This window comes from Amblyomma americanum, chromosome 1, assembly GCF_052857255.1.
Source record: "Amblyomma americanum isolate KBUSLIRL-KWMA chromosome 1, ASM5285725v1, whole genome shotgun sequence".
Taxonomy (NCBI): Eukaryota; Metazoa; Arthropoda; class Arachnida; order Ixodida; family Ixodidae; genus Amblyomma; species Amblyomma americanum.
Window position 1 is genome coordinate 380,489,462 of NC_135497.1, and position 72,089 is coordinate 380,561,550.

Here is a 72,089-nt window from a genome sequence, read left to right on the forward strand (position 1 = left end):
ATCTTTGTGAGTCTTGTGGCGAAATAGAGTCAATAGATCACTTTTTCCTCTTTTTCCGGCGGCTCGCGTCTCTCCGTAAAACATACTTGAAGATACCCTTCGCTCGACTGGGGCTCCCTCCATCTATTGCGATCCTACTCTCCTTTGGGGCAGGCGCCAAGGGATATGCCTTCAATCCTGTTTGCGATTTTATTCACAGGTATATAATTACATCAGGTCGATTCTTATGCTAAAATATGAATTCAAGGCTTTTTCATTTCCTTTTTTTCACCTTTTTCATCCAAATTAGCGTCTTCTTAACAAAATTATCCAATTAATCCACTCCTTACTCATGTGTGCGTTTGTTACAAGAATATATCCTGGCCAGTCCCCACCGTGGATACGTGCCATTCAGCCAGAGGCCATCATCATCATCATCATCATCATCATCATCATCCTTTGTGGCTGGTCACAACCTGTGGGGACATGCTGTGCCTCTGGTGCAACACCAGGAGGAATATTAGCAAAGCTGGTACTGCGGTGTATTGTGCACCTAAAAAAGGTGGTGTTATTGTGGATGCTATCGCCTGTGACAATTCCACATCTAATCAGTACGCATTGAGGTGCTTAGGTAAGTATTAGCAGTGCAATAATCGGGTAGTTATTCAGATGAAAGTAGCATTAGCAAATAGCATAAAAACGAGCATCTACTTATAATGAGGTAGGTAGCATTACAATGTGTTCTTTACTTTTATAGGTGTCAATGGCAACATCGGTAAGCTCCAGACGTGCTTCCAGCATCCGTGCGACCCCGATAAAACAATTCACACGCTCCTAGACCCACAACACATATTCAAGTGCATCTGAAACAACCTGCAGAAGGTTCGAAAGTTTTTGGTTAGAGAGGGTGTTATTTGATCCTTCAGAATGTGTGTTACTTGGCCTTGCAGAAGCTACTAATATTTTGTTACAGCTGCCGAAAAGCCAAGAAGTGTACCACTATCAACATTCTGTCTTGCTGCACATGAGGAAGGGCAGGCTTAGCTCCGCGCTATGCCCAAGCTTACGAGTTCGCACATCTCGCCTAATGCGTTCCAGAAGACGAGGGTGAAGCTTGCTGTCCAGGCAAGAAAGATCTTAATAGTTATTATGTAAAAGACGCATCTTCAGCTCTGCTGAAAGTGTGTGTTAATTATTGTTTTCATTTTGCAGCTTTTTAGCGAAAGCGCTGCTGCTGCAATGGAAGTTTAGAGCAAGCAGGAGAAATGTAAGCAACTGTATGAGTCGGCTGCTATTTCAAACTTCACAAGAACGATGACCAAGTTGTTCGACTGCCTAAATTCTCGTGGACCAGAGCACGTGCGGTGTGACGAAGCCGACCATATTGCGGTGAGCATTGTACCTCCTGTATACTTCTAGCCTGCTGTCTGAAGCTAGAATATGATTGCATTTGAGACCTTAAAGGATAATATCGCATGGCTCGATGATTGAAATATATACATATAAACACTACTCGTGCCCAGGCAGGTCTGCTTTTTCACGAAGCCAACATGTGCAGCCCTCAGGATTACTCTCCACAGCACAGTTGCACTTATTGAAAGCCTGCCAAAGTCTGGATTCCGCGATGTACTGACTGGAAAATTTGGGCAGAATCGTTTAGAGGTAACTTTGTTTTTCTTGCACTTAATCTTTCGGTGTCAGATTTTTTTTTCCAGAGGTTCTTCGGTATCGTATGTCACTTAACTGAGGATGGAGGGCAGCCGACTGTGCAGCATTCTCTTTTCATATATCGGATGTTGTCAGTGCACAACCTGGTCCGGCCACCAAAGCGGGCTGCAGTTGAAGGAGATGGGCCGCAGTTGCTCCTCAAGCTCCAAGGCCTCTTCGAGAAGCAAAAGCCTTCTACGAATCAGCTGCGATGCCCTCTTTACAATTGGCTAGGACACGCAACCAAGGGCACGGCTATAATCAATTTTCCCCTTAGCGAGCTCAGCTTTAACCTTTCATACTCCAGAGAGGTTATAATTACTTAAACAATTAGGCACCATACACCCTCTCATGCATGCTCCTTAGTTGTGTGCTTTAGTTTTGACAAAAATGTATCTATGTTTCAGATTGACACCTTGACAGTTCTGCTCGACGATATTCTTGTCGAGCCAGATGACCGCGGGGAGCATTCACCTGCACTTGATGATGAATTGTCTACAAAAGACTGCATCCTTGACTACCTCGCTGGATATGTAGTAAAAAAAAATCGTGTTAATTCATTCTGCAGCTGTGTGGAAACATTGATGAGCCAAAAACGTCAACCAACGGCTCTAATAAAAGCCAAATCAAAAGGCTTTCTGCAAGTGCCATCAAGCCTGCTGCTAAGACTCTTGCAAATTGTTGAAAGTCATGTGGAGGATTTGGAGGTCAACACAGTTGCATGTGCTGACGTATATGGAAGCATCATTGAGGAAGTTCTCGTCGACAGCCGTACTGCCTTGGCTGGTATTGGCTGTACATCACATTGCATGACCACCACTGCCGAGCTTGTTCAATTTTTCTTGAGGTGTCGTTTATATTTTTTACTTGAGAAAAAAACAAGCAATCTGGGGAAACAAAGCGGTGGACATGCCAAGAAGGCGGTGGCAGGAAGCCTCGGCAGTAGCGCAGACGTAGTCTTGAGACTTGCAAGCATTGCTGCCATCTTAAATTTGTTTTTTGGCTTTTCTAAATTCATGATAGACGTCTCTTAAGAGCATGTATGTTATTCTGTGTGGTCTGATGTGAAAAAATGCATAGTTGTGTCTTCGATTTCTTCATTTTTATATATTAAAGCTTTTGTGTAATGATGCAGGATGTGTGTTCCTCAGCAATTTGTATGCTTTTTTATTTTGCCTTTTTTTACTGGAACCGTAAGCATCTGTGTCGTTATGGTGTTCTTGAGTTTTAAATATATGTATTGCTATTTTATTTTGAGCACATTGCCGCGTGACAACGGAGTGTGTTTCTTAGTATGTTTTATGCTTTACCTCATTATCGCATACCCATATGATCATGCCTATCTGCGACCCTGTTGGGTTTGTAGGTAAGTGTACACTTTCGTTTGCGTATGGCTTTCGTTTTTTTGCATGTTGCTCCATGCGTCTTATCATTGCTCAATTTTTGTTTATTGCGTGACCACTAGCAGCTTGTTTCTAATTTTGGTAGCACGCAGCCAGCAAGTGAGCACTGAACAATAAATTTCACTATTTCCTTGCACTCGCCAGCGTCTTCTTCGTCGCATCGTAACAGACCGTAAGTAAATGGCTTATGCAGCACGAGTCTTCAGAAGGTGGCTTTGCCACCGCCGAAAGTGGCAGCAAAAACTTGTCAGATAGCGCCATCAAACTGCCGGTGCTTTCGCAATGTGATAGCTTCTGCAGCGCACCCTACGGTTCTTCAAATGACGCCACAACGCCTGATTTTCGGCATCAGTGTGCTTGCAGTATTTTTTGCAAGGTGAGCGCCAGCCATAAGCGTTCGTCAATAGTCTTATGCACTTCGACGAGACCAAGGACACGGCTGGCACAGCCGCAACGCAAACCGCTACGCTTGATTGTCCATGGTGACACTGCAGTCAAGTTCCGGTAAACATTAATGGCACAGCAATGCGCAGCCTGGACCCATGTACAAAAATTGCTGTTCCATACCAATCGGCCAGAAAAGCGCGTTGATCAGAAAGCAGCAGTATTAAGTTTACTAGCCGCCGCCGTCGATTGCGGTTTTCAGTGTCTCGATGTTGCAGCCAAGCTTTCAGGTAATAACCGGTAAATGCTATTAGCAGATATCATATGAAAATGAACCGAATAATAAAGTGAGCCTGCTGGCCGCAAAACATCCAATTCCTGCCCCCTCTCCGATAGCTGCGCCTCTAGCGCAAGCGCTGTCCCTATATGAAACTTTGGCCAGAGTTTCATGGCCAGTAAAGGTATTGAAGGACTCTGGCGCAACAAAGTCAGGTGGAATGATTTACAAAATTACAGCTTATCAGGTGCTTAAAATACAAAGCCATGAAATACCACGAGCGCCTGAATACAAATGTCTCGGGGTATGGGTAAACGAAGGGCAGTTGTACACGGAGAGACACGAACAGTCTCTCACAACAAAACGGCGAGGATATGCCGGGATAATGAAACATAAGGCATTGGGGGGGGGGGGGGGGAGGGGGGGGGGGTACAACAGGTCTATGAAGTACTGAGAGGCATTAGGAAAGGAATAATGGTGCGGGGCTTACTTTCAGGAACGCGGTTCTTTGATTAAGGGCAGAAGTTCAGTCGAGATTAGAAGTAAATCAGAGAGCTGTTGAAGATTAGCACTAGGTGCCCACGGGAAAACTACAAACGAGGCAGTACAGGGGGATAATATGGGCTGGGCATCGTTCGAAGAAGCTCAGAATAAATTACTATACGAAGGAAGTCTGAGGAAATTGGACGCTAACAGGTGAGCGGCTAAGGTATTTAAATACCTATACAGAAAGAGCCTTTACTCACACCAGCGGAAAAGAACTAGGAAGCTAACCAGTAAGTATGATGGAGACGAGGACGGAGAAAGAAAGAGCATTAAACGGCACGTTAAAAATCGGAAGATAAAAATTGGATAACTTTTATGGGGAAGATGCATAGTGTAGAACAATAAGGTACTTGTAAAGGCAGATCAGGAAGGAAGCGTTTTATGATAACTCAACAGGCAGTCCCTACTTTTTGAAGCTATGCCAGGGTGTCTTAGAACGCGCAACTACAAAAAAAATTTAACAAAGATGACACATGTGTTGTGTGTGTTCAATCTGTAGAAACAATAGAACACCTCAGACTCAAATCTGACAGTAATAATCCCGATGTCTATGCAGGCACAGTCGTCCTTAATTGCTGAGGCCCTAGGCTTTACAGATTACTATGGCCATGTAAATAAATCTGCAGTGGAAATTAGCAAAAAGCGAGTGGAAGATTAATGGCTCAAAAGCTGAGAGGAGACATAAGGTTAGAAGTGCAGGAAGTCATATTTAAAGAAAATGGCGAGTTTCAAATACCAATTTATAGCACAGTTAAACAAAAATAAAGGGAAAAAAGCTGAGCATGGTGGCAACCGCCATCATCCTGTTTCAAAGAGGACGATCTATTCATCCGTCCGTTCGTTCGTTCGTTCGTTCGTTCGTCCGTCCGTCCGTCCGTCCGTCCGTCCGTCCGCCCATCCATCCATCCATCCATCCATCCATCCATCCATCAATCCATCCATCCATCCATCCATCCATTCATCCATCCATCCATCCATCCATCCATCCATCCATCCATCCATCCATCCAACCATCCATCCATCCATCCATCCATCCATCCATCCATCCATCCATCCATCCATCCATCCATCCATCCATCCATCCATCCATCATCTATGCGCATTACCCTATTATACATCCTCTGTGACATTGGTGCATAATTTATCGTTGAATGCAGACTCCCTGCCTCCCATGATATGTGCCTTTCGCACTTCATGGTTTTATTGCATACAACAAAATCATGCCTGTCACACATATCCAGTAGCCTGCTTAGATCGGATCTGTGTACCGATCCAGGTCTTCTATGTGTTCATTCATGTCACCTAACATAATTACTTCGCCCTGTCTTAGCTCATCAATGTCGCTTGCAAAACATGCTAACCTTTTCTTGTTTTCCTCTTTGGCGTTAGCACCTGTCCACGGCTATACAAAGCCATGGAGTGTTGGCTCCACTGCCTCTTTTACTTTTAGCCATTAATGTTTCTTGTATCCCTGTTTAATCATTTGAAAATTCAGTTTCATGAATGAATGCCCCAATTCCGCCCCCCCCCCCTATTTCTGCTACACTCTGTTCTATTGCAATATTCCCATGCGTAGTCTGGGATCCAGGGTGGTTGCTCCATGTCACTAAGATGCGTTTACACCCAACCATATACCATTAATTCCTTCTGCCTTAACTGTTTTTCTATTTCCTTCCATTTTAGTCTATTCCTGCCACCTCGCATGTTAATGTAAGCTATATCATAATTAACTTGGCCCTGGCGCTTGTGTCTACTTCTAATCATATGGCTCCATCGTGTCTTTGACCTTGGTCCTTTTTTTCTATACTGGCTTACTCAGAGCTCAGCCTGGCGACCTACCCTGATACCCACCATCTTACCAGTGGCACCACCGTAGTGAATGCCAGCGTCTGCAAAAGGCTGGGTGCTGCCCTGGCGCACGTCCTCGTTAACGTCCATTACCCCGTATCATAGCCGTCGATTCATTAACCTAATTACACGGTTAGCCTCAACGACCCTCCTTTTCGTTTCACTAGACTGCCTCTGGACCTCTGGGATTGTGCGTATGATCACATGCACACTCTCAAAGGCCTCTCTAAACCTGCGAATCCCCACTTCTAGCTGGTTCTCGAGATTCTGGCTTCTCCCCTTCAGCACATCGTTGAGACAAGCATGAAAAACGACAAGGTCTTCGCCATTCATGTTGTCCCCTACAACCTCCTAGGCTTTGGCCATTGCATCTTCCATGCACTTCCCTGACTGGGCCCATAACTGCACCCGCCTATCCGCCTTTACTGTCGTCAAAACGTCTCCATCAACCTTCGCTACGTTCGAGGCACCGACTACAAGAACCCTTGTGCGCTGTAACAGTTCGCTTCCTTACTGCGACTGTTGCCCACCGGATCGCGCTAGCTTTCTCTCCCGCCGGCGTACGCTACTTGCGGCGCGTCACCGTGCCCGTTTTTACCTCTTTGTCTTCCCCACTCAAAATCTGCTGCGCGACAGCGCTATAGGATCGACGAGCCTCGTCCCCCACCTGAAACTTCTCCGAACTGGGGTGCCCTGCCGGTCGCGACTTAAGCGCTTCTACCTGCTCTTCTAGCTGGGCCCGCTTTTCCCCCTCCTCTTTCAGCTCGCGCACAATTCCCTGCAACAGATCGACATGGTCGACGATTCGCTCCAACATGGTGTAAGAAGTGAGATGGAGGCCGGCTTCGATGAGGCACCGCAACAGCACCGCCAACATGAGGATGACTAGAAGCTACTGAAAGAAGAGCAAAACATCCCTGTGGTAGGCGACAAGCAACACTTCGGAATGGCGGGAATCAAGCCTCCGAGGCCCTTCGACTTCCGGAACGTCGCGGGCTGGCCCGCCTGGACGGAAGAATTTGACGACTATAGATTCACCTCCGGGTTACACGAGAAGCCAGCCAAAGTTCAAGTAATAACTCTTCTCTATACAATGAGCAGAAAGTCGCGGGAGTAACTTCGGGCACTAAATGTCAAAGATGAAGAAATGAATGACCTCAGCTTCGTAAAGTCGAAGATTCAGAGCAACTTTGTCCACACCAAGCATACAGTCTACGAGAGTGCTCGCTTAAATAAACGCCGACAGCAGCTGGGCGAAACAGTAGATCAGTTCGAAACGGAGCTAAACAGGCTAGCAGACAGATGCGAGTTCAAAGAGATGAAAGACTGCCTAATTAGAGACAGGTTCGTAGTTGGTCTACGGAATGAGCCTCTATCGGAAGAACTACAAATGGATCTGATCCTCACATTGAACACGACTTTGGCAAAAGCACGTACGAGCGAAACGGTGAACAAACAGCAAGCCGATCTGAAAGGCAACGACTGCACGGTCCCGGAGGCTTGTGTTAGCGCAGTTAAGTCGAGGAAAGTCGGGGGGAAAAAGCGCATCTTCACGCGGACATCACGGTTATCGTCAAGAGAGCTGCAGCTTCCGCGCTGGTCAGTATCATCCGAGAAGCAGTTGCACAGCGCTACAAGAAAGGTGCAGTTCTGCCGAAAGTTGGGCCACTTCCATAAAGAGTGCCGAAAAAAGCAGGCAGACGGGAATCTCGACGGCATTGCCGAACGTCATAAAATTTTTTTTGGCACGGTCGAGCAATCACAGAACAGAGCGTCTGCGCACTTCGTCAAAGTACTGATAAACGACCACGAAGTTCGCATGCAGGTAGATACCGGAGCACAGCTGACTGTCGTAGGTGAAAAGTTTCCGTTCCTTTCACGTTCCCTGGATCAAGCAGGCGATCTGATCCGCCCAAGCAATGTAAGAATTCGCACAATCGGAAAATTTGATGCTGAAATAGTTTGTAAAGAGAACCGTTCGCAGAAAACTAGTTACGTCGTGCACAACTTGCACACGCTTCTTGTTTGGATTGCCAGCTATCAAAGTCCTAGGAATCGTGCGCTGTCTAGATGAATTGCTGACTGCTGACGACATAGTAAACAGGTGTTCTAAGGTATTCCAAGGAACAGGGTGCATATCTAGGGAACATACGATACGCTTCGTGCCGAATGCAGTCCCGTACGCAGTGTCTACACCTCAGAGGAATCCTATAACCATGACAGAAAGAGTCAAGGAAGACCTGGACAGCTAGAACGAGAAATAATGATAAAAAATGTTGAAGAACCGACATGATGGTGCGCGCCTATTGTCCCCGTAATGAAGCCGTCTGGAGCAGTAAGAATCTGCGTTGACTTAACGCAACTGAACCAGTTTGTAAGACGGGAACGCCATCAGCGGCCAACAGCAGAGCAAGTCAAGGGGAGCTTCCAGGAATCTAAGCACTTGTCTAAACTGGACGCGAATTCCGGATTTTACCAAATACGGCTTTCCAAAGAGTGTCAAATGTTCACCACTTCCATTACGCCGTATGGGCGGTACTGCTACTGCAGGTTACAGTTCGGGATGATATCCGCACCAGACATTTTCGAAAGTTCTCGCAAGTTCTAGAAGGTGTGCTGAACTATAAGGACGACATTTTTGTGTACGGCAAGAACAAAATGGAACACGACAGCCGCCTTCGTGAAGTACTCAACCGGCTGCAACAGACGAGCGTGACCCTTGACAAAGAAAAATGTTGTTTCTCTGTCAAGCAAGTAACCTTTCTTGGCATGATCTTCGACGGCAGCGGGCCTCCCAGATCCTGAAAAGATCAGGGCTATCAGAGAGTTGCCCCGACCTGAAAACGTAGCTGAAGTTCGTTCCTTGTTAGGCATGGTGAACCACCTCGCAAGGTTCCTTCCTGACGCTGCGTCTATGTCGGTGCCTCTACGCAGCCTCCTCAACAAAGGCAGCGATTGGTCATGGAAAACCCAACAAGAGGACGCCTTTGAGAAGATCAAGGCTACTTTCAGCTGCAAGAGGTGCCTAGCAATGTACAACCCCGGGTACCTGACAATCGTGTCTGCGGGCGCGTCTTCGCAAGGACTTGGTGCAGTTTTGCTCCAAGATCAGCCCTCAGGCGACAGACGTCCTGTAGCATATGCCTCTAGACCTCTCACGAAAAGTGAGCTTAGGTATTCGCAGATCGAGAAGGAAGCGTTGGCTTTGACTTGGGCAGCGGAGTGCTTCAACGAATTCCTGATAGGCCTCACGTTTATGTTTGAGACAGATAACAAGCCCCTCCTTCCGTTGCTAGGTCGTGATCCCCTCGACTCTCTTCCACATAGAATTCAAAGGTTCAAGATGCGTCTCATGAGATACTCGTTCACGCTTAAACACGTACCGGGTAAAAGCATCGCTACGGCGGACACTCTTGGTCTAGAGGTATGAACACGGGACTAGCCATAGGAGAACTGTCTGAAGCGGACGTCTCGGCATACGTGGACGGAGTTGTCCGATATGCGCTCTCAGATAACATACTGGACCGCATACGCTCAGACCAGGTAAAGGATTAAGAGTGCGCCTCTTTGCTCGAAGCGTGCTGGCACGGCTGGCCTGAAAAAGGCCGTGTATTACGAGTTCTAAAACAGTTTTGGGCATATTGCTGCAATATCACTGTGTGCAAGTAGCTACTTCTGAAGGACTCCAGACTAAGTAACTCTACGAGCTCTGTGGAAAGAAATTATGCAACGAGTCTACGAGGGCCATCAGGGCATCGTGCGCTGCCGCGCAAATGCTAAAGGATTTGTCTGGTGGCCTGACATAAACCAGGAAATAGCAAGAACCGTAGCCAGCTGCCCAACTTGTTCGCAAGAACGCACGGAATTTTTGAACCGATGATCCCACTTCTGACACCATGTCAGACCAGGCAGACAGACGCTCGTGGTGGTGATCAAGAAATGACCCCTTTTAATGTTCCGTCGCGCAATATATACAGCCAGAATGGTCACATGACTTATGTGAGAACTGGGTGAGGGAAAAGAACGCATAGCGCATACCTAAGCGCGTATCAGTGGGGCGTCCGTGCGCACTGCGCTTATTACGATGACTGTCACAGTCCCTTCTCTCCTGAGCGACTCGGCGACCTTAGTTTCTAGCCTAATCTGTTCCTCTCTTCCCACCTTCAAGTCCCCTTTGAGTTCCTTAATCCTAGCTGCCCATTCCCGTTTCAACGTCCGACCGGCCTCCTCAAAACGCTTACATAGCGTGCACGACGAGCTTGCCCCATCTGCCTCGGCTAAGTTCCTGAACTCGGTCTCGTCTAAATAGCACCAACGGTCGCACTCCTGGCACTGAACTAACTCTCTGTCCACCTTGACTCTCCTAACATGCCATCCCATCATCCGGCCGACAACATCACGTAAAAGACCGCCAAAATTCCTACACAAAAATCATAGCCGGTAGAGATGGCGCTACACATAGGCAACAACCAAAGCCCATCATAAAAGCAAAAGAAACGCAAAGCTTTGAACTTTCCGTCTTCCCTCCTCTCCTCGAGCTCCAACGGATAATGAGCCTCCCATTGACCGAGGTGCCGTGGTCACGTGTTAAAGCGCGCATTTTTGCTCCGCAGCAGACATCGGCATCATTGTCGGTGGTAGGAGTCGCGCTTTGTTCTCTATGTGCAAATGTTTTGGCGGGAAGAGTTTTTCCATCTTTGACGGCGTATACGCGTTGCGGCAATGATGACCTTCTGTTGCGCATATGGATGCAACAACCGAGAAGCCAGTGAAAAAAGATTTTTTTTGTAATTCCATCTGGAAAAAGCAACGCGGCTCGCCGATCGACCGATCGATCGACGCGGCTGAACAGGAGCGACCGGGCAAACTTCGATGATGTGCTGGATTCGCGACATTGTGAGGTGAGTGGCCATTTTTCAGTTGGTGGCCGTCCTTCAGTTGTCAGTCGTGTTTTTTTTCGTGTTATTTATTGGAAAGCGCGAGTGACTGCAGTCTTTCTTCGCAGTAAATGCTGTTTGGCATAGTTGCAGATGGACTGGTTCGCTCGTAGCACAGTGTTCTAGATGAAGTTGTAATGTCAAGAGCGAATCAGGTTTCGATGTGAGGCGCTGTACCAAAAAAATTGGTTGGCCGCGCGGGGCGCTGCCGTAGAATACTGTAAAGAAAATTCTGGCCGTCTGCGTTGCTGCATCTTTGCATTCAACGAGTTTGAGCGTTGTCGTTGGGTAAGGGTGGCTGTTTAAACTCGTTTGGATAATAAAAACGGGTAAGCGCGTCCCTCGGACATATAAACATATGCAAAAAGTCTACAAAACGCTGGTACTACTCGCCACCCAGCCGACCGCGAACATTTCGCCTGAGTGGGGCACCCTGAGGATGAACCAAAGGCACATAGAGCAGAAAACCACCTGGGGCAGGGAAAGTGCTCTGCAGAGCAAGTAGGAGACCAGCGAACGCGGGAAAAGTTGAACAATTACATGCAATGAGCAGTGACGCTCGAGGAGGAGGTGAAAGAAGATTTGCTAAATGAAATGGAGGTGAATCTACTCGGCAATAGCACGAAACGACGGTAAAATAAGAATGAAAGGGTGTGGACGAGGAGTAAAAGGAACGAACGGAGGTGTTGGAGAAGATAAAATGAAACGTTTGGATCGGTTTTATGGGCTCAAGAGTCGCTAGTGAGAGAAGTGACTTGGGTTATGAAGGACGCCGTAATCACTCCGGATAATTTCGAACCTGTCGGGTACGTTCTTTAATGTGCAGAGATCGCAGAGTACGCGCGTGCCTTTATAGCACTTCGCTTCCATATAAATGCTACCGCTGTGGCCGGGATCCAACCCGAATCCCTCGGGCCAGCAGCCGAGCGCGCACTACAGCTATTGATCAGTCATCACGGCGGCGAAAGAAAAGGGAAGCGCGAAAAAAATTGCAATAAAGCAAGTGTTCATTAAGCAGGAAAAAGAAGGCAGTGAATAAAACTATGCGAAGAGACAAACAGATTAGAGACGTAATTACGTCCGCCGACGCGGACAGAAACGGCATTTCCCTTTCTGTGAGAATAAGGGAGGGCTCGCTGATGTGGCAAGAGTAATTTGAACGAATGCAGTTATTGCTATGCTAAGGCGGCCACGATTCGTGATCACTGAGGAGCTATCAAGGACTGGCAGGCAGCCGCAGTCCCTGCAGTGACACCATTAGGGCGTCAAACGGTACCTTTGAGTCACTCTTTCCATCACTCGAGCACCAGTACAAAGTGGAAACGGGGCAGTTTTCTGCTTATATATATATGGTGTGAACATAACAGCTGTTATTTTATTAGTGAATATGCCCTATCTGAGAATATACAGGCGCGGTGAAAAATACTGGGCCCACAGGAGCGGCTGCGAGCCGCATCGCGGCGCTCGCGCCAGCGCTGCGAGAGTATGCACTGTGACGACAGATTTCTCCCTCGCTCTCGAGCGGTCCCGTCAGACGGTTGATAAAGTTCAAGTGCGACGTTCAGCTGTTTCGCACCTTACGGTCAGGGCGAAAGAGGGCTCCCATTTCCATGAAGCGTCGCCGCGCTGGTGCCGCCTCGCATCTCGTCTCCCGCGTGTGCAACATTGGCTGCGGCGCGCGGCCGCTGAGCCGCTCGCGAAGCGCACGGCGCCCCTCTTTCTAATACAGTAGTTGCGTTGACACCTCGTGCATGTAACCCGCCGCGAAGGACGCGGCTTTCATTCCGGCGGCGGCGGTTGTTGCATTTCGGTTGAGGCGAAGTGCTAGAGGTACGTGTACTTTACGATGTCAGCGCACGTTTAAGAACCAAAGGTGGTCGAAATTTCCGGAGCCCTTCACAACAGCGTTTCTCATAGCCTGAGATGATTTCGGACGTTAAGCACCATAAACCAAATTTCATGCTTACGCGCTGCCCGCTTCCGTGTAATCCGCTTCGCCGCGTGCTCAAGGCTTGGGTGTCAGCGTGCATGCATCACGTTCCCAAATAATATACCAGGGTCTTTCGCTGTCTTAGAGTGGTTACATGCAAAGAGCCGCCGCATTAGTAGATTAGAACAAAAGCCGGGCGTGGTTTACAAAAATGCAAGTGGTTAATTGTTGTCACATATGAAAAGGCGGTATCGCATGTAAAACTTTGATGGAGAGCAATGTACTCACTGCGGGCAGGGAAATAGAAGTCTTCATAAAATAACGGATCCTTACAGTTTCAAGGAAAATGTGACGAGGATTATTACGTTCGAATTTGAAAATGACTGCATAAAATTCATCCAAAAACTACAACGCATAAAGCGAAAGCCATTTTTTAGGACTGTTAATATTTGGTGCAAATTTAGGTAATGTCGCGAAATGATGAAATTTATTATTGGTGCATTGACAAGGAAGGCTCATCAGTGCTATGGGTTACGGGTGCCAGGCATTGTTATTATCAAGGAAAGTTTGAAGGATATGAAGATAAAATGATTGAGATGTATGTGTAACAGAAGCAAGTATTACGGTTTTATAGTAGTGCATCGGCCGCATACAATGAAAATATGATATCTGCTTTTTAAAGGTAAATCCGGTATTTTTGATGGCTCGGTAGAAAGTGTCGCTGAGTTTCTATATGCTTGCACCTACTTCTTTTTGCAAAGAAAATTTTAACATATTTTAGCGTTCCCCTTTTGTTCGAGATCATTTTTTGTGTATATGGTAAGAAAAGCTCCGCTTCTGCTGCTCCCTTGTATTTAAATATTGCTGAGTATAAGTTTGCAGGTTTGGTAACTGGCGATGATAACAGCATTTCAGACCGAAATAAGAATGGGTCAACGAGTGAGCGAAACAGTAAAAGGCACTTGCGGACTCATCGTTGAAGCGCTATTTTATTTCATCTCGAAGATATTCGCACTACCTTATTGAAAAAAAAAATGATACAAAACCCTGGAAAAACCAAGGATAGCTTGCCTTGTTTCAAATAGAACAAACTTGCAGCAAAAAGTTGTGGGTTACTCGTTTACCATTCCGAGGGCTGCCCAGGAAATCCTAAGGTGGCGGCGTACGTCGAAGCGGGAGTCAATTTTTGGGCATTGTTCCTCTTAAAGACAAAATAAAAAGAACAAATTGCGGCATTGAGACAGCGATATATTGGTTCCACATAATGCAACGCAAAGATTAAGCTGCTTAGGTGCTTGTGAGCGAACAAAATCAATTCCTTCAGTGACAGAAAAGAGCGCCGGGAAATTTTCGAGGTAGCGGCTGCCATCAATTGGCTCCCGTTGGCGCCGTAACTGAAACGCAGCCACTGATTTCCCTTTGAAAGGTTAAAAATAATTATCGATTCGTTTTTTGCATCTTCATTGGCAGCCAAGCGCTGATGCATTACCAAAATGGGATACTTATGTAATAACGCCATTAAAAAATAGCGCGACTGTCCTCTCGGCCCCTCGTAGCCGCACGCGCGCGTAACGACGACGCGTTATTTCTGCTCCAGGAGTGTACGCCAGCGCACGCAGCGGCAACCGCTTTTAAAACCTCACGGGGAGAGCACCGCTTTTGCCACTACACAACCTTCTTGAACACTGTACTCGTAGGCTACGAAAGCTGTGCTTCTTCTTGTATTATGCCCACCGTGCCAGCTCTGCTAGATTCTGCAGGTGACTCTTTTATGTTGCGCGCATTTCGTGGCGTGTCGACGAGGTTGCAGTCATACGTGATTGCAGTCAGACTCGTTTGTAGGGTCGACTCAAAAGTCACGCTTCATATTGAGTAAAGCTGAAACTTGGGCGAGTTGGTAAGCATTCATGGTGGGCGAACAGCGCAACAAAGGCGGGACAAAGGGAAGACAAGCGCTGACTAGCAACTGAGTTTATTGAAGAAGAAAAAGTGGTAATATATAGTGAACGTGAAAATAAAATATAAAAACTGAAAAAAAATCGACAAAAGGGGGTAAATAACCTATGTCATGTGCAAGTCCAGATCTTGAATTTCCTCGTCACTTAATGTCACAGAATGATTGCTGATGCACTATTCTGCCAGATTATGAATGTGATATGCTTCCATGATTTCTCGGGTCACCTTGTTCTTATGGTAGAACAGCACTGCTGTCTTCTTGTACAGCGGTTCGCATTTGCATTTTTTGCAGCGAAACTTTGTCTCAGGAGCCGGGCCATCCTTCTCTGGTTTTCTCTTATGTTCGTTTTCTTTTTCGTGTTTGCACTTAAAACTAGCGCAACTAGCACGCTTACAACTAGTGCCTTTGTTGCGCTGTTCGCCCACCATGATTGCTTCATATTGTTTGAGCCCCCATGTTTACCTTGCTCGAGTTTGAGGTGTAGCTTTCATCTTGCGCACTGCTGCTGGAATTTTTTTCGCAGTTGGAATCCTTCGCTTACGAACCCCATACTTAAGAGGCGGTTATCGATGTTTGATACCCGTTGTACATGCGGCTCGCAATATCGGTCTAGCTTTTACGTTCCGCGCATTGCTTGCCGTATTTGTGTCGTTACAGATGGACTGCTTCGCTCACGAATTCGATAGTAAAATGGCGGTTCTTGCTGTTTGCGCCTACACTGTTCATGCTGATCGCGGTGCAGGTCTATCTCTGGGTCTATGTTGGGCGCATCGCAGGGCGTATTTGTTTTGTTGAAGTTCGACTCCGTCGCTCACGAACTCGACGCCAAAGAGGTGGTTTTTGCTGTTGAAGCTCTGGCTGTTCACGCTGCTCGCGATAAAGGTCTAGTTTTCTTGTTTCGAGCATTGCTGAACGCATTGGTCAGGCAGGGTTCATACCAAAATCGGGCGTTTCTGCCCCTAGGCACAGTAAAGATCTACCCCTTGAACACTCGGTATCTGCGTGGATAATAGGCGAGAAAAATCGGTGAGGAAATTGCCAGCACAAATATGGGACGGAACTACACACGTAGGATATTAAGGCAGATACTCATTCACTCAGCCACAGCATATTTTTAGACTTGGAGCATTGGTTAGGCATGTACGGCACTGTCTGCGGTATCAAGCTGTATATGAAGCTCACGCTCCTTTCAACGGGTGGCGGAATGGGTTTGGCATGAAAGAGAATTCAAAGCCGTAACACTGCCGCGGTGGCCGAGTGGTTACGGCGCTCGGCTGCTGACTTCAAAGATGTGGCTCGATCCCGCTTCCGTGGAGGTCGCGTTTCGGTCGAGGCGAAATGGCAAAGGCCCGTGTATTGTGCGATGTCAGTGCACGTAAAGGCACCCAAGGTAGTGGAAATTACCTTGAACCTTTTACTAGGGCGTCCTGCATAGCCTGAGTCGCTTTGGACGTTAAGCCCCAAGAACAAACATCAAAGCTGAAAGATGCAGTCAGGTTATGGTCTCTAACTATATATGATTGAAATAACGTGATGTTGATCATTCTTTTCTTCAGAAACATAAAGCAGTAATAAATTCTTTCGCGTATGTAGAAATGGGAAGGCTCGGAACCTAACAACACGCGACGTACTACTTTGTAATCACATGTTTGCTTGTTAGCATTCCAAACCTTGTAAGAACATATTTCTCATAACTGTCTAAAAGGTATAGTTGCTTAAAGGAGGTGAGCTTATATAAGTTTCGTGTCGAACAATTGATAACGTTTCAACAGAAATATAGGAGACTTACCCCATTCTATTTTCTCCTTGCTTTTTTTTTCAATTTTCACTTCAAGCAAGTTCCTAAACGAACCAATGTGTTTGTTTCACTGAGAACTGAGTAAATTCGCGTTTTGATATTTCAGCATTTCAGTTTTTTTCTTCTTTTGCACGCTAATTCGACAGAAGGCGATAGCCGCTCCCTACCCCCGAGAGCCATCGGCGTCGGAATCACGCGAACAACCGCGCGGCGGCGATGAACGGGCGCTGCTCGTGCCGTGTCTTTTCCTGCGGTTGCCTTTTAGGCGATGATCATGCAATTCTGTTTTCGTCCGTTTATAGAACGACATTTCGCACGTCAGCGTAGTGAGCGAAAAATGACGGGCATGGATCAGGCAGGTGGTCTCCAGAGAGCAACCTAGGAGGAAGGTGGGCAACCTAGGTCACGTGACTTTGAGGCGTGCGCACAACCTTCCCACCGGATAATGAAAAACCTACACACCGTGCCACCTGAATTAATGATTGCTCATTCGGGAAGAGCAGCCTGGGCCGCACAAATCAATCGCAGTGCAGTGGAGCATCGCTTAACCGCTCCACCAGGAGGCGTATGCATACTCCTAGGGATCTATAAATGTAAAGCAGAGAATGATCTGCAAATGTGGGAATTAACCCATTACGCTATCTCGTCATACCCTTAAGGCAAAACTTCAGTTTCTATTATTTTTTCTTCTGTGTCCACGACTACCGTGAACAACGTCACCGCGGTGCGCTAACAATATTCGAAACTAGTACTTCTACCAATCGAATTCTTCTGGACAGAAAGCCTCATCACAAAATGATTTCGGACAGTGGCCTAGTAACAAGAAACCTTGCTGTAGTATTGCGCAGCCACTTGCCTTAGTGACAGGGCATGTCTTTCGTAACAACAGGAGACTTTGGAATGCACAGAAAAATCTATCGTCGCGACAGAACGGGAATATGTTTTATCGTATTTTGGGCAAGGCTGGAAAGACACAACAAATAAAACAGAGCGCTCCTTCAAGCTTTGTTCTGCCAGAGTGGCAGGGAACCGAGACAAAGACTTGCAAAAACAACACATCCGAAACAGGAGAGTTGCAGTACGAAAAGCGGAAAGTGTGCAAGGGATATTAAAACAAAAAAGAAGAGACATGAAAAAAAAAGTTTCTCTGCTGCTTCGCTTCAGGGTCAACTTCCACGCGTGACAGGTGGCAGAATGGCGTCAGTGGCGATCTTTAATCCACCGGGTGAAATTTTTCAGCGGCTTGAAATCCCTGCCGTGATTTCACTTACCCCCTTGACCGCGAAATGCGGCATCGAGTTCCATGTACTTGGCCTCGAAGAGCACCTGCTGGATACGAAGTCTGGCCAGGTCTCGGCGGTACCTCTTTATTTGGCGTTGCTCCATGTGCAGTCGTCGGCAGAACAGCTCCTCCTCGTAATTGTACGGAAGATCTAGATCGGATGGAACCGGGCCGGCGCCGGAACTATCGCCGCCGCCACCATCTCGGGCACCGTCGCCGCCGCCACCATCGCCGGCACCGTAGCCGCCGGCACCATCGCCGCCGCCACCATCGCCGCCGCCGATATTGATGCCCGTCAAGCGATTCGGGTTGCTGGACACCGAGCCGACAAGAAAGCGGCGCAGGTGGCCACCGGCGACGGGACACGCGAGCTCTCCGCGCTGGACGGCTGACCACCACTGCAACTCGCGGGCGTGGCGCCTCGGTGGTTTTCCTGTGGTCGCTGCGGAGAGTACTACGAAAATGAGGAAGGAAGGGAGAATGTTAAGAAGATTGTGACCAGGATGGTTCTCTCACGGCGCAAGCTGGCCATGGCGTCAGGTTTGTATAGCTGGCAACGAGAAACAAGCACTCGGTTAAGTGACGTCCTCGAGCATTTCACATGGAAGCAACTCATGAAAACTTCCAAAAATAAACAATCCAGAGTGCATGCATTATGCAAATTAGCCAAGCCAGTTGGTACATAAATGAGTTTACAGCACAAACTAATAATCTCATTGCAGAAACTCGAAAGAGCCTAATCTCTGCTTCACATATATACTGACAGTTGCGTCGCTCATACGAGAGTCGAAAAATCCTCCTCTCGGGTAAGCTGCTGGCTTGTTTCCGGAGAAATTTCGCACATAGGTGGCGTTTAGCAGTCCGATTCGGTATTAGAGTAGAAAATGTTTTTGACTAGACTGAGTGTGATAAATAAATCGTAAGTCCGCATTATTTGCAGCTTTGATAAACATCAGCCTAACTCCTTCCACTGCAAAACGAAGGCCTCTATCTCGTGCCTCCAATTAATTCGGTCCCATGACAGCCTAGATCACATTATCACCACAGACCTCTTTATTTCCTCCTCAGTAATGCAAAATAGAGTTTCCGCAACAGCTGTACCGACAGTGTCATCTCTCGCTCCCCGCAGGATGGGGAGCACTTTTCGCGTCGTGTCTCGCGTCGTCTGCTTCCGTCATTCTGCCGAAGATGAAAAATGCGCTACTGGTGCAGCTGTTGGGAAAGAGTTTTCCTTGGTCCGGCACTGGCACATGCAAAGCATACTCTCACAGCATCAGAAAAGTGCTTCTTTAAAACGTAGTATAAAGTAAACGGGCTGCTAAATCTGCGTTAAACTTTCGCGCGAAGAAGACAGCAGCTTAGGCGAGAGAATCTTTCTTCGCTTCTCTCTGTGAGACGCTCAAGTCTGCACAGCGCGGCTCAGAATCACCTGAAACTCTATATTTGGGATGCAGCGCACTTCAGGCTTCTTTTAGTCACAGCGTACGACGACGTCCACACCGACTCATAATTGTAACCCTCAGTTTCGAAGGCCTCCACGCAGCTGAGGAAGTGGGTGTTCTGAAATTCCACACCACATGAGTCCCGAAGAAGGTTGCACACTTTCTAGGCAAACACCAACACCGGATTGGAGGTTGAGTTATACATTTGGTTCAAAGAAAAAAGGGTTCCTTGCCCTTATTGAAAGTAAAATTTGGCTTCGTAAAGACAAGGCAAAAAAATGTGTATGCTTAATGGGCTAGGCACCTGATGGAATACTGTTTTCTTTTTTACACATGCAGTTCAGTCACAAGGTTTAACTCTATGCCTGCCAGAATAAAATCATTGCACAAATATGACTGCGGTGTGCGTTTCGAAAACCACAGCACTGTGAAGAAAAGAACATCTGAAGGTCTTTATACCACGCGTGTTTTCTATCCTGTCTTACTATCCCATCTTTGAACTCTCCTACTATCAGCACGTGGTAGCGATTGTGGCTTGGCTTGAGCCAGTGGGCAGGCCTGTGAACTTTCCTTTTCTTTCTTCCTTGCAACAACAGAGTGACGCTCTCTGTTAGCCCGAGCCGCCGTTTAAGCTTCCGAGAAGCGCGCCCGTTCGACTTCTGGGAGAACACCACCCGCCCAGACCGGGCCAGCGAGGCAACGTGCGCCAACCTGCGTGACGGCCCCGTCGAGCTCCTCAGGTCGTCGGACTGTCGCAGGGCCCGGTGAACAAATTGTGTTTTGTTTATTTGCCTTCCCTGTGTTAGTGCACTTTAGGTGCAGGTATTTTGATAAATTGTAACCTCTCTCCATTGTTACTTATGCACGAGTTGCATCGTATTTGAAAATCACTTTGTATGTGCTCGTACGATTGATTGTCAAATTTCTGCATCGTCTCTTAGCTGTATAAACTGTTTTGTTTTGTGAACCTTTGGCTCCGACCCATTCTCTGGCTTGCGACCGGCGAAAGCTGGGCACCAAACGACCAACCAACCCTCTTATCACTTGACAGCTGGTCTCCGGCTGAGTTTGCCGCGGTGAGTCGAGGGCATCTCCTTTGTGACCGAGACCGCTGCCCCAACAGGCTCTAAGGGTGTCTGGGAGCGCACGCAAAAGTGCGCGAAGTGATGACAAACGTGACTAATAAATTTAATATGTGTGGGGGTGTCAGCATGTTTTCACGCACGTCCTAAGGCTGCATACCACCAGGTGCACTAGATCCAGCTTATCTTGCTTGTCGCCCGTGAAAACGATGATAAACAATCGCTTTTAGTAAGTCCTTTTGACATGTATAAAATTTGTGCAGCTGATCTCCATAGTGCACATTAAGGTGCCCGTCGAGGTTATGACTTGTAATAAAAGACAGAATACATGCTCAATACCACGATATCACCACAGCTCTCAAAGCCTTATCTCCTCCTGCCAAAAAGAATCGGCGCTTTAGTGCACATTGGAACGCCTCCGTTTTTTACAGGATGTTTGAGGAAAGATTTTATGTAATTCTCAAATATAGTTTTCTAAGTAAAAATATGGCTTTTCGGCATTTAATTACGAGTGTTGGCGGGCACGAGAAAACCAGTGAATTGTCTTTAGCAGTGACTGGTTAATTACTTCTTTATATATAACTTAACTACTAGGCTTGGGTGTCTAGTTCCAAGTAACAATTTGTAGCCGGTCGTTAGTAATAGCCATATCCGGTTTTAGAAATTTGAAAAGCTGATTACCCTTGTCGCTGTGGCTCGACAAAATTTAGCATTTTTGCTATTTAGTCCACAGGGAAGGTTGCTTTGCCTCCATGTTTTTCGAAAGCCTTGTGTTTTGCACGGTGTAGCCAAATTTTGTCGAGCTATTGATTTGGCATGAGTTTACTCTCGAACCTGCAGCCGCTATCAGAATAGACAACCCTAAAGTTTTGCGTCTGAGTCACGTAGTGGTGGTACTGTAGAACCATAAGAGGTGATAAGCATCAGAGGGTATTGGAGGAGAGTTCAGGAAATTGCAGGATATACTTTCATAGAGCTCTAGAACGCTCACGTTGGCAAGCGAGTCACACTGTAGCCAGAGAGAAACATCGTGGGTGCATATTTTTGAGAAATGATGTACGTACTTCGCGTCAAAGGAACAAGGCCATTAAAAAAGGAACGGTATGCTTGCCGTATATGTACCTTACGTTCCCTCGTATGTCGCCGTCTTTCGGCCGCAAGATACGTGAATCTATGAATGCAATCTTAGTGTAGTTGTTACAACCTCAACTGAAAAGCTTAAGGTTCTGGACATTTTAAAGGCCTGCGTTTATCGTGTACTATGTTGGAAATGTATTTTGTGGGTAACGCTACTGAAAAGCTTTATTCGCCAATTTTTTTTTATATGCCGCCATTAGTTTCATTTCTTCCAACATTGCGATAATAACCCAATAACGGGAAAGAAAAAAGAAGGAAAAACGTTTTCTTGAACATTTTTTATGGACTTGCATCGCAGTTTACAATATTTTCCGGGGAACCGATTCCATGAACCTAGCTGAGCCAGCTGTCTCGTTGTCTCGTTAAGATTCCACCTGTATTTATTTATTTTTTTGTTCGATGTGGGTTGTTGTCACGCAAATGTCTTGTTTCCATGTGATGATCTAGTCCGGTTAACATAGGTTTCAAAAATGAGATAATCCAAAACCGTAAGTTTCCTTTGTCAATATTTTAAATGCAAGACGGCCTGTGCAAGCAAATATAGGCTTGCTTACGTGAGAAGACGTCAGAATCATGCAAACAAAATAAAACGGCACCTTCGCACAACTATTCATAAATTTGAACGCGCCGGCTAATCAATTTGTGGTAACCACGTCCGCTGCATTTGGCTGCAAGCACACACACACACACACACACACACACACACACACACACACACACACACACACACACACACACACACACACACACACACACACACACACACACACACACACATATATATATATATATATATATATATATATATATATATATATATATATATATATATATATATATATATATATATATATATATATATATATATATATATATATATATATATATCCTGGGGCCACTAAGAATCAAAAAGCGATAAATGTTTCACAATTCCCGTCCCTGACACGCACCTCTTCGCAGGGGCAAGTTGTCTCATACTCGCAGGGCATCAGGCGGTGGCTCGCCAGGACGTTGCTCTCGTCCATCAGTGCACGCACCGCGGCCGCTGGGTGTGCGTCAAGAAGCCAGCAGAGCAGCCTGAGCAGCGTCCAGTCGCCAACCGCGTACCGTGAAGGGAGCGCAGTGGACATCATGGTGCGGCGGCTGGGCGAGAGCCGCATGGCGACCAGGAGGTCTCGTGGCCGAGCTGATCACTTCCGCGCAGTGGGCCGGGCTTGCCCTGCTCTGGTAAAGACTGTGTAGATACACAGTGATGTGTCACCACACTTCTGCTTCAGACCTGTGGATGAGAAGCGCATGTTCGAAAGAATGCAGAAAGTCTGGGGCGGAAGCCGTGGCTGTCACGGACACGTATAGGATTGGCCGTGTGCTCACGTGACTCACATACTAGCTTGATGATGATTATTATGATGCCCTCAGGCTGATGATGGTGATGCAAAATACTCCTTCCTGTTTTTTATCGTCTTTTTCTTTAAAGGCCATAGTCGTTTTCGCGCTAGAAGCGAAGGACGATGATGGTGCCCAAACAACACAACCTCGTTACTGCAACTGGCATATTCCGTTGTTAAATGTACTAAAAAAATTTTAGAATAGTGTCGAGCTTTTATTTGTTTTTTAATTGTTTCCCTATTAATTATGTCAAGTTTACTATTTCAGTTAGTTTTTCTCTTTTATTTAACACTCGCTCAAATGCGCCAATTTCCTCCAGCTTTACATTGAAATCACTTCAACCATAACCTCTGGCATTAACCACCCGCATATTCCCTCTTATGCGTACTGCGCAATTTATAAAAAGAAAAGACATGCAAATATTAAAAAATTTCTAAAGCAGAATGAAAAACAATCCTATTCGATGGAAACAGATGGAAACGCCGTGCGCCTGTTTTTGTTGTGCGAAACCTGCGGCGTTCGCGGACGAGACGGAGCCAATTACGTCAGGTCACATGGCACACCGTCGACGCATCTGGAGTCCGCGATTTCGAGTTCGTGTGGATGGGTCTTGAGCGACAAAGACCGTCGCCATAGCTTTGCAGAGGCCGGGGATTCGGCGAGGCTGGCACGTCTTCATGTCTACGTTTCAAGGGGTTTCTACCCGTTCGACAGTTATGAACTCTTTTCAGTATATATTGCTGCCGCATGCGATTGTCAGTGCTAGCAATGTGGAGGTGGCGTTACAAGCGAAACAGGAATACTGCGCGATCGCCTACACCATGAGGCAAAACGCTAACTTTAATATGGCTGAGATTAGAGCAAAGCCTGTGACCTTGCATTGAAAACGGCCGTTTTAAAGCTTACAAATACCATCAAGGAATGTGGTTCCTCTAGCGCGTCCGCGCGAATCCTATATAAGCCAGACGTTCATGTTTCCGCCAGTCCCGGTCATATCACTTGAGAGGACACAGGCCGCGTATATGATGATTCCTTTTACAGCGTAAGCTTTTATAGCAGACCTGCAGACCATGAAACATGCATTGCAAATACACGTGACAATACAAAAGCCACGACTTGAAATAAGGGGAACAAGCTGGTCAATAGTATTCTGGTAACAGATACTTAAGCTTCCTGAGGCTTTTATAGCTCTTCTTTAAGCATCATTGACCGGGCTTTCGGTTTTCATTCTTTAGTACAGTCTTCACCTCCAAAATTTTTGTTCTGACAGACCTCCTGCAATGGCTGTTTTGTACTGAAGCCGGATCTGTGGAACACGCTCTGCCGCCCTGTGGAGGTTTTTCCTCTCTAAGAAGCCTATCTGGATTCTGCGCGTGAGCACCGCAGGCCACAAATAGCGCATTTTCATGCTTAGACCCACCTGTTCCTTCTCGCCAATTTCGTCCTTTATTTTAGATATGATGGCAGCTTCTGTGCTGGCAATGTCCTGTTTTCTCAAAATGTAAGTTGTTGTCTCTTACTAATTTCAAACCTCCTGAGTCCATTTTTTTTCGAAGATCGGCGGCCTCATTCAACCATATTCGTTTTTCAAAAACTTCTCAGTCAGTCGATTCGCGCATAAAAATTTAATTTTGCTGCCTTTATTCCAGTCCCTCTTTGCGACCATGAGTTGGCCACCACACATTTCATGACCAATGCCCAATTGCGGGAATGGGCCATATCAGTCTTGGGGTCGAGAACGAGGCACATTGTATGGGAATGCCCGGAAGTAGCCCTGATATGCTTGTCTCTGCTTGTTGCTACCCAATAGACTCAGTTCAGTCGGCTCGGGAAGCAAAACAATTTCTGCTCTTAAGCCCAATCTTCTCTGTGCCTAAGATGAATTCCATTCTCATGTTTTGAAAAAGATAACTACGCAGGAAACGAATTTGTTTATACATTTACACGACTGCAATTAGTGGCTTATGGTCTATGGGGGTCTAACGTCCCAAAGCAATTCCGGCTATGAGGAACGCCGTAGTGAAGGACTCCGGAAGTTTCGACCACCAGGGGTTCTTTACCGTGCACTGACATCGCACAGAACACGGGCCTCTAGAATTTCGCCTCCATCAAAATACGACCGCCGCAACCTGGATCGAACCCGCGTCTTTCGGGTGAGCAGCCGAGCGCCATAACCACTGAGCCACTGCGGCGGCTGACTACGATTAGTGAACGAGAGATTTATCAAAGGACATCATGACATCAACCGCTGTGGAGCGGGCACAGTAATGCACATTCTCAAACAAGGTTTAGAGTGAACAAATAAGCACTGCGCTGCGAACGGTGCTTAATAAGTTATTCAGACTCCAAGAAGGGCTCCCTGTGATGTTTATTAAGCCAAAGAACAATGACCAGGCAGCCTTCTATTTTTGTTTTCTTGATACTCCAGCTGTACAAAATGCCATACGATGCAAAACACGATAGCACGCATCGCGGATTGCATTCGACCACACAGTATGTTATTCTTACAACGTGAACTCGACTGTAAGCTCCGTGGTACACTGCTTCCGGTCGTCGAGCGTCAGCTATCTCTTGAGGGTTCCAGCAATACACGTTCAGGTGGTACAGATCGTGCACCAAGGCTCTCTGTGATAGCACATGTCCCTGCCTCTTACGACGCCGGACAGTCCCATGAACGAGTGCATGTCTTCAAATGTCTTCAGTCTGTCGTCAGCTTCGGCAGCCATTTCCTTCGCGGTGGTGAACTCCACGTCCGCAAAATGCGCCAGTAGGACACGATGACAGCAGACCCGTTCAAGAGCATCGGCAATGAGCCTGTGATCAGGCACGAATAATTACATCACCATCGCCAGCAGCCAGGTGACTAACACCGCAGTACAAAGACTCACCCACTGAATTCAAATTGGACCAGTTTCACGCAAGCCACAGCCATTTTATGCAGGAAACCTCATCACCAAATAGCTCAACCGCTGCCTGCAACATTTCGCTTACCATGTTTTTCAAACCGATTACACCAACAGGAGACCATTTATCTTTTCTGCGCATGACATGTTAGTCTAAAGGCTTATCGTTTAAAACAACGGAACGCCTCGAGTTTTCCTTTTATTCTTCTATAGTTTCGTTCGGTGCCCTAAAGCAAATCAAAAGCTGGTACCAGACGTCGTTACCAAAGAGTCCTCAAAAGAGGCTTAAAGGCGCTGAATAAGTCATTTGGGAAGAAAGAACACCATGTAGATCAGATGCAACACGGTGTGCAGTAACCCGTACCCCGTACATCAGTGCATCAAAAATTGTTCCGTGCGTCAACTTACGAGATATCAGCCTATACCTCCTGCAGCTACCATCCGATGCTTCTAATATAAGCTTCAAGAGTACTTTTAAAAAATTCTGGAGTTGTGGCTTGCCAATACTCCTGTCCTCTTAATTGGTGGGCGCCACCATCAATATTGTAAAGTTTACATTACAGCCAAAATATGTAAAAAAATGTCTGGAGATGTGGTCTGCAAATGTTCCGGTTCTTTTCATTGTTTAGCGTCACGCTCACTATTTTAAGCTGTACATTACAGCCAAAAATTTGGCATTACCTCTGCGCCCATAGTGCACTATCAGCCCGTAAGATCACGCTGTTGTTGGGGTTTCGTGCATTGGCGGCTGCGAAATAACGCTGCTGCCCAGAGGGCGCTATGGATTTGAACAAAAACAAACATAAGTCGTGCTGATATGAAGGGTTTCAACGTCTTGAAGCAGCACGTGGTCCATGTGGAAGATCCTAGTAGAGGGGCTTATTAATTGCGATCTTGCGGGGGTTATTGAAGCGCGGAAGCATCACAGAGTGAGCGGATGGCTTTCCCATTCACCTGCACCCGACTGCGGCCGACAGGAATAGAACTAAATTTCGCGACATCGTGCTGAGCATCGCGACGCCTTTTCTATACCACCAGGATAGCATACCTTTTCTGTTAAGAGGAAGGGTCAGAAGCCGCACGGATTTAGGAACATGGTCATGAGCCTTCTACCACAGGTTATTTCTAATCTCTCTAGCTCCTTTTGTATTTGAAAAATGGAGGTGTGTGTTACTTGGCTTGTGTCCATGTTTAGTAAGCGCCATATAAACGTCTGGACGCCACGAACAAATTATCAGAATTTTTTTTCTCACAGCTCGATCGCTGCTTCCTAAGATGCCTCCCAAGTGGGCTTGAAGGTGTGTGGGAATGTGTTGCGAAACTTTACCATAATGCCACATGCTCGCTCGAGGTCCCGACGCCGCAGGCAAGCACATTTGCAGCCTGGCTGTGGTGACAGCGCCAGCTGTGGTGCCCTGGGTGCAAGCGAGGGTTGGGACGGCAAGCGAACACACCAAACACGCCTATGTAATCTTCTGAGTCACGGTCCTGTCGAGTTCAACTCCACACCGGAAACGCGATGCACGAGCCGCGACGATGGAGCTCCGAAGCGCAGTGTCTCATAGAGATGGACGCGGTCGACGTACAGTGAAAACTCGTAAATGACGAGTCTGTACTTTTCCGCGATATTTTTTGTAGAGTGACTCGCGAAAACACTAGTCCGCGACCATCCGCATTCCGTAACACTGATCTTCTTGATATTCTAGCTGCAACTCACAGCATCAGCCCGCTGTTCTGACAACTCGATCCATGCATTTTGTCTATACGAACAGTTCTCTTAGGCTTTCCTTTGTTTCCAGTGGTTCGATGATGTTCGGCGTGTCTTTTCTTGAGACAGCGTAGGGGCTAGTATCCATATTATGCATATTCAAAGCAAAAAGATCAAGTACTGGGCTAACTGTTAATTCATCTCGGGATCTTGGTATTTTGTGCTGCGTCCAGTGGTGGTCGTATTTCTTGTCTTGTATTTCCCTTGTCTCCCGTGTTCCTCGTACTCGTCTGAGTGTGGACTTAGTTACACCTATTCGGCACTGTTTGCTGTGGTAGGAGACAAATGTGTACTGTGCACTAAAATCAGAGTGTTCATCCTGCTGGTAAGGCGCTTAACGCTACTTTTTCAGGTATTGCGCTTAGATTTGGGCACTTATTTTTGGTGTGGGGTTCAACGAGTATGCGCTGTACTATCTCCTTCGGCAGGGGAGCTGGTACGATGATGGGCAACCATATTATTTCCTGGCACCGATGTACAAATGTATCGCCTTGACGGGACCATTAACAGGAAAGTATGCCGGCATGTGTAAATAGTATATTCCTTGCGGCTTTCTTGAAGTAGGAGTTGAGGAATCTGTTTTCGTTTCAGAGAGTAGACACTTGAAGGGTCCTTCCAAATTGCCACAATGCGCTCTACTTTTTAATTACCGTTGCTCTTATGCATGAATTCTCACCACAGAAAAGGAGGCCGTACAGTCGGTCGCTGAGTCGCTCTCTGACGCACACCACAGCCCTCGTGAGCGTCGAGTATGGTCGAAAGGAGAGCTCCGGACACGATGCCAGTTTCGTCCTCACCCCGGCGTCTCATGCTGAAACCGACCACGCGCTGTCTTGAGGCGAGATGGAGCAGCAGGTCAAGACAATGCTACAGGTCAGCGACGACGACCACCTAGTGGGGCGGCAATGCGGCTCCGTAATGGCCAGTGAGTTCAGAATCGGCCCTCTCCAGAGGGTGGAACTCGTGGGTTCTTGCAGCTGCTTGCAGAGAGCTAGGATGCACGCCCGCACGCCTCGCCTCGGTGTCCATGTTCACCCCAGCACCAGCGACATCACGAAGCAGGTGATCCAAACCCACGACTTACTATTTAAAGAGACAGTGTTCAGAGACGCCTGCCGCACAAAAGCCGGCATCCGCGTCGTTGCCCTTGAATAAAAAAAACTACGAAAAAATTCCCAGACAAGAAACCTGAATTGGCCCCTTAGGTGGCAGGTGGGCCATATAGGTGGCATGACCTTGTGTCGCCCACCGGATTGTGAGGAAACAGCGCACCGTGGAACGAGGTCGCTAAATTAGCGACTGATCTCGAGAGGTTCCTCGGGAAGATCAACTTCAGTCGCATCAGCCCAAACGGCGGCAGCACCAGCCATCACAGGGCAAGGTCTGCCCTGCACCTTTTACTCCTCGCACGTAGCTACATGCAAAGAATAACCCTTAACTGCATCCGTACCTTTTCATCGCGTCCAGCTATCGGGGCCCAATTAATCATCTTTCCATCAATATCTAAAGCACAGATATGAAGCCTTTAAAAATTGTTTTTTTTTTCTTGGCGGCCTTTTAAGAGCGGGCAAATTCGAGTAAAATGACAACACCTAAGCGGTCCTTGTTAACCATTGGCTTGTTTTCTGCACTGATTACTAGTGCACTGATATTCGTACATACTACAGAATATCGGCTACCGCGCCTTATTAGCGGTGACGTCCGTGCTTTACAGTGGCGGGCAGATGCGCGAATGGCAGAAAATTTTGGCCGCCTGCAAAGACCGAAAGTAACTGCAGCTGCGGGAATTTCAGCGCAAGGGCCCGCGACCATTGTGAGACTAATGCCTGGATGTGCAAATTAAAACATCGTGCCACGATCATTTGTGATTTCACGCTCTTCGAAACGATGGGCAAAAATCGTTTTCGCAGAAAGAGATAGTCCCGCAGCAACGGCCTCGCAAAATTTCACCTCTTGATACAGAACTTTTTAATTTAAAATTTAGGTTTTGAATAGAATTTGTAATTGTGATGAAGTAATTCGAAAGTGTAACATAATCATGAAGGCGTGAAAATAATACCGCATTCACGAGGTAAGCGCACTTCGGAGAAAGGAACGCACTGTTATATCGACTACAACACCTGAGAGCATCTGCGGATAATACGTGACGTCACGTGTGCTGAAATGTATCCTATTCCAGGGCGTTGCATTTCTGTAGGGCCTATTGTTTCTTGACTCATAATCAACCCGGCATCTGAAAGTTATTTCATCTCAAAAGCACCGAATTTGTGCTACCTGATACACAGTTCTTAAATTTGCACTACGTTCGTGCCGGCCAATTGTTATATAGGCATTCTTTTTCCACGTTTATTTTCAGTGTCAGGCACAAATCTTGAATAAGGATAACAAATTTGCCTACCTCTGTGCCTGCCACTGGGGGCATAAAGTTTAAAGTTTTTCTGCACTTGTTACACGCGCCCTTTATATACAGGGTTCAGAGGACACGGAGAGCTGGGCGAGCTCCACGGGTGCCAGAGGAGGCGGTCTGTAGTGGCTCCCACCTGCTGAAAGAAGGCTCAGCGTTCATAGGGCTCTCGACGAGATGCGACCTACGGTCTTAGATGCGCTCCGAGACACTGCGTGCAAAGAGACAGCCACTTTCAAATAGGGCAAATTCGAGAGCACATGGTCTGCGTCGTTGACCTTCCCACTTCGGTTGCCCCTACCGGCTCTGTAGTTCTCGACACGTCAGGTACGTCCCTGAAACACTGGTCAGGCCTAGCTTCATCAAAAAAAAACCGTGCGTGTCAGCTTGAGCCTTGGGCTTGAAGGGGGCTTTCGGCGAAATTCGGGCCTCTTTGCAATCTTGCTTGCATAATCTGAAACAAAGCACCCGCAATCGTGATGTCATATTTGATGAGTTTATTTTCCGAAATAAGCCTAATCCAGATGCCGAACATGAATGTTTAACTGCATTTGAAACTCGCCCATAGACCTTTCCTTTGCAAAACTATCACAATGAAACGATCGATGTAACTAGCATTTCAAAGTATTTCACGTAGCAGCTCCCAATGTGGTGCTGCCGGTAAAAAGGCTGCAGTTTTTTCTCGATTTCTCTCATAGTAGATTTGGCTCATTTAACATAAATGCTCCTCATTTGTTCATGTGCCCCAGAAAACCTCAATTCCATCCGGTGGTGCTGAAGCGTACAGATTCTTTGCGGCAGCTTGAGCGTTGGGCATGAAGGAGACTTTCGGCGAAATTCGGGCCTCTTTACAATCTTGCTTGCATAATCTGAAACAAAGCACCCGCAGTCGTGATGTCATATTTGATGAGTTTATTTTCCGAAATGAGCCTAATCCAGATGCCGAATATGAATGTTTAACTGCATTTGAAACTCGCCCATAGACCTTTCCTTTGCAAAACTATCACAATGAAACGATCGATGTAACTAGCATTTCAAAGTATTTCACGTAGCAGCTCCCAATGTGGTGCTGCCGGTAAAAAGGCTGCAGTTTTTTCTCGATTTCTCTCATAGTAGATTTGGCTCATTTAACATAAATGCTCCTCATTTGTTCATGTGCCCCAGAAAACCTCAATTCCATCCGGTGGTGCTGAAGCGTACAGATTCTTTGCGGCAGCTTGAGCGTTGGGCATGAAGGAGACTTTCGGCGAAATTCGGGCCTCTTTACAATCTTGCTTGCATAATCTGAAACAAAGCACCCGCAGTCGTGATGTCATATTTGATGAGTTTATTTTCCGAAATGAGCCTAATCCAGATGCCGAATATGAATGTTTAACTGCATTTGAAACTCGCCCATAGACCTTTCCTTTGCAAAACTATCACAATGAAACGATCGATGTAACTAGCATTTCAAAGTATTTCACGTAGCAGCTCCCAATGTGGTGCTGTCGGTAAAAATGCTGCAGTTTTATCTCGATTTCTGTCATGGTAGACTTGGCTCATTTAACATAAATTCTCCCCATTTGTTCATGTGCCCCAGAAAACCTCAATTCCATCTGGTGGTGCTGAAGCATAGAGATCCTTTGCAGCAGCTTGAGCCTTGGGCTTGAAGGAGATTTTCGGCGAAATTTGGGCCTCTTTACAATCTTGTTTGCACAATCTGAAACAAAGCACCCGCAATCGGGATGTCATATTTGATGAGTTTATTTTCCGAAATGAGCCTAATCCAGATGCCGAAAACAAATGTTTAGCTGCATTTGAAACTCGCCCATAGAACTTTCCTTTGCAAAACTATCACAATGAAACGATCGATATAACTAGCATTTCAAAGGATCTCACGTAACAGCTCCCAATGTGGTGCTGCCAGCAAAGAGGTTGCAGTTTTTCTTGATTTCTGTCAAGGTAGATTTGCCTCATTTAAAATAAATGCTCCTCATTTGTTCATGTGCCCCAGAAAAGCTTAATTCAAGCTGGTGGGGCTGAAGCCTACAGATTCTTTGCGGCAGCAGATATAAGATAGAGAGGAAACTGTATTGTTCGTTTCCTGGTCCGGGTTGCTGATAAATGTGAGTGGATTGAGGTTGAAGCTTCGCCCCTTGTGATGGCTACTCAAGACATAGGTGTTGTAGGCCCGAAGAGCGTGCATTGTTATGGGCGACGTGCATCAGGAGGAGCACTTTGGCTTTTTGGAGAATACGGTAAACTGGAATAAGGTAGGTAGCAGTATTTGTGGGATGTAGTACAGTTACATGGGAGTGGACAGCACATATATAAACGTATGCATTCTCGGTGTAGGTGTCATATACCTGACACCAGAGGTCGCCAGGATGGCTGAGTGTGTGCTCGTTGGAGAGGTCATAAGGAAGGAAGTTAGCTTGTGCTTCCCTTATCTGAGCAGATTCACGGTGAGTGAGATGTGGGGAAGTGGGAGGAATTAAGCTGTAGGAGTAAAGTAGTCCTTATAAGGTGCCTTTTCTCTACTTTAAGAGCATGGATATGAGGTGGAAAGCCTAACATGTCATTGGCTGCGTCGTTGGGAAGTTCAGCCATGAAGCCTACAGTTCGTTACTTAAGTTTTATATGTTGTAATGCCCTAAGAGAAACTGAAAACATACAATGGAGTCGATTCAAGGTTAACAAAACCAATAAAATTTAGGGCATCATTTGGCACTTGGCGTCCAACAGCCTTCGCGGTTTGTGCTTCTATACAAACTGAAGGTACTGACAATAAACAAAAGCTTTTCCGGACGCACTAATGCAAGGAAGAGCAGAGAAAACCATAACACGCGAGAGGATACTTGCCGAAACCAACCGGTCCGAAATGATTTTGAGCCACTGCCAATTTTTGCGACTATATTCAGGCAAGTGAAGACGTCTTATTATTGGTGTTCTATATTCCAAGAACTATTACTTAATTTTTAACGAGGTGACTGTCAGCTTCCATTAATCGTAATCTCAGTAACCCAAGCCGCACAGGTCATCGGCGCAATATTGCAACAGGATGGTCTTAACCTGGTCCTTTGTAGGGCCAGCTTTGCCAATACAGTTCCAATGCTGGGCCAATTACTTGTGCTGCCTGGGTAGCAAGCCCTAATCTAAACAAGCATTCTTTGCGCTTCTGCTGCCATAGATCTTAGCTGGGTTTGTAAACGATGCTTTAATAAGAGAATTCCAAGTAATTATGACCAGCTCGTGATTTGTCCGCCTGCACCTGCTCATTCTCACACATAGAGGCTTCTACTGTGCCGCCGCCTCAAATCCACAGCTGCGAGCAGGCTTACTGCAACGGCTTGACGCATGCCGTAGTGTGAGTCCCTTGAGCTTATTCTTTCTAGCACAGCCGCTGCTTGTCTTCCACAGTGCGTTGCAAGCGCAGTAATTCCTTGAATTTCAGTGTGCACGGTATTCAAAAACGATCCTAGAGCAGACACGCGAAGCACAGAGACGTTTGAGGGTAACAAACGTATTTCGGCGCTCTGAATGGTGAGCGGAGCAATGCCATGCTTCCAAGTGTAGGCAAATGACTACGCCCTTATTTGGATCCCCTTCTTATGGGCCGCATCGCGAGTCAAATACCAACGGCGAGTGCTGTACCTCCCAGAGCTTATGCGGTTTTTATGATGGCCTGCACTCTCGTGCTTAGAGCACTGATGAGGCTGGCGTTACATGCATGACCTTAACCGAGTTTACTTACCATGCACCGCCATCAAGCGTGCGCCCGTGACGTTCGCCCTTCCTGATGTCGTGAACGCGCAGATCGTTTCTTGGCTGTGAGCGCATGGCAGTCAGCATTGTTCTCTCTCGATGCGCAGGCAGTTTTCTTCGCTTTAATCATCTGAGGTGTTTGGGCGATGCAGCGTCATAAGGGCAGTTTTTAGTTCCACGCAGCACGCGGATCGTTTCTGTCCGCACATCTGCATATCAGCCCGAGTTTTTGTGCAATAGATGGAGACTTTGCACGTCTAAAACTGCTATCCGGTAATGCTCTTGAATATATTTGCCTCGGCTACTTTCCTTTCAGAATTTCCAGCGCGCTAAATTTGGCGAAAAGAGGGCAGAATCTCATATTGTCACGTTGTGGTGACGGCAGTAGAAGCAGCGATGAAGGCAGACAAAAGGTCATCGAAATGAAAACTGTTCATTGGGCTGACTTGAACCTAAAATGGACTGAATCACTCGGCGGCGGCGAATCGAAAAGCGTGCTCAGCGGTCGTCGAGCAGAATATCGCCCCTGTCGGCCGTGCTCAATTTAAAGCTGATAGCGAACTTTCAAGATAAAGCGTGCAAAGTTACTAAACATTCCGGAACAAAGTAGAATCAGCTCTGCCTCGCTGCAATCAATCGAGATAAATCTAGTTGTGTCTTGCATCGCAGACAAAGCGATAAAGTGGTGTGGCGGCAGATTTGAAGAACGAACAAACACTGCAAATATTCGCGGCATTACTCCCCTCTCAATGAAGCATCAACCCGATGCATTAAAAGAAATAGTGCGAGTAGTAAGAGATAAAACGAATCTTGCGAAAATAGAGTATGAAAATGCAGCCTACTTTAGCGTGCATAAAACGGCTTCAGACAGACTACTTGGGCAAATTCTGGTCGTACACGGCGTCGCTGGGATGCAGTCATTGCGTCAGAGATGACTTCGTAATCGAGTTCACCTAGCCGTCGAAGAACCTTGTACGGGCCGAAATAGCGGCGCAAAAGCTTTTCACTCAATTCATGGCGGCGAATGGGCGTCCAAACCTAGACTTGATCTCCTGGCTTGTATTCCGCGTTGCGTCTTCGTAGGCTGTAGCGTCTGGCGTCGGACCGCTGCTGATCTTTGATCCGTAATCGGGCAAGCCTTCGAGCTGCTTCTGCGCGTTAAAGGTAGGCGGCAACGGTGACGTTCTCTTCTGTAACGTTGGGCAGCATGGCTTCTAGCGTGGTGGTGGCCTCCCTGTCATGGACGAGCCTAAAAGGCGTCATCTGGGTGGTCTCCAGCACTGCGGTCTTGTAGGCGAAGACGACGTAAGGCAGGATGACATCCCAGGTTTTATGTTCGGCATCGACATACTTGGCGAGCATATCGGCGATGGCGTTGTTCAGGCGCTTGGTCAGTCCGTTGGTCTTCGGATGGTATGCAGTTGTACTCCGGTGGCTGGTTTGACTGTAACGCAGGATGGCTTGTGTTAGTTCCGCCGCGAATGCTGTTCCTCTGTCCGTGATGAGCACATCGAGGGCGCCGTGTCGAAGAATGCACTCCATGAAAAATTTGGCGGCTTCTGCTGCTGTTCCGCTCGGTAGGGCTTTCGCCTTGGCGAAGCGGGTCAGGTAGTCGGTCGCTATGATGATCCACTTATTTCCAGACGTTGACGGTGGAAAAGCGCCAAGCAAGTCCATGTCGATCTGCTGAAAGCGTCTTCTGGGAGGTTCAATGGTGTTCAGAAATCCTGCTGGTCGTGTGGGAGGGGTCTTTCATCGCTGACAATCTCGGCAGGTTTTCACATTAACACAATTACTTCACGTAGTTCGTAAACAGCATGAGTGCGACGGCACTTATAGCAGTTGCATAGACTTGGGAGTCCGCGGGGCGGCGGCGGCAGGAGCGTGCTGCCGAGGAGAGAGTCCCAGCGTAATGACGACCGCGTGCTGCTATATTTCAGTATTTCAGGCAGTTCATCTTCAACACTTCCTAGCTATGACCACGCAGACCACAGCAATCCCTTCCGCTTCTAGACAGTTCTTCGATACTGAGACAGAAGAAGCGACTATATTAAAAAGGTACGCGCAAAAACATTGTAAGAGGTCCATGTCCGTCATGCCGGAAGCATGTTCGAATAATCGGGGTCTCCATGCAAGGTTCGGGAGATGCAGCATGCCATGATTTCCAGCATCGGCCAAGTTTTCGAAGGGCGGCTTACGTTGTTGTAAGCTAGGTGCTGGGGGCCAGTTAAAAAAAAATTTGTTGGGCTTGTTGGTGCATGGTTGTTCTCTTGTTGGGCTCTTTCCGTCTTTCTTTTTTCTTCATGTGCCGGTCTTTTTGTGCGCGCAACTCGTCTTAAGAACTACTGGCGCGGTTAGCCCTGCGATTATCCTGATGGTAATTTCTTCATCACAGCCAGCTTTAAATATCGATTACATGGGAAAGTTTCAGGCACATATTTATGACCAAGCAGCAAAAAGCATGTACTACTTCGGTCACATTTCGAGCCCGAATCCATGATATGAAGGAATTTTACAAGGCAGGAAACCTGTCTCAAACATGGCAGGTTTTTATGTCATGAATAGAACCCTGTGGTGTTCCTACCCTTTTGAGGAAAGCGAGTAAGACACACCTCTCCCTGTTAAAATGTTAGCAGCACAAATAATAACGTCCTATATTCCTGCACACTTCGCATGAAGAGCAAAGTGGAGACGATGCCATATTCGTCTTATGAATCCACCAGAAACCGTTTGAATGCGGTGTAGTGGAGTGACTTGAAGTGGAGGATTAGGTTATGAAGGGCTGCCTGCTGGCCACGTTGCGCCTGAAGGCCTCACAATGGCGAAATGCGCAGCGGCTCTGCCGGGAAGAACTGAGCCATCCGAATGACTCATGATCGGTGAAGGTGTGATTAGTCTGAGGGTAAATTTAGCAGGGGAACAGAGTGTATTGTCCTGACGCGACGCTATTTCTTGCCGTCGATTGCTGCGCGGGGTTAGAGGGGCAAGTCGCAACACCAGCTTACACGTGCCGACGACGGAACACAAAAGTTGGCCAACTTTTTGGCTTAATCAGAAGTGTGGGTAGTCAGGGGAGTGGCTTGCGACAAGTAGCAAGCGTCGGTGGATTGAACGCCATGTGCTCTGATGCGCGGATGTTAAGCGTTCTTGGAGCGAGGCATTGGGGAAGAAGGTAGTATCAGAGCATCGGTGATGTGAGAGAATTACCGATTGCCGGGATCAGAGTACGCGAGGATAAAATATTGCTTGCCCTGGAGACGGTTGATGCAGCGCCGAAATGGAGTTACTTTCCTCATCCTGTAGGGCCCCACTTATCCATGCAAGATTGCCGCGTTTGAAGCCTTGCTGTCTTTAGAAAGTGCAGGGTGTAGTTGCCGTGAGGTGGAGCTGTGGAGGTATATACTGCGGGTAAAACTTTGATATGCTGGCTGTGACAGCATGCAATTCTCTCCCTATGGCTATGGAGCTGACAGGGGTACACTGAGAGTGTGCTGCTGTCGTCAGCATTTTGAGCTCTAAATCCGAACCTTGCTGAAATGATCTTGCGTCCTACAAGGGGGCTACACAGCACTACGTGTCATATTGCAATAAGTTTTCGACCCAGTCTCAATCGCATATCAGCCACACCAAACTCTTCACCCAAACAAATGCTGTCAGTGGAAAACTATGGGGCAGTGATAGCGACCGCGCTAAAACATTACATGGCCTTTCAGCTGACATTTATAGAACAATTACATCATCCGTTTCACTCTTAATCTTATTTGCATTGTTCATTTTGTTCTTTTGAGACTACTCTGAATACACCGCAGTTAGAACGTAAATTTACAGCAACGCAGATTTCGCTCAGGTCGTCGGTCATTCAATTCCAGGTCAAAAGCGCAGGCACAATTGCTGGCCTTCGTCAACACACGGCTAGCCCTGAATGTTTTCACAAAAGCGACCTTCTCGTTTCCGTTCGTGGAACTCTTCGCATGATGACCGACGTGATTATTCAACGCATCGTATACGATTGTATATTGATCATTATCTGTTCGAAGCATGCGTTTTCTTGCTTTTCAGAGGCACGTCCGACCGTGACCAGGCCTGTAATCAAACAACATGAGGCAAGAACTTGAGTCCAGTCAGGAACTTGTGCACAACAGTGTCGAGTGGAACCATACACCCGCCGTATAGTATCTGCCTTGAGAGACCTCATTCTCTTCACAGCCACTTAAACAATTGTCTTTTATTTTAAAATAGATTTGAGTCTATATATTATGATGCTTAGTAAAACAAAAAATAAACACATAGATACAAATAATTGGCTGTGGTCTCTGCCCACGACCACTTCCAGCAGCAGCTGCAGCAGCTAACTTCATCCACAAGAACAGCCAGGGATGTCCTCTCCTAGAGCATTCGAAGGGGTCGGCTGGGTGATATACGGCCAAATGCTGACAGCGCAGGTATTGGCGGAGGCTTTACGATTGCGCAACTTCGTGTAACACAAGTAAAAACAGCGCTAATTTTTACACAAACACACAGAAAGACCAGAGACGACGGGCGCTGTCTGGTCTTTCTGTGCATTTGTGTAAAAATTAGCGCTGTTTTTACTTTTATTACACGATGTTACACCAACTAGCCCAGCAAGAGGTACTGTTATACGACTGCACAACTCGTTGCGCCGGCCCGTCATCCGTGTGCAGCCTTAAAAGCTTGCCGCAGCTGCCCCGCTCCAAGAGCAGTCCCGGAAATAGCCGCTCCTGCCGCCCGCGCACGCCTCGTGGTGATGGTAACTTTCGAGTCGGACGCTACCAGGAGGCAGACCACAGTGTCGCCCCACCACTCCACTGGCTGACCCATTTCAAGAGGGAATGATCCAGGAGCCAAGGTTAAAGCACAGCGAGCAAGGAACGGCCCGAACAGCGAAAAATTTGAGTGCTCATGGACTCACAGAACGACAAAAGAATTGTTTCGCTTCCGCTATCTTTGTACCGATGTTGTATGCTATTGCAACAGTGACGATTACACTACATTCGTTATTCCGGTCTTATTTTATTGGGTTTAAGTTGGATGGGCGGATGAGATCAAGAAGTTTTGCGGGGATACGTTGGCCGCATCTGGCAAAGGACAGGGCTAACAGAAGAGACATGAGAAAGGCTTTTGCCCTGCATACAGTTGGTCAGGCAGATGATATTGATGAAGAGCAGCGATAAACAGCGTAGGTTGTAACTGTTCTATCGCAGTCCCGTCCAAAGCTGTGGTTTTATCTTCTTTTTGTCGCTGTTCTGCCACCATGGAAATTTAAAACTTTCGAAAGCGCTGCTACGGGGGACACCAAGAGAAAGAAGAAGAAGGACAAGCGCGTCTTCTTTCTCTTGGTGTCCCCCGTAGCAGCGCTTTCGAAAGTTTTAAAATGATGTACCAAATCGCTCAACTGTCCATGTTACACCATGAAATTCTACCAACTTGCACAACTCGCCAATCAAGTGGTTTTTTAAGCTGTGCACTATAGAGCAGCTTACGTGAACTAGAAACATCAGGCAGCCGCTCCAAGAACTCAGCATATAGAGCTAAGAAAACATTGAAAATTAAAATCCAGAGTCAGCTCAGCAAGTGAATGGGATTGTAAAACCAGTGCAGCGGTAACGCGTTCCACGTAACGGTGTCACCGGAAACGCGTTTTTTTTTTGGTAACTTAGTAACGAACTCGTTACCATTTCGGAACTGTAACGAGTAACATACGTTAACATTTTTCGGTTGCATGAGGTGTCACGTTATTAGTTACTCGGCATGCTGGCATCCAGACGCGGGGTGCAGCGTCCCACTTTAGCTCCAGCGCTATGGAGGATGACTTCTTCGGGAACGCCTCCTCGACATCGTCGCCAACTGAACATGAGGAACTATCTCGGTACCTTTTGGAGCAGCGTAACTTCGAACTCAAGGAATACTTTCCACGCGTTTACCAGCTCTTCCTGAAAGTGAATACAGTAGTACCATCCAGTGCATCCAACCAGCGCCTATTTAGCATTAACACTCGCTGCTACAGCAGCCAGAAAGAGAGTACCTGGGTGAAGTGAGTGAGTGAATGAACTTTATTGCTCTAATAAAGGAGTCTAGCTGCTTGCCCGAAGATTGCCGATGTCTTCCAGGCTGAGCGTGATTGGCGCCCCTAGTTTAAGGCACCACTGTCCCTGGCCATCCTGCATGCGTGGCTCACTAGGTCTCTTTGGACCTTGAGCTGGCTGCTTCTTAGCCGGTCCTCCCACTGCCCCGCATTTGGCTCTTTGTTACCTCGGAAAGCTACATTGTGTATGCATTCCCATGTGATATGATACAGCGTGGGGGTTGCCCCGCACCACGTACATGTAGCCCTATAATGCTCCGGATACATCTTATGTAGAATGTAAAGGTTGTGGAAGGCTCCTGTTTGGAGTCTTCTCCAACATGTCGCTTCATATTGTATTAGCAGAGGATGTGGCTGGTAATATTTGCGTTTTCTGCCTTTGATGAGGTTGACGATAGCTGCGTACGTGAGCTCTACCGTTATCTCCGGGCCGTCCGAGGTGTTTGACGCACCAGCTCGGATAGTAAGCTCGTGAGCTAGCTTGTCCGCCTTCAGATTACTTTCGACTCCGACGTGTCCCGGTACCTAGTAGATCCTATGTTGGATATTTTCGTTGGTTCGCTGCGTTTTCAGGAGAATCCTTAGTGCTTTCTTGTTGATTCTTCCTACCATGTAGCGTCAGCATGCTTCTTTGGAAGCTGTTATGATTGTGAGATATTTGTTGGTGCGATAACCCTCGGCTGCCGCTAGAGCTACGGCGATCTTCTCTGCCTCAGTTATCGTCCCATCTCTCCTGGATGCGCCGCTGATGAGGCCACCCTTCTTTGTTGTGACAACCGATACCGTTTTCTTGATGCTTTGGCTACGAGTCCACGGGTACAGAGTGGCGTCAATGCAGACTGCCTGATCTTGTGTGGCTATCTTCGCCTCTACATATTCAGCCCTTGGCTGTCTGCTGGATGAAGAAACTCCGAGCTCATATTTCGATGAGCATTTCAAAAACTCGCGCCCATCTGTTCGAGACAGACCCGACACTTCAGTAGAGCTTCAGGTAGATCCGGAAGCTGCAAAAGTTTCTATAGCAGATTGTAAGCCAACAGGAAAAGATGAATTTGCAGTTGATGCCGAGGAAGATAGAAATGCGCATTTAATCGCTGCAACGTTTTGCGCAGCAGGTAGGGAACTGGAAGGTGTGGACAATGCATCCATCCCTGTAGGTTTCAACATGGAGCAACCTGCTTTATTATCAGAAATGCGGAAGCAAGCTGCTGAAAGCAATTGTAACAAAAGAATGCTTGAAGACATGATTTTCTTTCATGACAACGTCGGCTGCAAGTTTTGCAAACAGCTAGCGTCACCTGAAAACTGATGTGAAGCTGCATGTGAACCCGCCGTCCTCGGGCCTAACTCTACTCTGATATTCATAGAAGAGGAGAATGCAGACGCGATAGTAAGAGCAACCTTCGTGGCCTGTGGGGAGTATGTGAGCTGTATGTTTTTTTTAGAAAAGCTACAAGAAAGATCCGAAAGCGGCGGCAGCCTTTCCATAAGGCGCTGTGCCTTATAATTCGGAATTTTGGTCCAATCTTTTGTTCCAAGCTAAAAAATAGGATGTTTTGTTTTGAGATGTAGGCGGCTAGTTGTTTCTGCCAGTTTGATGCATCATTCTGACATGCTGGATACAGATATGTGCAGATTTGTTTGTGCGAATTAAACTAACCGCAATGTGCGCGCGTGTGTGCGTGTTTGTGGACCTAATGAACAGCCGAGCATTGTTGTGTGTGGGTGGGTAATCTTGTCCTGTGAAACTGTGGCTGAACGTAAATGTCACACTGACAGCAAGGGTCCACGTAGGTGTGAATTTCGCTGAACTTTCCCTGGCGCCATTCGGTCCCATGTTCGCGAGGAATGCCGCGTGTGGGGCCACTTAGCTTGAGAAGGATGCCCGACGGGGACTCGGCGGCGGCTGTATTGTGGTCAGCGTGTCGCCAACAAAGAGACCTGTCCCGTCCACATATCCCCTTATTGCAGCGAAACTGGACTTTGCGCCGTCACGCACATAACCCTTCTTGAAGAAGCTTAGAAAGGTACGGCGGTCGACATGAGTGCCGTGCCAAGGAGTTGCCGAGGCTCCAGGAATGCGGGAGAGGCGCCTGGGTAGGATCAAGTGACCATAAAGCGTATTCTTCTCTTGACAGCTCTGTTCTTTTTTTCGCTAAATAACCGAACGTCTTGAGTGATGGTTCCTTTGCCATTCGTTTGTCTCCCATGCAAGTGTGCAAAAGAGAAGACAAATGTCAAGGTAAGGAATATAGCAACTTCTGTGCGGTAAGGAATGTTAGTAGTGTATGCACTGTTTGTGTGTTTGGTTGCAACCTCTTCTTTCCCAAATGGTTGGCTGTTCGAGGGAACTGCAGAGTTTTGGTTTTGTAGGGATATATCCACACTACGCCAGCCACTTCGCGAGGTCAGCTTGGCTGTGGCGCTGAGCCAACACCCAAAGTTTTGAGAGGGTGTTGAGAGGGTTGAGAGGCTGAGCCGTGGCACCACCGCCCCGCCAGGTGTGCGCATGCGGGGAGTGACGTCATAGCCCGCAGCTCGTGTGCACGCCGCGCGCCTCGCCGCTGCGCCGACGGCGGAGCAGACGCCGCCCGCCTCGTCAGTTGTGTGCATGCGCGGAGTGACGTAAGAGCGCGCAGCTGGTGTGCGCGCCGCGCGCCTACATTACGCTAACATTTCGAGCCTTCAGCGTGGCGGTGCCGTGGCCACCATGGCAGCTGCTGGCGGAGTGGCCCGTCGGCGAAACCGATTGGAGGAGGAGTGGAGAAGGGCAGAGGGGGGAGAGAGCGAATCCACGTCCAGGGACGAAGATGAAGAAGAAACGCCCAGGTGGGGGTGGTAAACTTTAATAAATATTGACCCATATCTTAGGCTAGTCTTTGGCTGGCTCTTGGTCTCGTGAAGTGGCCGGCAGTGGGCGATGTCTGCCGACTTCCAAAGCCCAGCGCAACAGCTGCTTTTGGACATTTTTGTAGGAGCTGAACACCGCGGCATCCCATCGCTCGAGGTCAGTGAGTTGCCACTCTGATGGCGGCTGGAACTCAGAGCATATGTAGAGAATGTGATGGTAATCAGCTCTTGGGGTGCATAGGGTACACTCTGGAGAGAACAGCCCTGGGAGCATTCGTGCTAAGTGGTCGGTGGAGAGAAAGGTGCGAGATTGTAGCTGGCGCCACGTGACCTACTCTAATTTAGTGAGTGATTTGCAAGCGGAGGTTTGTGGAGTCGTTGTTCTCTGTAGTGTAGTGAAATCTCGTAGTAAGTGATCATTCGGTCATGGGCACTCCCTGGCTCGGCGGCTTACCCTGCTCGGTTGACGTACGCTCGAGCGGCGTCGTGGGCGGCTTCTTGGCCTAGATTGCCTGCGTGCGCGGGGAATGGGCCTGGTGGGGCCATGGGTTGAATGGGCCTAGTGGGGAGCTGAGAGGAATTGAGAATTTTTGGGCGATGGCAAGCGTGCGCCCTTTTGCAAAGTTTCTGATCACGGCTTTTGAGGCACTAAATACGAGTGTGGTGGTGGTGGAGGAGATCGCAAAGACAATCGCAGCTTCTTCGGCTTCTAGGGAGGTGTACGTTAAAACCGATATAGCTGCTTGAGGTGAAAGATTGCGGCGGATTGCGCTAATGGCAAAGGCCATCTGAGTGGTGTATGCCGCAGCATTTACGTAGACAGCCTACGCGTGTTGGCTACAACGTTTGTGTAGTGCCCGGGCTCTATTAAAAACAGGCCTAGTTATTAAAACAGTTATTAAAACAGGCCTAGTCAATAAAGGGTATAAATTGGAATCTCCACATAAAAATCAATGTTCGCTGAAGATTTCACAACGGTGCCTTCATTAATATTTTTGGCCCAAGACCTTATAAACCCTTAACCCAAACTTGACAGCGAACACCACAACAGTAAAGATTAATTTTCTAGAAGCTGTAACACGACACAGGTCACATACATATGTGAATAATACAAAAACACATGCACAAATGAATGTGTAAGCAGGAAGCCTGCACTGCCCACAGTCCCTGCCTCACCTATTAACGATTTCTGCCACTAGAGTCTTTCCAAGCAGTTTATCACTGAGCATGTCAGCCACGTTGTCAAAGTCTGCATACTCAGCAAGCCCGTCCAGTTGGCATTAGATTGCCTGCAAGCAACGAACAGAAGTCTGTGGACCTGTCAAACTGTCCACCGGCAACCGCGTCAGTACAAAATCTCCCTCTCACACAAAGGTGGCTAGTCCACCGTGCACATCATTTAGGTAGACAGACCGTAAATTCCCAGCATCATATCCCAACTGCAAAATGAGTGTCCAATCCGAAAACAGGCAGAAGAGAGCCACCACTCAGTCATGTCACCTTACACTTAAATAAATCACAAAGAGTAAATGAACAATATTCAAACGACAGAAAAGCCTTGTAACATGCCAGAGATTCAGAATCATTTTTCGCCTTGGAGACCCCAATGGCGTCTGCAAGGCGCAAAAGAACCTCCCCGTGTCGTGGCTTCCACCCCTCCCTGCCTAACGTACACGCATGGCCCCTCAACAAATGCCCAAATTCATTGACTGCCTGTACACTGCAACAGCTTGCTATGAGCAATTTCAAAATGGTACGCCCCAAAATAAAGCAGCTAAAGGAAATGCAAAGGATGAGCCATAGATGGATACGTCTCCTAAGGGAACCCAAAAAACCCTCCAAGGGCAGAACCCACAGCTTTCCCTGCAACCCAGTCGGATACATGCAACAAAACTCATTCTTGGGTTCTGCGAATGAGTTTTGTTGCATGTATCCGACTGGGTTGCAGGGAAAGCTGTGGGTTCTGCCCTTGGAGGGTTTTTTGGGTTCCCTTAGGAGTCGTATTCATGTATGGATCATCCTTTGCATTTCCTTTAGCTGCTTTATTTTGGGGCGTACCATTTTGAAATTGCTCATAGCAAGCTGTTGCAGTGTACAGGCAGTCAATGAATTTGGGCATTTGTTGAGGGGCCATGCGTGTAAACTCATTCGTGGGTTCTGCGAACCCGGGTTCGAACCCGACCGCGGCGGCTGCGTTTTTATGGAGGAAGAACGCTAAGTCGCCCGTGTGCTGTGCGATGTCAGTGCACGTTAAAGATCCCCAGGTGGTCGAAATTATTCCGGAGCCCTCCACTACGGCACCTCTCTCTTCCTTTCTTCTTTCACTCCCTCCTTTACACTTCCCTTACGGCGCGGTTCAGGTGTCCAACGATATATGAGACAGATACTGCGCCATTTCCTTTCCCTCCCAAAAACCAATTATTATTATTATTATTATTCTGCGAACTGCAAAAGGTTTGAAAAGGCTCTTGTTAATTCAAACTTAGCAACATTCTAACATATATCTGGTCTTCTATGAGCTCGAATCACCGAGAGAAAACATTGTCATCGTATGCATTACCCTCACCTGCAGAGGTATTGGGGCAAAGGCACCATCCAATTCCAACATGGCTGCTGGTTGCCTTCATCAATGGAAAAGCACCTGCAAGCCCAGATAAGCAGAACGTCAACCATTTCAACGTTTGTTCAAGTGCTGCAATTAGCTCCCCTCAAACCAGTGAAAACACCACGGCCACATTTCTCTGATGACAAGCCAGCTAAGAGAGAAAAAAACAGTAAAGGATATGTCATGTAACAGCAAAATGCCACTTGGGTGAACATCAGTTTCTGTAAAAATTATCTGGAAATATCGAAAAGCTTATTTACTAAGCAAGCCTGTTTCACTGTAATAATACCCGCTGTCTGTTATCATTTCTTGCAAGCCAAAATGTAAACACTTTTTATATTATCCTTTATAAAGTATGCGGGCGCAGGAGTGTTACTAAAGTTGTACATACTAGAATAGTCTGAACCACACATCTTTTAGGTTTTTAAATATGCACGCTAACTGCAGTAAATAAAAACATGAATATTAGTCAATTACTAAGGTAAATGTCATTTTTCTGACACTGTTCACCTGGCTGCATAACACATTAGCAATACAGTATCCGACCAATTTTTCGGGCTCGAAGGGACCTGGAAAATGGTCCAAATTGTCGAACAGTCTGAAAAATTCGTGAAGTCCAAAAAAATACATTATTGAGTTGAAATCGGTTTAAAAATGTCACTGACTTTACCTCGCGACAAATTTCCCTTGCTGGCGACGATTTGCGCCTGTATTTGCGCCAAAGTTGTGCTTTCACTGTACACGCTAGACGGCAAGGTCACCGCAATTAGTTGGAATACTTCCCACGCTTCTTTGACGAACCCGGCGGGACCGTGTTGTCCACAACTCGAGTGTGCATCACACCACTCGTCAAACACACGCAAAGATAAGGCAATTTTCGTTCAAAGCGGCGGAACCACCGGACGCAATCACAAAACGGAGAACGGATGTAACTTCGTGAAGACTGAGCGCCACTCGGTCGATGCGGTCAGGGAAACCCAAGTGACGAAACAGCGAATGGCGAACGTATGAGACCCGCTGCGGTGGCTCAGTGGCACGGAGCAAGACAATATAGGAGGTGAAACTCCCGTCAGCGCGAGCGAGCACAGGCGACCAGATAAAGTCACAATTGAATGCGCCGACGGGGCCGTATGCAGTGGCGGCGCCATGCGGCGCCTCATAGAAGCCTCAGCGAAAATAACAATGGTGCGCTCGGGCACACGGCTACGGCGCACGCTCAAAGCAGACGACGTGGGTGTTTGCTTCAGGGGGCACGCCATGACGTTGTATTTCTGTGCCCTTAAGTCAAACAGCAACAGTTCTTGTCGGTGTCTGTGCTCAAATGGTTGAAGCGTAGCACCAGTTGCTCTTCCGGGTACCAGCGGTAAAGAAGCGCGCGAGAGTGCCCTCAGTAGAACTCAGGCGCGCGCGGCCGAACGAGAGAACACGCTCGACCGGTTGCCCTTGCAACCGAAACGGCAGTAGTTTCTTTCCAGGCCGCCAGGCACCGCCAGAATGATAGTGGCACAGCGGGCTTGTGACATTTTCTGGTCGCCGCAGACAGCGGAGTTTGCACTCCTATATAGTCTTCCTCCGTGCTCAATGGTTAGGGTGCTCGGTTACTGATACGAAGTACCCGGGTTCGATCCCTACCGTAGTGGCCGCGTTTTGACGGAGGCGAAACAAAAAGGCGCCCGTGTGCTGTGTGATGTCAGTGCACGCTAAAGATCCCCAGGTGGTTGACATTATTCCGGAGCCCTCCATTGCAGCACCTCTTTCTTCCTTTCTTCACTCAGTCCCTCCTTTATCTCTTCCCTCCGAGATGCGAGATAGCTCCTGCACAATTTCTATCCCCTAACAACAAATTTTCAACGTATGAGACAAGCGATAACTGCCCGTGACAACACCGGCGACAAAAGCAAGTTGATGGCGATGACAATCCGGCTGCCACCTCGAAGTGACAGAGATCGCAGGGACCTCCACTGGCAACAATGAGATACCGAAAGTATGTCAAGCCAATCCAACTGCAGTGTAAATCCACCTCAATCCAAGATGGCGTCTTTTGCGCCGGCGAAAAGCCGACAAGGTGGCAGATTTTGGCCTGCAGGCGACTGAAATTAGTCCGAAAAATCGAAATTTCGAACTTTTGAAGTCCGAAATATCCGTCGCGAATATGTATGTGCTTCTATGGGGTGACTGACGGTGTCTCATTGAGGTCCGAAATATCCTACAAGTCCGAATTACTGGAGTCCGAAATACCCGTCGGCTACCGTAATGACTTGTGCAATGCTCTTAATATTCCTTTTTTAATTGATAAAGCCCACTTCTGAACGCCCCATATATTCCTGTGTGGGTTTGCTTTTTGTGAATGTGGGTCAAAGTAATGTCGCAGACAGAAGGGAAAGTGTAACAGGTGGCAGCGGGTTGGGTCTCCGGCCCATATCTGGCGTGTGTTCAGGGTACCTAATTCTTGTCATTCTTCAAAGCGGTGGAGGCTTGTATCAGGGGCGTAGCCCAGGGGTTGGCTTATGCAAATTCAGCCCCCCTCACCCTCTAAATTTTTTCTTACTGTCTGGCAGTGCCGAACAAAATGTCTACCGGCACTGTAATCACGTTAGATTTTGTCTACAATGCGTTTTTATTGCTCGAAAAGACATTTCGGAGTGAACATTGCGAACTTGGGCTAGAATTCGTGGCTCGAAAAGACGTTTCGGAACGAGCATTGTGACCTCAGGCTAAATCTCAAGGCGACACCCATGCATCTGGCGTCACATAACGCAAGGAGCCCCATCGAAGCAAAAAGATTAAAGGGCATTTCGATAATGAGCATGCTCTTCACGGCATCTCACGGTGGTCGTGGAATCTTCGCAGCACATGTATTTCACTTCTGAAACTTCATGTATATATATTTCTTATAAACTTTGTCTTTCATGAAAGATAGAGAAGCAGAAAAAATCAAGGCAAGTAAAAAGCTCTGTTCCTTCAGGTCAATTAACGCGTAATTAGGAAAACATATATCTGCTCAATATTTTTAAAACCACACAACTTTTTGTCATTTATTGGAACAGTTAGCATCGTGATCAAAGTTATCTTGGGAGTAAAAAAATTACGAGGACATCAATAACTCATTTTGACCTACCTTGCTCAATGAAAGCCCGACCCACGTGACATTTCCCAACAGACTCGGATGGGTAGTTCAAGTTGCCACATCACCTGTGGCTTTTACTTGTCCTTTTCTTTCCTTTTTAGTCACCTGCTTTTACTTCTTCGTTTTTAAACCAAAGCAATAAAACCAAAGCATCAGCAGCGCGGGCATATGCTCCAGCAGCGAAAGCCTGCTGCGGCGTGTACCGGAACACACGCTCCGTGAGCCTCGTGTATTCCGATTTTTTTCGTTTTGCATTGTTTTACATCTCTGGTAAATATAGGCGTGTTTTACTCGCTATGGCTCAACTTCTATCTATGAGGAGCAGTGTGAGCAAGTGGCTCCTAGTTCGAATTAACCGCAGCGGATGCCGACTTGTTCGAATTATGGGGAGTTTTCCCCCATCGAAATACACAGGGCTGTGCCGGGACCCGGCTGTCAGTTCGGATTAACAGAGTTTGAATTAACAAGCTTTTACTATACATCAAATTAACATGCTCTAAGCACTCGAAAGATTCGCTTCACTAAATTCACAGCCCTATCAGTTATGGTAGAAGGCCGCATAGTCAATTTCACGATCAGGAAAAAGCACCTTTCATGTCTACAATGACCGTCTCGGCAATGCGTCAAAATTATTATCCTCAAAGTCGTATCCAGCAGACAGTTATGTGAAGCACGTGAGGGGAAACATGCTGTCCCATTTTGTGGTGAGTGGTTCATGTATCTAATGCTAAAAACAGGAAAAATAATCTCAGCCATACAACGCCTTAAGGACTCCATCACTGTTCCAGTTTCTACGTGCATACAGACGACCTTACATATTGTACAATGCATCAGTCACGGTGCCGATCCAATCGAGTGGCAGATTTGTGCCTTGCTTGTGTGTTGCCACTCTACAAGGATGGTACACAAGGCCCCAGGAGGGCATCACTCACACTTCAGGTCCATCCTCAGCTTCACGGCTTGTTTCTAAGGACAAAGACAATCTAAATATGTAACCTAGGGTGTTCGATTTTGAGCAGTTTAGTGGGGCTCCTGTGGCATTCATACAAGTTCTACCCGTCGCAGAGGCAGGATCACAAATATTCTCACCTTCAGGAGATTTGTAACGCTGGGGATGCGTGATGAGCCTCACAGTGCAGCTCAGAAACAAACACCATGAGCACTAATCTTTTGACAAAGGCTGCACATCGCGCCGCTTTCACTTCCTCGACTAAAGCCGTGGCTGTGCAAACTGACATGCACCGCCCCGATACCTCAGCGTTTCCAGCTCACGAGCATCGAAAACAATGCAACGGGTAAATGGCACCGACGTCATTTTTGAATGGCCATTTATCCTCACCTGGGCACCCTGGATGACCAGTCTCCCGGGCGAGATGCAGGTATTCCTGACCAATGTTGGAGATCTTCCCGCCAGCTCGTTGGTATCCTGCACCAAGAGTCGTATTCAGGATCAGTTGTGCTGCAGCATGTGAACACAGCTCGGCACACGAAAAGTGCGCAGTGACTATGCGAAATGTATGCATTATGAGCGAAAAACTGCAGGGCTTTCCTCTAGGAGCTTTACATTGGACAACGCAATGCCGTAATTTAATAGCTTTCCGCAAAAGAATGACAGCTGGAGCACCAGTGTACATACGAGGAAAGTAAAAAAATTTACATGCAGATGTGCACCGACATTTAGGCATTCACGTGCTACAAGCACAGATGTAAACATTAGTCTACTGGTTTTCAACCAACCTACCCTCTCTACAAAAAATATACATTAGGGAATATACGCAGTTGCTCATAACATCATTTTTGTCCAGCTGAAGCAAGAGCTCTTCACACTTTCTCTAAGCATGCATTCATTTTGCGTGTGTGGTAGGGTAAAGAAACCGCATCATCCGTTTTCGCTGAAGACAATTTTGAGACGTTTCCACCTTCCCTTGCTTCAATCACAACGGCAATTTAAATACACGCCAGAAAATCCGCGAAATTTAATGGTTTCAAACCCAGATATTCCGTACAACAGCATTTTTCAGTGAAAACCTTTTGTGAATGCACGGTTTTCTCACTAGTAAGATAGCACCATAACCGTAAGCTATATCAAGTAGAAAATCACCTTACGTGTAAGCAAGAAAAGCTTCAATAAATCAGGTTAATCAAAAACACTGAACTCCAAAAACAGGTGATTTGGATAAAACCAATTACAAGGAAAATTTAGCAAAGTATATCACCTTCCTGATACAATGGGGAGTCGTTAAATAGACGACAAATGGCCACAATTAAAACCATTGCTAACAATAACATTACGTTTCATTAATTAGGCAACATTGCTGGTTGGAGTTAACAGAAATAAATATGACCAAAAGCGAAAGGACTGTCGGTCTCGAAAAAGAAAAAAACAATAGCAGGATACCACCTCGGCCAGCAAAACGTGTAAGTTCTCTCTGTGACTGATAGCTACAGAGGCCTGTTGACGTTGTTTGATAACACCGTTTTGGGAAAGTTGCATCAAGCCTTTTCACACCGTGCGTCCGCTTCCCGGTTAGAATAAGCTTGTCTTTAGCTTTATATCATGTTACAAAGCGGGCCGGGCGGCTCAGCCACCTCAACCTCCAAAAACTATTTTTCTGCTTCCTAAACGCCAGGTAGGCTGAAACCCTCGCGGTCATGACTCCAGACTTTAAAAGATTTGACCGGCATTTGCAAGCATATATATCTTCTGTTTTTTTTTTCGTGTGTTTTCTACCTGCCTTCAGAAGATGTAGTACCGCAGCCGTGGCCTAGTTGGTTGGGCGCCCGTCTGGGCTGCGGGAGGTGGTTGGTTCGAAACCCACCGCCGGACACCCACCGGTAAAAATGGGTACAAGCTGCCCTCGGCGTGGCGCACGGCTTTCGTTAGGGGTGTTCGCTTGGGAGAAGCTCCGCGAACCCTGCTGCGCGCCCCTCGCGGGCTAAGCCTCAGTTTCGAACGACCTCGCAGCCTGCTAAAGGTGGTACTCCGGTTAACGTGTGATCAGCCAAGCAGCAGCAAAAAAAAAAAAGGCCACAAATCGGCTTCTACCGCACGCGGCGGATTTAACGTTGCTTACGGCGGAACTTATCGCTGATCCATTAGAGCAACTGTGGTCAAGACCCTTTTCCCAGGCATCTCACCCAGAAGAGGCGAGCACCAGGCCGGGGGAAATCTTGTACCCATTAAAAGCCGGTGGGTACCCGGCGGCTCTGGGGATCGAACCCAGCACCTCCCGAATGCGAGGCGGATGCTCTACCACAAGGCCATCGCTTCGGTCATGCGCTGCCGTGTGACAACGGCAAGAAATAATGTGAAAACTTCAAGAAAAAAACAGTGGACAGTTAGCGCTCGTCTCGTTCTGTGTTCCTCCTTTTCTCCTGTCTTGTTACGCGCTGCTGTTGTAGATCACCAACTCGCCCAACAAGCAACCCTTCTGCAATATTGCTAGCATTACCCTTACGTTTCATTAATTTGGCAACATTACTGAAAAGGGCCAACAGAATTCAATGTCACCAGTAGCAAAAGGACTGCCTGTCTAAAAAAAGGATACCGCTCGCCAAGCAGCCAAGATCGAATAATATTATTTCATAGCACCTTTTCAGGAAAGTTACAATCAAGCTTTTTCATACCATCTGTCCACTTTCCAGTTAGAATAAGTCTTCAGATATAATAAACGCGTGTAAGGACAGTATTTTTTTCCATAATCGAAGGCCAATTTTCAGGGTGCAGCCCATACACGCGATGCGCGAAAAAAAATTTAAGGACATACCTCTCTGGGGATGAGCGGCATTTAATCTATATTCAATCGTCACTCGCGGAGTCATCCACTCCGAGCTGGCGCTGTGCTCTGGTGCTTGCTCATCCCACAAGAAGTCTCGCAACATGTACACTGTCAACAAGTAGCCGTTGTTCCGCACTTCCATCACATAGCAGGGCAGCTCTACTTCCATTTCGGGAAACTTGTACGCATTGCCTCGGAAAGCGCGCTTTTTGCAACTTGTGTTCCTCAATGGATTGTTTTGGTTGCACCATCATCGGACACACTTCTCGGCTCAGTGCCTCCTCAAGAACATGCCTGAAGCGTCTCCTTGATTTCAATGGGCCAGAGACCGAGATCACCTCGACATTGCGCAGATTGGCCGCTAGGCGGCGCTAAAAGATGCTTGTCAATTGGAGAAGTGAAGCGCAGTTGACTGCGGCGAGAAGCCGGATGTGGACATGCACGCGCTGAGTGGAAAGGGAGAAAAGGGCAGACGAGTCCTGCGTAGAGAGGTTGTTCGGAATGTTTTCTTCAAAGGGCCAACATACGTCGGAACCAGTATCCCCCTCCCCCTTCATAGCAACAACCACCACCACCATGTTTTCTTGATGTGCATTTTTTTGCCAAACCCAGGGCTCGCGGTTGTGCCCAACCTTCAGGTGCTGAGGTTACTTGGTATTAACAAAGGACGGGCCTTAAAACATGAACGCGCTAACTTATTTATTTTTGAAACATAAAAATGCAAGAAAGAAAATTACACATCAGTCTAGTCTAGCGAGAGGCTGCGTGCTTAGCACCTACTTCAAGAATACCTCGGCTTGAACCGAGATGTTTGGTAGATAAGTAAGGTGTTTGAGTGCCGTTTCTCTGCATGAGATCAGTTATTTTAAGTTACAGTTATTGAATTTATCTGCGTGTCTTCATTTCTGTACCTTGCTGTTTTCATTATTCTCAATTGTGTAAATATATATCCTCGTCTTCACCAACTGCATCACTGATTATCTCCTCTTTCATCACCGCCGAATATCCACGTTTGGAGACGCCTGTGCCCCTCCGAAGAAAGAAGGCAACGAACCATCCTTCGAAATTTACTACGGGCATCTGTAATTTCTTATCCATCGAAACTCGAATGCCAGCCGGGATCGGACCCGCGTCTTTCGAGTCAGTAGCCAGGCGCCATAGACGCTGAGCCACCGCTGCGGGCTGAGGAAAGGAAATGGCGCAGTAATTGTCTCGCAACTCGGTGGACACCCGAATCGCCCCGTAACGGAAGGTGGGAGTGAAAGAAGAAAGAGTTGCCGTTGTAGAGGGCTCCGGAATAATTTCGACCACCTGGGGATGTTTAACGCGCACCGCATCACCCCCATCGAAACGCGGCCGCCGCGGCCGACTAAGATCTTGGCCAATTTATACCGAAATCGATCTCCGACCATAACTGAATGCGCCCGACACGATGGCGACCTCGAAATTTGGCCCGGGCCGCTGCCTAAATTTGGCCCAGGCAACTTCTGAACTTTGGCCTTGGCTGATTTGGACCAAAAGCGACGTCCAACCATAACTGAGCCTGCCCCACATGATGGCGACCTCCAAATTTGCTCCGGGCAATTGCCCAAGTCCTATCGCTCGACCTTTGAGTATACCATAGCTTAAACCCTGCCTACCATTTTCGGATGGACGATTAACCGCCCATCTGCCAGCGCTCAGCGGCGCTTATAGAGAGATTTAGCAGAGCAGAGATGTACTAACGTAGACGCATACCGGTCTACTGGACCCCAGGTGTGAATGCGCAGTGGCCCCGTCATATCCCACCCATGCCACTGCGCGTGTGCAAGAGGCGTCCGGTAAACCGGTATTCGTCTACGTTAGTGCGTCTCCGACGTGCTAAATCTCTCTAATGTCAAGCCAAGAGACGCCTTCGAGGGTTCGTTTCGTGTTTATTCTGCGGAGAGTGCACAACTGCGCAGCACCGGTACCTGTTTCACGCGGGTTATGATGCATGCGTTCCTCTGAGAGTGCATGAAAGAGCCTTGTAGGGCCCTGTTACTGCAACTCGACGAAGCGCGGGTTCGGATTCCCTGCTGAGACGAGAACCGGCGCACGGTACACTGAGCTAGCTATTATGCCATGCTGACGGCCTGCGGTGACAGCTACCCCCCTTTTTTGTTCGGGAAACTGCTAGAACTGCACGACTGAATGCGGCCGCCGCTCTGAATACACGTAGCTCGTATTCTCCTATGGGAAAGAAATGCGCTCCTTGGCCTAGCGCTAAGAACGAACGAGTGGCACGGCTCTTATCACTAACCTGGAACGTATTCGCCGGCCTCAGTGGTTGGCGTAGGATCGGGGAGTATTCCACGCCTGATACAGCCCTAGCACTCCTTAGTTGGTGGCGTCTCGACGAGGCATGGCAAGCACTGCAGCCCGGAAACGGGGAGAAGCCAGCAGGCTGATCCCGGGAGTCTCGCCGTTCATGGAAGCCGGTGCAAAAGCGGGAATTCAGGGCAAGTCTCACGACAAGAAAAACTAAATAATTATCTGAAGAAGGTCCTCTAGGCATTCCAGGATTTCACGCAGCTAGAACGCGGGCTCCTGCGGCGCTGAGAGTGACAATGATGATAATAGAAGTTATGCTTCATCCTCTACTAAAATTACGATGATCCCATTCCGGAAGCGGGAAACGAAAAAAAGCCCTTAAAAATGTTTAAAAAGGAGTGCCATATGTTCATATTTGTTTCTATTGTTATTAGTTCCGTAAAGTATATGTCGTTTTCGCTTTTGTGTACAAATATTTTTCAGTTCTTTTTTATTCTCAAGCTTATACCAGGTGTTTTTTTAAAACGTCCAAAATTTAAAAAAAGATAATTTCCTTTAGATTTATTTTAGTCGTTGGTCTGTATTTTGATCTACGGCGGGCACTAGGGGCCCGATTCTCGACATTCACAATTGTCTCGTAGCACCGCGTAGCCTCGCAAGTCAAGCGACGTGCAGGGGGCGCCAAAGTGTGCACGGCGAAATCTGGCAACACTGCAGCAATGGCGGATTGAGAGAGGGTCACGCATAATTTGGCTCTACGTACCGTAGTGGGGTATTTGAATTGCGACGTGACCTCCCGATGTTTCGTTGAGGGTGAACGAGTGCTCGGCGCAGGGCACATAATCTTAATTGGAGCAAAAATCAAAATTGGTAGCGGCACAGAGGTTGTCGCTCTTTGCGTTCAGTCGTCCGGCGTGGGTTCGGACCCGCATAAGATATTGGTGCAAGTGACGGGCGTTTTTCAAGAGCCTGCGGTGGTCGAGGGTACCTGTTTCTGCACAGCTGGACTTTTGGCAAAATGCAAACACATTGCTGCAGTCCTCGTCCACCTGTACAGATAAGTGTAACGCTCTTTTTGTCTTTTCGCCAGCCGGTGTAAAGCATCGGCGTGGGAACGCACGACTTACTGCTCGTCTAGTGCCATGTATGTCGAACTGTCTCGCTGCTATGAAAGAGGTGAATGGTTTGAAAAGTTGAGTTCATTAGATTGCGCCGATTGCACAGTGCGGCACGCGAACTCGTCTTCCCTTTCATAAAGCTGTGGGCTGCACGTGCTTCGCTTTTTCGCCAAAACAAATATCGAATAGCCTGTGGTGGTAGGGGTGTACAGAAAATTTTAAACACTTTTGTGCATTTATATAGCCTTTATTTCCCCTCCGGTTTTTAAGGGGTCAGTAAGCCGTAGGCAAATCTTGGAATTGACCAGGCACAATGGAATGTGGTCGGTGGTATTACCGGCAGATCCAGTTGCTGGCACACCGCGGTCTGTCAGACCGACGACGACGCTAGCACGACCAAACGACCAATTATATTCATAGTGTGACGGCTTTTCAGGCCGGCGGAGAGTCGCCCGATCTCCTCAAGCAGATCGGCGGTTGAGCGAAACCACGCCTGTGAGGAGACGATGCGTTAGTTTCCAGAAATAAGCAAACGAACACTTCGACCCTTACCAGGAATAAACACAGCAAAACCAGTTGCTGGAAGTATGCTTACACACATAAAAGAAGCCAAATGTTCAAGTTTTGTTGTAGCATAGCTCCAAGAAGTTTATCAATATGCACTGGGCCTTTACTTGTGTCTAGCTAATATCTCATTAATTTTGTACAGATATCTGTCTCATTATCAGCAGCGTGAGCCTGATGTTGCTTTAAGAGTCTGTTTTATGTATTCTGGCTTCCTGAATAATGTGCACATTAACTGTTGTTTTAACTGTTGTCAAAGATTAGTAATCCTCTGATTCATTCAAAATATTTCTTTTAGGATAGGGCTTCGGGCATTGCAGGTGTTGAGCTGCATAGATATTTAATGTGAATGGGCAACAAAAAAGAGGACGTGCAAGAGAAGTACGCACCAAGGCCGCTGTGGAAATTTTGCCACACAAAACTGCCCACTCCTGCACGTCTGCTTCCCAACAACGATCGGGAGAGCATGGCTGCATTACTTTGCAGCAGTGCACCGAACTCTGAACGGGCATTCCACAGGTAAATGCTACCTGCATATAAATTATGTTTTAGTGTTGGTGGGTTCAGAAGGCTTCCTTTTAGGAAACGTGAACGCCTTATCTCTTCATGATGTTTTTGAAATTATTTGTGTATAGAGTTTTTGGTTAATTTCTTTTATCTCCTTTAAGTGTGGCTCCCTCTGTGGAATATGCATTTCTCTGCTGAGTCTCTACCGAGGTTTCAATGTCTGTTTCATCTGCTTTTGCAGCTTTAAACAACAGTTGCGGTTTTTGATAACCAACATTTCTGATATAAATTGAGGGTACGTCAACAGCAGTACTCAACTGCCATAATATAATGATGCTTGACAGTGAAATAAATGATTTGGGAAGCCCATAAGACAGAGTAGGTTTGTTTCCTCTGAGACAAATGTCATATCCGTCAGCTGCAGCTGCCAAGTTTAGAGAAAGTTGCACAGCCTTCCTTTGCAGTTGTACTACTTTGGTTAGGTAAATGCTAACATTCCACTCAATATAAAATGCACCACTAAGGTTCTGCACAGATGTTACTGTAAGCAATAAAAGAAATGTACAGACAGCGTGGTTTAGCATGCTTACAAATAACAGAGTGTGATTACCACACACAAGTGAGGACACAGATGGCCCTGGGTGTTGCAACTGCTTTGCACTGTATGTTGTATTGTTTATACACCATGATTAATCATATGGTGTGACCTTGGCATGGTATTCAAAAAAAATATTTGACTTGACTAAAATGCAGAAAGAAATGTGTGCTTCTACACTCAAGTCTTGTTCATAGTGAGGTGCACTTCATTTTTGCCAAGTGTTCAACAATAGTCTATTCTTTTGCAGAAAACTCAAGTAGCCAGGACAGCTGAACTCTTCAATGCCTGATCAAGGAATAACCAGTGAGTATTGGCCAGATGTAACAAGAAATTCAGGAATAAATATGTAATAAGCTGCCAACCTTAAGGTGTAGTAGCAGCAACTCATTTCGTGTAATGGTAAGCACATGTTTACAGCCCGCCTCGTATCATGTATTTTTTTACATGCCATAACTGGACTGAAGAACTTGTTTAGTGAAGTCTGTATACCAAAGCTTCTGTTTTCATAACAGAACACGTAAGAGCACTACCATGCTATAACAGTCATCATGAGGCCATTATGGCCGGCTGATTTTAGAAGAAATGTGGCTGAATGTAAAAGAAATTTCTGTTCTTGCAGTGAGGCAAAAGTGCTGCAATAGTCTGCATATTTATATAAGTATGGTAGCGTGTTCGCCACTGTTGTTCAGAGTCTCAGCACAGCGCTTTCAGTGGAACATTTTTTGTGTAGTGTGCTTGTGTAGTACAAGTCTTATCATTCATAATTAGTACTTTTTTTGTCTTCCTTGGAGCTGTTGAGATGGCGAAACGGATGTCATAGCTCTTGGAACTATTTTAAATTTGTTGTCCTGTGGCTTACAAGCATTTTTAGGAAAAGCGCTTTGCTTTGCAACATTATGAAAAGCTGAATATGCGTCTTAAAAAAGTGCAAAAGACATGGATGCAAACAGAAGGGATGCACACAACACTGACTCTGCTTTTGCAGGTACTGGAATATGCTTTTGAACATGCGCTGAATATGATTTTCGCAGGTACTGGAAAAACACTCGCAGAAAAACAGAAAGTAAAAAGCCTGGCAAGCATTAAAATAATTTCATGTTACTCCACTCGCTTCGTACAGATATAATAAATGTACACCTTTCAAGTAAATCATTTAGAGCTTCCGCAAGGTGAAAGAAAACTTCGTAATTCTTGTGCGCGACATGAAGGGAATGTGTAGAGGGTACTGTAGGTATACTATATACAACTTTTTAGACTAATGCTAGTTATTGAATAATTGGCACAAGGGGAACACCAGTCAATGAGCGCAAAGTAAGTTGAGTGCAGAGGTGTATGTTGAGAAACATTTTTTGATGGCGTAATTCTAATTTCAAGTTAGAAAACGAAAGCAAGATGGTTCATAAGTGCAATTGCTCTTTATTGTCTGATATAGATCAATGGCTGATTAAGCGGCTAAGCAAAGTAATTTCTTGCATCGTCGTGTGCTGATTACAGTGGCTTGACATGATGTGATTAATTGCACTGCTGTAGGAAGTAGCTGGGCATTTTTGAGGCAAAGGTGTTTAAAAGAAAGTGAGTGTTAATCCACTAGTACCGCTGCTCTTTTTTGATCTTCAAGAACACCTGTTTCAATGTTGCTATGTGCTTATTTTGTGCAGAAAAAAAAACCTGCTGCCATTCCCGCCCTCCACCATTTCTAGGGCTGCTCAAATAAGAGGCAAAGAACCTGGAGAGCAAGACTGCAGAAGGCGTGTTGGAGTACATATGCAACGTGTATGGCCAAGAGACTGTCCGGAATGAGATTGTGCGTTTAACACGCGGTCAAAGTCTGCACCAGCATGGCACAAATATAGGAGGGGCCTTGTAACTGCAAGCATTGCACACGCTTGCATGACCAGTGCCAAAACAGATCGTCGCGCAAAGGCTGCACGAAATATTGCTCCACTTCTGAGCCGCATTCTCAGAACATCTCATGTAAGTACCCCTGCCATGCGTGCTGGTAGCGCCGAGGAAAATGCTGCACGCAACACATAAGTGCAGTGGCAGGAAGCCCGAGGCCATAAAGTCGAGTTGCAGCAGCCTGGCCTGATTTTGCCCTGTGATCTGCCATTTATTGGCTGCTCGCCCGATGGCAGGGTAACCTTTCCCGTCCAGTGCTGCGATGTCAAGGCGGTCCTTTTGAAAATCAAGTGCCCTGTAAAGCTGCAAAATTCATTTAGCAGTAATGAAATGCTGAGGCCAAAGTAAGAATATTTGACTCAGCTAAATGTGCAGATGGCTATCTGTGGTGTTAAGGAAGCACACTTTCTTGTTTTTTGTGATAACCTGCAATTTACATGTGTAGATGTGATTTATGAAGAAGAAATCTTCGAATCTTTCAGACTGGGTTGTTGACATCTACAAGGCATGTGTAGTGTCCCAGCTTTTGCGGAAAGTAGTACAGTAAATAATTTTTATTCGTTTACTCCCTTGTGTCTTTGCTGCTAAGTGCCAGATGTTCTATCATACTGCCTAAAAGGGCCATAAAACATGATAAAAAGAGAGCAACGAGAAGAAACTAAATTGTGGGGTGTAGCATTCTGAAGCAACCTGTGGTCTATGAGGGACTCCATACTAGAGGGCTCCAGATTAATTTAGACCAGCTGGGGTTCTTTAATGTGCACAGAGAGAGTAAAACTTATTTGTTGGTCAGTGTTGAGCAGTGTGCTGGGGAGGGCCACCTATTTCAGGAGCCCTATGGCGTCTGAAACTGCTGTTGACCAGCCCATCATGTGAAGCTGGTCAGCCAAGTTATAGATGACCATGGCGGCTTCGCACTGCACCATGGAAGGGTTAGGAATTGGTGCACCATAAGATCACGGCAACCAATTGCAGCATGAGTGCTCCTTTTTCGCTAAGCGTCCATCGAAATTCAGGCATTGCATCTATGAAGTTGCAAATACATATCACTGAGGAGGCGCACGTAAACCTGCTCTTCGTCCTCACCAGAAAGTGCACATCCTTGTTCCATAGGCCAATTTTCAACATTCTTAGCCATCTCCCTTGCTCTTCTGTTATCATGCCAGTTAGTGGTCCTTTTAATGCTTAGGACATAATGACAGGTGCTCAGTCAGTGGTATGAAAACTGTAAACATTACTTCCTGCTTCTCACAGAGTACCTTGCTGTGCAGCTGTTGAAATTAGGGGACTGGGAGCATTTTTGATTGTATTCAATCTGTAATGAAGCCCAAGAATGCCTCTTTAACTTTTTGCAGAGCTAGGTAGCTGTGCTCGAGTTACGACTATCTGCTTCTAGTTGTTTCTCGGGAATATTCCCGAAGTATGTGTATGCACTGCCCTAGCTTTTGGAATTGTTAATGCTTGATGGTCATGCCTAACACATCATCACTCGAAGTGCCTTGCACTGATCCTCATCTTTTAATACGCCTTTATTAAAATGCCGGCTGAAAATCCGTTTGGAAATGGTTTGGTCATGCATGCAAAACATGTTAGATTTATGCCCTATATTCACTCAGGGAAGAGAGTCGAACAGCCGAAGGATAACAGGTTACAGTACACCCCGAAGAGCACACGAAATAGAGGTACAAAACAATTGTGTGCATGCAACCCTGTCCAATGCTACCAAACAGCGACCACTGTGTATAAATTTTGTGTTTGCATTGCTGAGATGAATGGGTTTCTTTACCCACCTCCAGCAAACCACACTTCAGCCATGGTGTTTTTTGCACAATAAATAAAATCAGTTTGTCAGTTGTATGCAAGCACATTTATTCAACAAGAGCAATTTTTTCTTCAGTAGAGTTAGTTCTTGGGTTAGTTGATAGTATTCTTGATTCAAGCTCAGAGTTTTTGAGGGCAACGAAACACAGCCAAAGAAAAAAAAGAAAAGAAGGACGAACACAGCGCTCTCTTCGTCCTTCTTATCCTTCTTTTTTTGACTGTGTGCCGTTGCGCTGAAAAACTATGAGCTTGAAGCATTTTTTCCATTTTGTTACATTTAGCGTTCACATACAATTTCAAAAATTATACACAATTGCAGTATCTCCCAAGAAACCATGTGCAGCAATAATTGGGGGTGGAAGGTTTGTTATACCGGCAATGGTCACGAGAATGTCGTCCAATTGCCCAACCATTTCCGACGGCACTTTTGTTGCCAGGATCTTAAACGTTTTCATCCGTTGGATTGCACGTTCGGCATGCACCCTGGCCGAAGCGATTGTCTGAGTTCGAAGAGCTTCCCCCTTTTATAGCTGCTTGTTTTGTTTCTTGAACAGAGGCAGGATAAGGTCAATAAGATAGTGTGCACAAATTTCGTCGAATAAAAACCCACGATCAACCATTATTGCATATGATATTGGCTCAAGTGCATCAATCAGGCCACTTTGTTCGAATATGGTCTTGCCGGATGCGCGTCCCCCATAGCCTTCGCTTATATAAGCAATCATGCCATCTGGAGCGACAGCTATTACGTAATTAGCTGTAAATTCCTTCTTGTAGTGTGAATGCACTGTCAGTGCACACTGCAAACAAATGGGCTGCCCTAAAGCTATCTCAGTGCAGTCGACAACAACTCTTACATTACTGTACTGCTTTGGCAAATGTTCAACAATTTCCTCTTTTGAGGGGAGCATGACAACAGATTTTAGAACTTCAGACAATACCTACACTGTTTCTGCAATGATGCAGGTGTATGTTGTTATTGTGGAGTCAAACAAATGCCTGAGGAAGGCGGTTGATATATTATGTTTTAACTTCATCAAGGTTAAAACAATCCTCTCTTTTGCTGACATGTGCTGTCGACCAGACAGTGGGCGTAACTTTTTGTAGCACTCAACGAGTGCGTTCAGAACTGCTCCTGACGGCAGCCCTGTGAATGTTGTTACATTTTTTTCACTTATGTCTGCAAACCTTTTTGGAAATCCTCCTGATTTCACTTGCACTGCTTTGTTTTCTGTACAGCGCTTAAGTGAGCGTAATTCCAGGAGGATGCCTGCTATATCTCTTTCTTGCTCCGAGTGCTCGGTCAGAATTTGTGGCACATGAACTGCAGTTGTGCACGAAAAATCTTATTGGAAAAAAGAAGTGGCAATCACATCGCTTAGTAAAGCAAGTTTTGCGTTACACAACACATTTATACATTGGAAAACAAGACAGTCGTAGCATTCATGCTAAAGAATGTAGTTATTGCATCAATAAAAAATGTGTCAGGTGAACTGTGAATTCACTCTATTCTCTGCGTCTTCGCTGCTCGGAACCATTCGGAAACTGTGCTCTATCTCTGTGCCTCCGTTGCACAGACCCATGGGGGAACTGGAGCCCCAGGTCAGACTAGAGTCCTGGAAAAAAAGTTTGGTCTTAAGATAAAGTGATTGGCTTCACATGTAAAACAGTATGAATGGCAAGTTGCCCATGCCAATGAGATTGAGGTGCAGTGCATTTGGAAAGTATTCTCAGATAGTGAATAGCAGTTTACAAGCTTCTCTTGCTGTATGTTGCTAGTACTTTCTATGGCGCAGAAACACTGAGGCTATTGAAAGAGGTTGAGCTTAACGCAACAAGGTATGGAAAGCAAAATGATAAATGTAGTGTTCTGAGTCTAGATGAGAGCAGAGTGGGACAGGGAATAAACACGCGTTAAGCATATTGTAGTCAAAAGCAAGAAGCACTGGCTGGGCATGTAATGCAAAGGTGAGATGTCTGATGGTCGTTAAGGAGGGCAACTGACTGGATTCCAAGAGAAGACAAGCACAGCAGGGGGCAGCAGAAAGTCTGGTGGGTGGACGAGATTGTGAAGTCTGCTGGTGTAAGATGGCTGCAGGTGACACCTGACAGGGTTAATTGGAAAATATGAGAGAGGACTTTGTCCTGAGTGGGCGTAGTTAGGGTGATAATGAATGATGGTAAATACCGTGCGGGTGCTAGCCGATTTTCCAGAACAAAACTCGGCTTTCTCGGGTGACGGTGAACAGGGCTGTGTGACTGGTTCAACCTGGAACACTTGCAGTAATAAAAAGAATCATCGTGCAGTGCAACTGTTTGCTTGTAACAATACTCCACACAAACATATGGCACCTGGGCAGAGCGTCGGGCACGTCGTGCAAGCCTAGCCGACGACAACTCCTTGATGCGGGCAGCCTTGTTTTCGTCGTGTGGTGATAGTTTTGGAATATTCTCTCTTAGTATAGCTGTTTTCTTCAGGCGTTTTCGTTGGCACTTGAGCTCTGAGAAATAAAACAATCGCTTTTATGTATTGTGGCTTTTCTAAAGTGGGAAAAATGGTGACTGGAGATGATGGCCATCGACTACAGAAACATCAAATTTTCAATCACGTTTAAGATACTAACTCAAAACAATACAGATAGCTACCCCCTATCCATGTGGTAGAAACTATTCGGAGCCCTCCCCTATAATGTCCGTCGTAGCTCATGTGCACCTTTTTAAACCCCACATACCATAACACATTGCCCCAAGCATAGGTATCTGAGTCAGCATACTCCTGAAGTGAAATTTGTTCAATACAAATGAGGATAGAAAATAGTGAAGTGTTTTGCGCAGCCATTTGTGCTTGCATTATATATGAGGTATACTGTAATGAGCAAGCTTTTCTGGAAGGCTCGAGCAGTGTACTGTGTAGTAAATGAAGTGAGCTTTAATGCAGCTGCTTTTCTAGGGCCAAGGTACGTACTTGTGCCTACATAGTTTATACTTCCTGAATTTTTCACATGCGGACTCAAATGCAACGAGGACAGAACTAACGAATTCAATGGGGCATTTGCCAGGCTGCCTTGGAATTGTGAAGTTTTTGAGCTCAGTTAAGCAGCTCTCTTACTGGGATTTATATGACGGTCGAACTCTGATCAGAGGTCGGCTCAATTGAGCGGAGCACACGAGCGGCGAGTTGCAGAGCAAATTAAGCTAAAACTTTACACAGCTGCTTCGCTAGGGGCAACCCACCGTGTTGCCTGAGTGCCTTGGCGTTCAACTACTGATCCCAAAGGAGCATGGTCGAATCCCGACCGCGGCGGCCGTATTTCGATGCGAGGTGAAATACGGCCGCGGCCGTAATGTGGGTGCGCGTTGAAGAACCGCGTTAAAGAGAGTGGTATAAATTAATTTTGAGCCTTCTCTTACAGCCCAAGTGTCGCTTCGGGACGTTAAACCCGACATATATCGCTAAGGGCAAGACGCTTTTGCGCATGTGCGGTTAGCTTATCGGTTGCGCTCGAGAGCACGGTGTGTTCTTTGGAATTTCACCTCATTTACTTTGCACAGCACCGCTTGAGCGCTCTAAACATATCTGGTCACATCTGTACGCACAGAATTACACCGTACGTTTGGACAACGGCCGGCATTTGTATAATAATCTAGTACACCATAGCAATGTAGCAGTGCGCGCCGCCTTCGACCAGAATTTTGTGAAGAAAACGCCTCTTCAGCTCCGTGTTCTTCGCTGCTGGCCCGAACATCTACAAACGGATACATGCAACTTTAGGCGGTGTTACTCAATTGTCGCTCCGGCGAACACACTACACAATCGAAAGGATCCCAGTCACCAACAGCGGCACAAATGCAATCATTCTCAGTCAGCACCTCCTGCGTCTGCACGCACGTATCGAACTCGCAAACTTTAGTATGCTAACAGTATTTCAGTACTCACCCGGGAATAAAGTAGCGCTGAGTAAAGTGACGGGAGCAGACAACCATCCTTGATGATACCTGCATCCCGATACGGAGCCTTGATATCCACATTGCTCTGCGTCGCGGGTCGTCCTCGCACGAAGAAAACTTTTGGAAAGAGATTGAATCGTCTTTCCACCTTGCCGACACGCACTGCGGAACACGGCAATGCTGAATAGAATTCTGTTTCTTCGCCGCTGGCCGCTCCATTGTGCTTCCCTGCGTTGTGCAAGCGGCCGCCGTCTGCTTCGCACCCTCACTCGGTTGTTTCGAGCGCCTGCCGCTAGGCGGCGCATGGAATGCTGGAATTGCGATATTGGCTATGAAAATTGTCGAACACTTCTCACGTGTTTCAAACTTCAGGCGCGAAACCATCAGTTTCAGACGCACTTTGCGCATTGACATCAAATTAGCGGGGCACTGAAAATGGATTCTTAGCTGAGCTATTCTGAAAATAGATTCTTAGCTTAGCACCATTCGGCGAATGCAGGCCGAGATCGCGGATCTGCAGGACACGGTGAGGTGCCTGACGACGGCGCTCATCACCACCTCGGAGAATCTCGAGTCCGTCATCGGGACCTTGGACGCGTCTCCGGCGGACCCACGCGTTCTTGTCTTGAGGAACTCCATGGCGCTTGCTCACCAGACGCAGGACTCCATGGCGGCTCCCTGCCCACTATTTCTGGCCACCCCTGCGCTTTCTGCCGCCATTGCTACTCCTGGGGAACCGGTTGTGCTGCCCTCTCCCCCTGATGCTGCTGCTGCGGGCATACTGCGGACACCTGCAGCCGAGGAGAGCATGTGCACCCCGATGGACGAGTCTGTTCTCAGGAAACGGTGACGCTCAACGGGCTCCGAGGAGGAGAGGGACGCGGAAACCAACAGGGACATCGCGGTGGCCAAGCGGGAAGCTCGAAGCCCCCCCACCGTCACTGTTCCCTCTTCCTCCGCACTCGAAGGAGCAGGGCCTCCCCAGCACGAGCCCTATGGATGCCACCTACAGCCTACTGCTGATGCTGCTGGTGTTGCTGCTGGGGCGAAGGCGTCCGGAAGAAAGCCGGGTGCGACCTCGCCAAATCCCGCCGCACGAGACCAGGCTGCGGCTGGGGCTTCGTCTGCTGGCAGCGAGCGCGCCCAACTCCGCGGCGTGCCGCAGCAATGCGCCGCAGACAGCGGCGACGCTGATGCTGGGGACAGCCTGGTCCCGTGGCGCACCATCACTACCAAGGCGCAGCGGCGTCGAAGAGCTGCCCTGGAGCGAGTCGCGGCTGTCATGGAGGTCCCGTCAGGGCTGGTGGGGACGGTGCTGTTTCGGCAGGCGAACCGCTGCACCGCTTTCACCAGGGAACAGGGCTCGGAATTGGCCGAGGAGATCGGATCCCACCCGGGCGTCCTCGCCGTCAGGGTAAACATGCGGCGGAATGTGCTGACAGTGGACGCGGGAAGCAGCGATGCTATCCAGGCCCTGCTAGCCACAGCCGTCATCCGCGGCGTTCCGGTCTGCCCCAAGTAGCCTCCTCCTGTGAAACAAAGCTCCGGCCTGGTCTCCGGTGTGGACGGGCGCAGGACAGCGGAGGAGCTGCTAGCGGCGGCGGAGTCAACGGTGAAGATGGTAGCGGCGTCTCTGTCGGGCAGCACACTAGCTCCCCGTTTCGCGGCGCCGACACCACCAGCGTTCATCACCATATTCAAGCGCAGGCTCGCGGTCCGCCCCTGCAATCCCCGGCCACTCCAGTGTGCCATTTGCGTCAGCCTGGGGCATGCCACTGAGGTGTGTCGTGCTCCTGCCCGATGCACGCGCTGTGGCGGGCCGCACGAGCCTGGTACCTGCGCGAGCAAGCCCCGCTGCATTAACGGCGGGGGGCGGCACGCAGCCATTGACCCAGCGTGCCCGCACTGGTAGCGAGAGCGTCAAGTGGCCAATTTAATGGTCACATCCATGGCACCGATGTCCCGGCGGGTTGTCCGAGCCATCGTCCAGGCTTAAACAGCGGCCCCATCCCAGAAACATCAGCAGACGCCGCGCACGCTTTCGTATGCGCAGGCCCTCAGGGGAACACCCCAGCAGCAGCAGCAGCCAACGAAGCAACGGCAACGCCGGCAACGGCAGCGGCGATCCGCTTGCCCGGCGTCCCCTACAGCGCGGCCAGAGCCTGCGGCCGCTTCTCATGGCTAGCCCCCTGACGCACGGGACGCGGAGATCGCGCGCCTAAAGCTGGCGTTGTGCGCCCTCAGCGAACTTTTCCCGGAGGGCACCGATGGACACCGGGCTTGTTAAGAAGCAGCGGGTGCTCCCGCACAGATAAGCCAGCATTATGGCTAGCCGCCGGCCTTCCTCCCGCATACCATCCATCCTGCAGTGGAACGTGCGGTCACTTGCGGCCCGGTATACGCCGAAATGCGAGTTCGCATCGCACAGGATACGGCGGAAGTTATCGCGCTGCAGGAGACGCACGTACGTTCTTATGACGGGAAGCCCCAGATGCAGCTACCTGGCTACATTGGCTACCACTCAGCCACCACGGGCGAGGAACCCAGCTGTGCCGCAGTGCCCTGTTGTGACACATCTCATCGCCCCGGGAAATCAAGGTGCGCGATACACGCGCGGCAGGACGTCCAGCACACCCTCGTCGGATCTGCGGCGGCGACATCTGACGCCCAGCAGTTCTTGGTGGTGAGAGTGCGCGTCGGAGGTGTTGACACACCCGGTGGCCAGTGTTTATGTGCATCCAGCTATCGCGTGGAACGCGCTGTGTTTTCGTGCTGTGCCCCGCGCCAAATCATCTGTGGTGATTTTAACGCTCGCCATAGTGCGTAGGGCAGTGCGCGCCACTCCGCGCGTGGAGACGACCTGCACGACGCAGCAACGCAGAGGGACTCACCCCTTGAACACCGGCGAGTCCACCTTTCGACGACGAGGAACAACCGGCTCCTGCATCGACGTTGCCTTCGCATCCATAGGCATCGAGGCGACATGGCGTCGATCGCCATCTCTCTGGGCCTCGGATGTTTACTCCATCCTAATCGAACCCACAGCGTTGCAGGCGCGCACCAAGCGTGCCTACTCCTTTATCAACTGGAGTGCGTTCAGGCGGGCGGTCGATGAGGCGGCGACCACTGGCGCAGATTTCTTTTCAAGTTTAGTCCGAAGCGCTCTCGCAGCCACCCAACGAGCATAGGTAAGGGCAGGGCAGCCCACACATTATATGAAGCTGCTCAATCTGCGCGATGCACGAGAAGAGAGATCGCGAAGAGCGACGGGCGAGACGGACTGACAGAGCCGCCGACTGGACTGTCTACAACCGCTTGGACGCGGCAGCGCGTCGCCACGCCAACACTCTATACCGCCGGCAGTGGGCTTCACTATGCCAAAAGATGGAAGAAGATGTCAGCTCGCGAAGGCTGTTTGACACCCTGCGGCGCATCACCGAACCACAGGCAAACCGTCAACCGCTGGCCGGCCTAGCAATCTCCAGCGGGCTCAGCTTTGAAGAGTTGGCAGAGCGGTTTGCCGATCGGTTCGCGCCGCCCAGCCCCGCAAACGCAGCTAACATAGCTGCTCCTGAGAGCCCCAGAAGCGACGCCAGTCGCTCGCCCTTCGCCTCGGAAGGTCCATGTGATGCGCCGTTCACTGTGGCGGAACTGAACAATGCGCTGCAGCGCTGCCGCCGCCGCTCGGCGCCCGGACCAGACGGGGTGACGTACCAGATGCTGCGAAACCTAAATGCGCAGCAACGACAGATCCTCCTGCAGCAGATCAACTTGGTGTGGGAACTCCGGGAGCTACCGGAGGATTGGCGAACCGCAGTCGTTTGTCGAAAGGCAGGGCGCCCACCTACGGAGCTGAGGGGATACCGGCCAGTGGCATTGACATCGCGGCAGGTAAGCTCATCAAGCATATGACGTTCCAACGTCTGAACGGGCAGGCTGCGGAGGCTGATTATTTCGACGAGCGGCAGACGGCGCTTCAGTGGGATGCGGTGCACGGCTGATTTTATATCGGACTTTGTTACAGCGCTCGAGCATGCCAGGGCGGCAGGCCATGTTGCGCGGCTGCTGCTACTGGACGTCTCGGGCACTTTTGACAACTTTCACCGCGCACCAATTCTCGAGGTGCTTGAGGGGCCGGTGTGAGCGGGAGCCTTTTGCGATACGTTCATGGCTTCCTGAGCGGGCGCACCATGCGAGTACGAGTAGGGGGTAAGCTCTCCAAGCCACGCCCGGTGGACATGGGCGTGCCGCAGAGCTGTCTTATCTCCATTTCTGTTTAATGTGGCCATGTCGGTGGTACGGACCTCCCTCCCCACGAGTAGCCGACATCAGTGTACATGTCCATATATGCAGACGACATAGCTTTGTGGTGCCGTGGACCACCGGGGGAGGCGTTCTGCGTGCGGGGGTGCCTTCAGGGAGCCCTGACCGCAATCGATGCCAGCTTGCGCGGCCTTGGTATGTCGCTGAGCGTGGACAAATCGGTGGCCATTCCCTGCGTTTCGCGCTCGCGCGCGCACCTTTCTCCACTGTCACTGGACGGGACTCCGGTTCCTTGCCGTAAATCGGTGCAATACCTTGGCCTGGACATCGACTGGCACCTTTCCTTCCGCTCCGCGGCGACCAAGCCCTGTCTGCAGATGAAGAGGATCACCGCCGCCGTGCACAAGCTCACCGCTCGAGGCCAGGGCATGTCCCAGCAAGCCGCGCTGCGGCCATACAATGCCGCAGCTTTGGGGGCGGTGCTCTATGTGCTGCCGGTCGTCACGGTGCGCAAGCCGTGCTAAAAGAAACTCGAGCTTCAGCACCGCAAGTCCCTGCGCGTATGCCTAGGCCTGGCCAAAAACTCCGTGTGCCGCAACGTTGGCCGAGGCCGGAGCGTGGCCACATGAGCTCCAAGCAGTGCGCAGGGCAGTGAATGACATCGACCGGCTTCATCGCGCACCGGACGGCGGCTCGCTTCTGCATCGTATGCGCTCGCACCCGCGCTCACGAATGGGCGCGGCGCTGATCCAGTGTGAGCAATTAACACAAGGCCCTACAGCTCCTCCGCGCCCTGGCTTGCTGCTTCGGAGGTAGAGCGAGGGATTGTCGGCATTGCGGGAAAGCGGAGCACACCCCTCCGTGCTGTGCAGCAGCTGGCCAGAGCCCTCATACACGAGGAGCTCCAGGGCCATGTCCTCGTGTACACCGACGGCTCAGTGCACCGCGACAGCTACTCCCTTGCAGCGGCGGCTACCATCCCCACCCTGCGACTGCACAGCCAGCAACACGCAACATTCCTGGGCTCCTCCTCCATGGCGGCGTTGATGGGGATCCGGCTCGGGCTGGACCTGCTGCTCACCCTCGGCCTTCTGCCGCCCAGGAGTGCTCTGCTGTGCGACTCCCGCGCCACCCTCAGCCGCCTGCAATCTAACGGCCGCTGTACCCCACTAGTGCGGGAAATTCGCTTGCGCATTGAGCGCCTCGTGCAGAGAGGATGTGCCATGCGTGTACAGTGGGTGCCCGGTCACTGCGGCATCGCTGGCAACGAAGAAGCTGACGACCTCGCGACCGCTGCACACCAACTACCTGCCAGCGATCTCCCCTTGCGCTGGAGGACGTGCGTGTGGCCATCCACGACCATCTCCGAAAGCAGCACCCCGACCCACGCATTGCAGAAGGTGAGCGCATCGACAGCATCACCGGCTGTCGCGCACTTACACGGTCAAAACTTGCAATGATCCTCCGCGCGCGCATTGGCAGCGTGTGGCCCGGGGAACGACCGGTGCGTCACAGATTCGCGACGAGTGATGTGTGTGACGGATGCGGTGCAGTGGAAACACTAGAACAATTGCTCCTTCACTGTGCCGCGTTCGCCGATGCTCGTCGCGATATGCTCCTGGCCTATAGGGCGCAGGGCATACTACCAGACTCCATCAAGACGCTATTGTGGCCGCAGGGCAGTGCGCGCACTCGTGAGCGAACCTTGGTGAGCCGTTGTGCATTCCTCGAACACACGGGCTTAACGTCCTATCTGTTCTTCGTCAGGTAGTTACACGCAGTGACCGAACGCACCCCAAGTTCTACCTTGAACGATTATTAACTGGACGCCCCACTTCAGATGTATGCGCGTGTGTTTTAATTTCTCTAAAATGAGCTCATCGCGCGCACAACCTGGACAGATTTCTTATTGTGTACATAGTTTGTACATATTACTTCTCCCCCTTTCCTCTCTTCCTGTCCCATCACCTCTTTCATTTCATTTCTCCAATCTGCTTGCTATCCTTTATTTCCGCTGCCCAGCTCAGGTGCTTCAGTATCGATGGCAGATGCCGGAGCTAGCAAAAATCTTTTCCTTCCTTTTTACTATAATTTTAATTAAAAAAAACCCTACCAGCTTAGCTGAGTAACCCAACCGCGGCGGCGGCGTTTTTATGGAGGCAAAACGCTAAGGCGCCCGTGTGCTGTGCGATGTCAGTGCACGTTAAAGATCCCCAGGTGGTCGACATTAATCCGGAGCCCTCCACTACGGCACCTCTTCTTTCACTCCCTCCTTTATCGCTACCCTTACGGCGCGGTTCAGGTGTCCAACAATATATGAGACAGATACTGTGGCATTTACTTTCCACAAAAGCCAACTATTATTAGCTTAGCTGAGTCGGGTTCGGAGATCCCGGATTCGAAACCGACCGCGGCGTCTACATTTTTATGGAGGCAAAACGCTAAGGCGCCCGTGTGCTGTGCGATGTCAGTGCACGTTAAAGATCCACAGGTGGTAGAAATTATTCCGGAGCCCTTCACTTCCGGAGCCTTTCACTCCCTCCTTTATTCCTTCCCTTACGGCGCCGTTCAGGTGTCCAACGATATATGTGAGAGATACTGCGCCATTTCCTTTCCCAAAACAATTATTATTATTATTATTAACTGGGCTATTCTTGATGGCCAGCGGATAAAAATAAGTGGTTGTGAAGGGTAAGAG

The 72,089-nt window shown here is 48.1% G+C and overlaps 1 protein-coding gene and 1 pseudogene across 2 annotated transcripts; one reads left to right on the forward strand and one right to left on the reverse strand.

Annotated features, from left to right (window-relative positions):
- The first annotated feature begins 7,090 nt into the window (after window positions 1-7,090).
- Window positions 7,091-8,218, forward strand: LOC144122560 (uncharacterized; annotated as a pseudogene).
- A 23,100-nt stretch (window positions 8,219-31,318) lies between these two features.
- Window positions 31,319-54,952, reverse strand: LOC144101490 (uncharacterized). 2 transcript variants are annotated; one of them, XM_077634674.1, is made up of 4 exons: window positions 54,663-54,952; window positions 49,942-50,028; window positions 45,437-45,511; window positions 31,319-31,457 (listed from the first exon to the last, which is right to left on the reverse strand). In XM_077634674.1, the coding sequence occupies exons 1-3, from the start codon at window positions 54,915-54,917 to the stop codon at window positions 45,497-45,499; spliced, it is 357 nt and encodes a 118-aa protein (XP_077490800.1). In that variant the 5' UTR covers window positions 54,918-54,952; the 3' UTR covers window positions 31,319-31,457; window positions 45,437-45,496. The 2 variants fall into 2 exon arrangements, with proteins under 2 accessions (XP_077490800.1, XP_077490803.1); XM_077634677.1 differs by lacking the exon at window positions 31,319-31,457 and adding an exon at window positions 44,066-44,159.
- Window positions 54,953-72,089: the final 17,137 nt, after the last annotated feature.

Excerpts from the sequence above, each read along its gene's own strand:
- LOC144101490 (XM_077634674.1), bottom strand. The coding sequence starts at position 54,917 with ATGCCTAGAGGACCTTCTTCAGATAATTATTTAGTTTTTCTTGTCGTG. Across the intron at positions 50,029-54,662 it reads GGCCGGCGAATACGTTCCAG|GATACCAACGAGCTGGCGGG; the intron begins GTTAGTGATAAG and ends CTCTTGGTGCAG.